Source organism: Gopherus evgoodei, chromosome 21 (assembly GCF_007399415.2).
Source record: "Gopherus evgoodei ecotype Sinaloan lineage chromosome 21, rGopEvg1_v1.p, whole genome shotgun sequence".
NCBI lineage: Eukaryota > Metazoa > Chordata > Testudines > Testudinidae > Gopherus > Gopherus evgoodei.
The window spans coordinates 1499136-1570185 of NC_044342.1; the positions used below are offsets into that span (position 1 = coordinate 1499136).

The 71050-nt window shown below is 46.3% G+C and overlaps 5 protein-coding genes across 5 annotated transcripts; 1 reads left to right on the top strand and 4 right to left on the bottom strand.

Annotated features, from left to right (window-relative positions):
* Window positions 1-72: 72 nt before the first annotated feature.
* On the bottom strand, window positions 73-13893 carry LOC115638324 (olfactory receptor 4M1-like). The gene is made up of 3 exons (XM_030539920.1): window positions 13888-13893; window positions 3268-3277; window positions 73-1013 (listed from the first exon to the last, which is right to left on the bottom strand). The coding sequence occupies exon 3, from the start codon at window positions 1009-1011 to the stop codon at window positions 73-75; it is 939 nt and encodes a 312-aa protein (XP_030395780.1). The 5' UTR covers window positions 1012-1013; window positions 3268-3277; window positions 13888-13893.
* Window positions 9011-9949, bottom strand: LOC115638374 (olfactory receptor 4N2-like). Its single transcript, XM_030539966.1, has one exon. The coding sequence runs from the start codon at window positions 9947-9949 to the stop codon at window positions 9011-9013; it is 939 nt and encodes a 312-aa protein (XP_030395826.1).
* Window positions 13894-23116: 9223 nt separating the features above from the next.
* On the bottom strand, window positions 23117-24814 carry LOC115638285 (olfactory receptor 4N5-like). The gene has a single exon (XM_030539876.1). The coding sequence runs from the start codon at window positions 24706-24708 to the stop codon at window positions 24001-24003; it is 708 nt and encodes a 235-aa protein (XP_030395736.1). The 5' UTR covers window positions 24709-24814; the 3' UTR covers window positions 23117-24000.
* An 8-nt stretch (window positions 24815-24822) lies between these two features.
* On the bottom strand, window positions 24823-44390 carry LOC115638284 (olfactory receptor 4Q2-like). The gene is made up of 4 exons (XM_030539874.1): window positions 43693-44390; window positions 40318-40450; window positions 36535-37495; window positions 24823-24951 (listed from the first exon to the last, which is right to left on the bottom strand). The coding sequence occupies exons 3-4, from the start codon at window positions 37465-37467 to the stop codon at window positions 24922-24924; spliced, it is 963 nt and encodes a 320-aa protein (XP_030395734.1). The 5' UTR covers window positions 37468-37495; window positions 40318-40450; window positions 43693-44390; the 3' UTR covers window positions 24823-24921.
* A 21287-nt stretch (window positions 44391-65677) lies between these two features.
* On the top strand, window positions 65678-69635 carry LOC115638205. The gene is made up of 2 exons (XM_030539779.1): window positions 65678-66470; window positions 68045-69635. The coding sequence occupies exons 1-2, from the start codon at window positions 66021-66023 to the stop codon at window positions 68495-68497; spliced, it is 903 nt and encodes a 300-aa protein (XP_030395639.1). The 5' UTR covers window positions 65678-66020; the 3' UTR covers window positions 68498-69635.
* Window positions 69636-71050: the final 1415 nt, after the last annotated feature.

Here is a 71050-nt window from a genome sequence, read left to right on the forward strand (position 1 = left end):
CCTGTATAACACAAGACAGAGTAATGCCCTGAAAAAATTCCAAATCCTGCACTTCTTTACTCTGACTTTGTTCTATTTCCCTCTGCAGAGCCCCTGTCTGCCCAGCAGCCTCTTCATGGCACTGATGATCTCCTTGTTCCTAAGTGTGTAGATGATGGGATTCATGAGTGGGAAGACCATGGTGTGGAACACAGACACCACCTTGTCCAGGAAGAAGGTGTGGAAGGGATGGCAGTAGATGTAGATGGCCGGGCTAAACATGATGAAGACGATGATGACATGGGTGACACAAGTGGAAGCCACTTTGCTCGTCGCCTTTGAAGGGTAACCTGCCCGAAGCCGGACCAGCAGCACCACATAGGAGATGAGCAAGAGGAGGAAGCACATCATGGTGGAGAAGCCGCTGCTGAAGAACATGAAGACCTCCAGCATGTAGACGTCAGTGCAGGCCAGCTTGATCACCTGGGTGATGTCACAGAAGAAATTGTCCAGCTCGTTGGGGCCACAGAATGGCAACCGGATAATCAGCACGACCTGCAGGACAGAGTGCATGAAGCCTCCGGCCCAAGCAGCCCCAACCAGGGCACAGCAGACCTCCCTGCTCATCATGCTGGCATAGCGAAGGGGATGGCAGATGGCCACATACCTATCAAAGGCCATGCCCATGAGCAGGAAGACTTCAGCTGCCCCCAGAAAGTGGATGAAGAAGATCTGGGCCATACAGCCCCCATAGGAGATCATTTTGTGGTGGGAGAAAAAGTCAGCCAGCATCTTTGGGGGGGTGACGGAGCAGTAGCAGATGTCCAGGAAGGCCAGGCTGGCCAGGAAGAAATACATGGGGGACCCCAGATGAGGGTCTCCCCGGATGCTGAGGATGATGAGGATGTTAGCTGGGAGGATCACGGAGTAGAAGATGAGGAACAAGATGAAAAGGAAGAGCTGGATCTCCCGGGTCTGGGATAGCCCCAGCAGCACAAACTCCGTCACCCCTGTGCCATTCTTGTGCTCCATCCCTGAAAAAAACCAATATGGTACATTATCATTGCTACAACTGAGGACCCGAGCAGTTAGCCAAATATTTATGGTCTAGTAGGTAGTTCCAATTAGGAGGGGAATTTGGGGCCTGAATCAGGAATTTCTTTGATGCAATCCTGCATATATACAAAAAATATACAAAGTTCTTTTTCCCTGAAAACAGGAGGAACCAAACAACAGGAGAGAGTGTCTTTGATCACCGCTCCAGTCCTCTTTCAGCCAGCAGCTCAGCCTGAAACCTCTTTCAGTCTCTCAGCTTCTTTCACCCTCAGTCTCTCTGTCCTGCTCCTTACAACCCCCCTTACAGAAAATATACCCAGCAAAGCCATGCACCCACATAATTCACTTTTCTGGATGGACTCACATTTGCCTTTGTTTTGTCTCTCCAATGTATCTTAAACGAGAGGCAGCAGTTATGCCCCACCCATCAATTTCTAGATCCCAAAGCCAGAAGGGATCCTTGTGATAGTCGGACCTCCTGTATCAGGCTTGGAAGGGTGAGATTTTTATCAGCAAATGTCAGCCAATGTTGCTTTCACTGAACACACACAACCTGGTGAAAAAATATTCCCATCAATAATGATCAAAATTTACAAAGGCAAAGTAAAAAAAAATGTCATATAAGAACTTATTGAGTTTGACATAAGCTTATTTACTTTGTATATTTTGACATGTGATGTTGACAGTTTGTCTTTTAACAGTTATAAAGCTTTAACATTTCGAATCTCAACATCTGCTGTCATGAAATAATAATTGTCCCTGTTGTTTGATTCCCCCCTAATTTCCTGTGTGAAAACGTGTATTGCTAAACATCCAAAAAGGTGTTAAAATAAACATCATTATTATAGCAGATGTTCAGAGCTGTAAATAATGCTGAGGCTGGTGAAACAGGCTTCGTTTGCACAAAATGTCTTTGAATACAGCCAAAATGCAAAGTGACACATGCGTACAGGACGGGGGACTGTGTCCTGGCAGTTAGGGACTGAAAAGGATTGACTGCTCAGAGCGGAGAAGTAACTCACCGTGAAGTATAATGAGTGCGGTGGTGAGCAGGAGCAGGTCGAGGTCCTGTCCTCTGTACTGGCACTGGTAAGAGTGATATTGGAATCCTACGTTCAGTTCTGGGGTGCGTGTTTTGAAAAGGATGCTGGCAAATTGAGGCATGGGGGGCAGAAAGAGCTGGAAAAGTGATCCGAGGGCTGGAGAAAATGCCTGGCAGTGAGAGATTTAAAGGGATCAATCTTTTAGCATCTCAAACAGAAGACTGAGAGGTGACTTGCTTATGCTGTATAAAGACTTTCCCAGGGAGAAAAAATACCAGCCACTAAAGGGCTCATTAATCTAGCAGAGAAAGGCAGAACAAGAACTAATAGCTGGAGCTTAATGCCTGGTAAGCTTGATTTAGAAATAAGGCCCCAATTTCTAACCAATTTGGTTAATCATTGGAAAAAACTCCCAAGGGAAAGTAGTGGATTGTCCATCTTTTGGTATCTTCAGAAGCAGCCTTTCTGGAAGATGCTGTAGTCAAACACAAGTGATGGTGTTCAATGCAAGGGCAGCTGGGTGAAATCCGCTGGCCTGGATTATACAGGAGGTCAGACTGGGTGGTCTAGCAGTTGTTTCTGGCCTGTAAATTTATGAATCTAAGAATCAATGAATTTATGAATTATGGTAACGTCTAGTGGTTACTGAGGTCAGACCTCCAGATATGCTGGGTGCTGCACAGATCCTGACTGAGATCAGGACCCCCCCAAAATTGTTTATACATTCTACTATTGATATATTTATAAATTAATTTATGTATCTATCTGTGTAGTTGTTGCTTCCCTTATTTCTCTCTACATTCCTTCATTTCTTCTTCTTCCATGCATGCATGGATTCTGCCACACATTCATCCTTTTAATCATGGATTCATTCTTTTTTTATTATTTAAATCCTTCTGTCCCTGTAATTTATCTCCTCCATTCATGTGTTTAATAACCTTTCTTTCTTTCTACAGTCGTTTATTTATTCCTTCCCTTCATTAGTTTACTCACTCAGTGAGGAGAAGTTCCGCACACACATACAGTCAGGTATCACAGTGGCCTTGCTAGCTTCTGCTTTAGTCATGTATTAAGAAATGCCCTCAGATATTTATCCTTCCATTGGCTCATTCATTCCCCAGCTATCCATTTCCTGCATTGGCTGAGTCGATACAAAGACACGGTGGATGTGCAATGGGAACAGCAACACTTGAAATACCCTGGTATGCGCCATCAGATATGCTGTGAAACCTGAACTCCGTCCTCCTGAAGCAGCACACATGTCTATTAGCAACTGAGATAGCAAAGGGGGATTTTGGCGGGGACTGAGGGGCACTGGTGGAGCTGCATGGGAGGGAAGGTGGGGAGCTCAGGACTGGGCTGGCAGGGGCTGTGCATCAGGAGTGGGTGGCATCGTCAGAGCTGGAGGGGAGCCCAGGACTGTGATAGCAGAGGCTGTGGGTTAGGATTGAGGAGCACTGGCAGAGCCGATGCAGGAGGTTTAGCTTAGGAGGGGGGTTCCGTTGGGCCTGAGGGGCAGCCAGAACTGGAGAGGGAGGGCTGATGGGGATGGAATGAGAGGGGAGGACAGGTTAACACTCACCCTGTGCTGCCTCCCATGGCCAGGTCCCATCTCCGTCCCTGCCTGCCTCACGGCCCCTCTCCCTTCGCACAACCCCCTGCTATATCCCCTCTGAGGCCCCCAGGGAGCTCTGGTTGCTGGCCAAGGTGTGTGTGAGGAAGCAGGTGTAGCTCAGCACCCAGGGGCCTCGTTAGTTGGGACTGGAACTAGGTTGCCACTCTGCAGAATTGTTCCTCTCACCATCCCCATGTTCGCTCAGGTGGGACATGAGTCCCTGTGACTGAAGTGCTGGGGGTGCCAGGCTGCGATTGCTCAATTTGGGCAAACTGCAAAGAATGGGACAGACAATCCCCAAAATTTGTGGTTATTCTAATACTTAGATTCACCAAGTCAGAAACAAATCAGCTTCTACAATAGCTCACTGGTTACCCAGAAGCCAGAAATAAGTTCCCTTAAAGCAACCCAGCCTTGGGTTCCCACCCAGACAGCCAAGTCAAATATGATGATTACTGAAAATCTTGTTCATTATATAAAAAGTTCGACCAATCCCAAAGGATCGGACACAGTACCCACCAAGTTAGTGATGATCTTACCCAAATACACACTTACAGACAATTCTTATTAACTAAACTAAACATTATTAAAAGATCGTTATACATACAGACATGAATAGAGTCCTTAGGTCAGTTTCATCATAGAGATGGTGAGCTTTAGAGTTACCAAGAGTCCTTTCTGAATTAGTTCATAGGTTACAGTCCAATGTCCAATATCAAGGTAATCCAGATGGGACTGGAGACCTCTGTCTTTTAGCTCAAACTTCCCTGATGAAGCTTAAGCAGATTCTAGATGCAAGGATCAGGGTCCAAGAGTCCTTTTTATAATTCTCTGGCAGGCTATTGCTATTATGCAGTCCTTGGGTGAACAAAAGTGGTTTAAAAGTGATCTCTGTTTCTTAAGCATCACTGGATTAACACAAGGTAATTACCAATCTTCAGCCATTTACAGGTTGTTAACTACATACTTCAAAGAAAAATAAGAACAATGATATTACTACATTCACAGTTCATCTAAATATTAACAGAATACAGTGATTGGAACCATTTGGTTACATTGTCAACCTCTAATAAGATATAAGTAAACATAGACACCTACAGTCACTATCTTCTTCCAGTTCTTTAACAATACAAGTTTACATTTCAAAGCTCTAGTCCATGTAACATGGAATGGCCCTAATTGCCATTTACATATCTTTTAATAGATATCTAAAGGTTGAATCTGTGTCATTTAGCTTGCTAGTTGTGTATCCCTTTCTGGCCCTGCGTCACAGTCCTGCTGTCCGTAGGTGGGGAAACTGAGGTACGGAGAAAGGGAGTTAAATCACAGCACCCCAGGAATGGAACCCTGAAGTCCTAATTATCTCACAGAGAGATCACCCCACCACATTATAACTCTTAGCAAGGGCACTCAATTAAATACAAATCATTGCCCCAAATGAAACCGAAGGTGGAATTTCAACTGGGGAGGTTCCGACCTCCCAGGGGAGCGCTCAACACATGGGGCTTAGAGCTATAATGACAGACATACTCAGACAGATCAGGGCTCACCCCACCAGTAGGGGCAGCAGGGACATCCTCACCCCACAGCCAGCCACAAAATTCTGCCCCACCCCCAGAGCATGCCCAGGGACTGGCCAAAGAAACGAGCTAGCCACAGCAACACTGAGCTGGAGGGTATCACCACAAACGAGATGTGAGCTACAGCACCATAGTTGTATCAGGATCAAGATGCTTCCACATAAGCCTACCAGCAGATATTTCAGTGCTTTGGGAATGTTGCTGGTGTTCCACATAGCTGCCTAAGGGGGTTAGGTGCCAGCTGAGCAGGGTTTCCTTTGGCTCTCACTAGGCCTAAATGTGAGATGTAGGCTTTTAAGCTGGGAGCTGGGTGATGTTTGTGCTGATATCCCCATGGGAATTGAGGCTCTGTTTCCTCACAGCAGCGCCTGACATAACTCAGCCAAAAATATTTCTAAGGAAGCTTCTACCAGCTGGTCAGGAGACCCTGAAATGTCCTGGCCACTCACAAACCCCATGGTCAGAGTCATCCAGGTGTGATACATGAGGCACAATATCCAGCACTAAGGAGAAGGACTAAAGATAGGGGGGCTGCTTAGCATGGCAGAGGAGACACCGGGAGCTGCAGAAGAACCCAAGGATGTTCCAGAGGGAATTAGGTGTTCAACTCCCTCATTGCAAAAGCTGATGGCTCTGAGTAGGGAAGGAGAAGATCTCTGTTAGGAGAAAGCCACTGGCCACATGTGTCTCCTCTGGTCATCGTGGTATCCTGCTTTGGAGGTGGGAATTAAAAGGTCCAGTCCCCCTACTCCAATTATTGATCCCTGCTGGAACGATTTCAACAGGAGACATTCCCACACCAGGTTATCCCATAGCCCAGTGCTGTAGCTGTGCTGCTATAAAGCAAGAGACCCAGCTTCCTTTTCCTTCTTCACACCATGGAGATGAGGGATTTGAAACTGGGGCTTTCACATTTTGGTTCGAGCTGAATGTAATATTTCATCTACCCTCCCCTTGCATGTGGGATTTTTAGCACCCCAACTTTTCCAATTAACTACATTTTTTCTGAAAAATTTCAACTCAATTCAGGTTGACCCAATTCTTTCTCCTGCAGTTTTTTCCGAACTGCCAGTGAACAGAAAAATCAGTGATTCATCCAGTTCAAGTAACTGCTGGGCAAGCTGATGCCAGTCTACCTCCATGCATGCAAAGTACCCACCACAAAAACCAACATAATATTGGTTTGGTATGGGCAGCACCCAACAAAATGGAGGTCCTGATCTCGGTCAGGATCTGTGCAGCACCTGGCACAATGGGGTCCCTGATCTCAATCAGGGGTTATGCAGCGCCTGGCACAATAGCAGCGCTGATCTTTAGTTGCTTCTTTAGCTGATGTTCTACAAGAATGATTTTAATGGAACTTGGGCAGTTTACTCCAGCTGAGTATCTGATCCTGTATCTATCACAGTGGTTTGCAACTTTTTTCATTTGTGGAAGATTATGATGGTGCAGACCCCTTTGGAAATCTGAGACATGGGCTGCTGCCCTCCAGGGGTCCATGAACCACAGGTTGAAAACCAGTGATATACCGTATTTGTGAATGGTAAAGTGAAAGCCATGTAAAGGAGATGGACGGCTCAATCTCATTAAAATGATTGGGAACTGGGCAGCCACATTCCTAGGTGCCTTTGAAAATCTGACTCATGGGGGCAGAGTCTAGGCTGTTAGTACAACATTTTCCTGAATTGTGAGTCTTTATTTGTGCAGCCTTCATGTTCTCTTAATGCCAGTCTTATGTTTTAAGCAGGGATATTTGAGAAGGAAAAGATGAAAAGAAATTGGCACATGAGGCAGAGAAAAGGTTACATTTGAAGGGATAAATTTTATTTGCTTACAAATAGTTCCATATTGACAGTTCTTTGCTCACCTCTGTCAGCCCACATCACGCTCTTGATGAAATTCTCATGCACCAACCTTCACAACCGATGTAAACTCCGTAATTACTCATAAAATACTCCAGAAATAATCTAGATTATCTCACATATAATAAACAATCACCTCTAATGAACAGTTCCTTTATAAACACTGCAGAGCTACTCCTCAGTTATGACAAAATTATTCCATTGTTATAACTCTATAGATACTACAGAGTTACAACAAAATTACTATGTAGATAACTCTATATTATATGTGGAGCAACTCTGTTGTAACCATGTAATGTCGATGGAATAAATATATACTAACCTTGTAGGACACGTGGAGTAATTCTTTTATATCTGTGGAACAATCCTATTGTAAATAAGTAGTACCTTAAGGAAAAACGTGTGTAATGACTGTGTAGAATCTATGTAAAGAATTTATAAAGTCTGTTTAAGAACAGTATAGGAAATCAGTATTATCTACTGTGACAAAGTTCCTCCTCTACCTTGGTGGGTCCTGCGCTTATTGGCGGATTTGTTTGCCTCACAGATTCACCATGTGGGTTGGGAAACAGCCCAGAGACCTTCCCCTCTGGTAGAAACCACAGTCCAGGTCAATTCCTCCTGTGTCTGGTCAGGAGTTGGGAGGTTTAGGGGGAACCCAGGCCCTCCCTCTACTCTGGGTTCCAGCCCAAGGCCCTGTGGACTGCAGCTGTCTAGAATGCCTCCTGGTACAGCTACGTGACAGCTACAACTTCTTGGGCTACTTCCCCATGGCCTCCTCCCAGCACCTTCGTTATTCTCACCACAGGACCTTTCTCCTGGTGCCTGATAATGCTTGCACTCTTCAGGCTTCCAACAATATGTCTTCTCACTCTCAGGTCCTCGTGCCTCTTGCTCTCAGCTCTTTGCATGCACGCCACAAACTGGAGTGAGGTCCTTTTAAAACTCAGGTGCCCTGTTTAGCTAGCCTGTCCTAATTGATTCTAGCAGTTTCTTAATAGGCTCAAGGTGTCTTAATTATCCTGCCTGTCTTAATTGGTTCTAGCAGGTTCCTAATTACTCTAGTGCAGCCCCTGCTCTGGTCACTCATGGAGCAGAAAACTGCTCATCCAGTGACCAGTATATTTGCCCTCTACCAGACACCTGTACCTCACTGGTTTGGGTCTATCACACTACATAGATATGACAGAGTCATTACAATGTTACTCCATGAATATTGCAGGTTTACTCCATGGATATGAAAGAATAAATCCTTAGGTACTACTTTATTTCTATATAGATACTACAGAATTACTCTGTAGATACTATAGTTATCCAGCAAATACTGTAGACTTATTCAACAATTATTGCAGAATTACTCAATAGCTTATTCAGAGTTACTCTATAGTTACTCCATAGATACTATGGACTTACTACTGAGGTCCCCCACAGACACAGTAGAGTTACTCCATATGTACACCAAAATTACTACAATATTAGTTCACATATGCCACACTGTTACTAAAAAGTTACTCCTTTGACATGGACATTTAGTTTATAGGTATCACTGTATTAGCACATAGACATTAAAGAGTTACCTCAACATTGCTCTGTAGATATTACACAGTTACTCCTCAGATACTTCAGAATTACTCCACAATTACTCTATAGATGTTTCAGATGTGCTCCATTGTAACTCCTTTGATCCTACCTCATTACTCCAGCATTACTCTGGTGTAATTGAATGCAGATTCTGCCCTCTCAAATTGATAAACTTGTATAAATTCACCAGTTCAGAGGGCAGAGGGGACCTCAGTGATCATCTAGTCAGACATAAGCCAGATAAATTCCCTGAAATAATTCCAAATCCTGCACTTTTAAAATTTCTACTTCCTTTTAATTCCTTTGGCAGATCCCATGTCTTACCAGCAGCCTCTTCATGGCACTGATGATCTCCTTGTTCCTGAGTGTGTAGATCATGGGGTTCATGAGGGGGAAGACCACGGTGTGAAACACATATACCACCTTGTCCAGGGGGAAGCTGCGGAAGGGCCGGCAGTAGATGTAGATGGCTGGGCTGAACATGATGAAGACGATGATGACATGGGTGACACAGGTGGAGGCCGCCTTGCTTGTCCCCTTTGAGGGGTCACCTGCATGCAGCCGGACCAGCAGGGCCCCATAAGAGATGAGCAAGAGGAGGAAGCACATCAGAATGGCCAGGCCACTGTTGAAGAACATGAACAACTCCAGCATGTAGACATCAGTGCAGGCCAGCTTGATCACCTGGGTGATGTCACAGAAGAAATTGTCCAGCTTGTTGGGGCCACAGAATGGGACTTGGATGATCAACACCACCTGCAGGATAGAGTGCATGAAGCCCACAGCCCAAGAAGCCCCTACTAGGGCACAACAGACCTCCCTGCTCATCATGCTGGCATAGCGCATGGGATGGCAGATGGCCACATACCTATCAAAGGCCATGCCCATGAGCAGGAAGACCTCAGATGCTCCCAGGAAGTGGATGAAGAAGATCTGGGCCATGCAGCCCCCATAGGAGATAGTCTTGCGGCAGAAGAAGAAGTCAACCAGCATCTTTGGGGGGGTGACGGAGCAGTAGCAGATGTCCAAGAAGGCCAGATTGGCCAGGAAGAAATACATGGGGGAGCCCAGATGAGGGTCTTCCCGGATGGTGAAGATGATGAGGATGTTAGCTGGGAGGATCACAGAGTAGAAGATGAGGAACAAGACGAAGAGGAAGAGCTGGATCTCCCGGGCCTGGGATAGCCCCAGCAGCACAAACTCCATCACCCCTGTGCTGTTTTCACGCTCCATCCCTGTAACACACCCACATGGTACAATGTCACTGCTACAATTGTAGACCCGAGCAGTTAGCCAAAATATCAGAGTTCCAGTTAGGAGGGGAATTTGGTGATGAAGTCAATAATTTCTTTGATGCCATACTGCATAGTTACAGAGAACATATAAATCCTGTTTCCTGAACACAGGAGGAACCAAACAACAGGACAGAGTGTCTTTGATCACTGCTCAAATCCTCTTTCAGCCAGCACCCCAGCCTGAAACTTTGCTCAGTCTCCCGGCTTCTTTCACCTTCAATCTCTCTGTCCTGTTCCTCACCCAAACACCTCCCCTTACCCAAACAATACCCAGCAAAGCCATCCACCCACATAATTCTCATTCCTGAATGGACTCACATTTGCCGTTGTTTTGTCTCTCACACCTATTCTAAATGAGGGGCAGCAGTTATACCCCAGCCACCAGTTCCTAGAATCCAACACCAGAAGGGATCCTTGTGATAGTTGGATCTTCTGTATTAGGCTCGGAAAGGTGAGATTTTTATCAAGCAATGTTGGTTGAGGTCGATTTCACCAAGCACACATGCAATCGGATGATGGAATATTTCCATCCATAATAATCCAAATTTACAAGGCAAAGTAAGAAAAATGCTGCTTAAGAATTTCTTAGTGTTTGACTTAAGGACATTTACTTTGTGTATTTTGACATGGGATTTGACCATTTGTATTTATATGGTTATAAAGCTTGAATGTTTTGAATCTCAGCATCTCCTGTCATGACATAATTATTGTCCCCGTTGTTTGATTCCCTCCTAATTTCCCATGTGAAAATATGTATTGCTAAACATCCAAAAAGGGGCTTAAAATAAACATCGACATTGACCATCTAGATAATAAAAATGGACTTTTGCTGAGCCTGTATATAACATGGGCTGTGGGAACCCCCTGGGTTCATGCTGGTTTGAATTTGAGGAAAAATAGCCCCACTTGATTGACATTGACCCCCAACATAATTATAGTTTATTATTTGTATTGGGGGAAGGCGTTTGAATGAGTAGCGCAAAATATTCTGGCAAAAACTAGCACTAGCGGAATCAATAGAGCCCACGTTAAATGCACTGATGGCTAATGGAGAGATCGTAATGAGTAGTCGTCACTGGTGATTCCTCCTCCACTGAGGTGTTTCCAGTGGAGTTCTGCAGGGATCAGATCTTGGTCTGTGGCTATTCAACCGCTTTACCAGCGATAGGGAAGTGAATATAAAATCACTGGTGATCGTAGGCAGGTGACACCACGAGTGACAGAGTGGTAAATAGTGCTGGGGCAGTCACACGGAGGGAGCCGGATTGGTTGGTGTTTGAGTTCAGAGACACGCAAAGTGACATATGCCTACAGAACAGAGGACTGTGTCCTGGCAATTAGAGTCAGAGAAGGATTGGTGGCTCAGAGCAGACAAGCAACTCACTATGATGTACAAACAGAGCAGTGGTGAGCAGGAACCCAGCACTGTACCTGGCACTGGTGAGAACGATACTGGAATCCTATGGCCAGCTCTGGGATGCATGTTTTCAAAGGATGCTGGCAAACTGGAGGGACACGGGGCAAAAAGAACTGCAAAAATAATCCAAAGGCTGGAGAAAAAGCCTGGCAGTGAGAGATTCAAAGAGCTCAATCTTTTTAGCGTCTCAGAAAACACATTGAGTGGTGACTTGCTAATGGGATCTAAGGACATTCCCGAGGAGAAAATACCAGGCACTAAAGGGCTCTGTAGTCTAGCAGAGAAAGGCAGAACAGGAACCAATGACAGATGCTAACTCCAGACATACTCAATATAGGAATGAGGCACCAATTTCTAACAATGAATTTGGTGAATCATTAGAATGAACTCCCAAGCGGAGGAGGTGGATTGTCCTTCTTTCCATGTCTTCAGAGCCAGACACTTTTGGAAGATGCTTTAGTCAGACATAAGTGATGATGTTCAATACGGGGGCAGCTAGGTGAAATCTGCTGGTCTGTATTATAAAGGAGGTCCGACTGGATGGTCTAGCAGTTATTTCTGGCCTTTAAAGTTATGAATCTAAGAATCTATGAATGTGTAAATTATGCTAACGTCCAGAGTTTACTGAGGTCAGATCTTCAAATATGCTGGGCGCTGCACAGACCCTGACAGAGATCAGAGACCCATTTTGTCAGGTGCTGCCAGATCCTGACTGAGAACAGGGCCTCCTAGGGTGACCAGATGTCCCAATTTTATAGGGACAGTCCCGATTTTGGGGTCTTTTTCTTATATAGGCTCTTATTACCCCCCACCTCCATTCCGGTTTTTCACATTTACTGTCTGATCATGCTAGGGCCTCCCCAATTATTTATACATTTTATTATATATGTATTTATAAATTCATGTACGTGTCCATTTGCTTATTTGTTCCTTCCCTTATTTCTCTCTACATTCCTTCATTTATTTACTTGTCCATTTATTTATGTTATTCTCTCATTTATCCCTGATGGCCACATCTGACTTCAGTCATGGCTGTAGTAGAAACGGTACCTGAGACATAAGCCCTTGCATCAAAGACCTGGTGTGAGGCTTGAAGCCTGAACTGAAGTGGTGACCAAGCCTTGCTAATACAAAGCAAAGTTAGCAAAAGTCAGGCTGTGAGCATACGGCCGGCTCTGTCTGTGTGCCAGCTCACAGAACTTGGTAAGAACAGAGCTGGGACTGCAAAAATACACGTATTCCTAAGTGTTAGACACAAGACACATGCAAATACGTTCCAGAAGTGTGGTACCAGAACACACTGATATCAAATACGGTACAAACACACCACTGCCAAAAGATAACAAGAACATACTGACCCCTGCTAAAGATAAGGTCAGGATGACAGTGTGATGACTAGAGATGTTTTGGCTGAACCAACATGTACAAGGTAGAGGGTCGTAACTAACCACATAAGATGGGGGTAACTAACAACATCACACGGGGGTAATGGACCATGTCAGAGGGTGGTAACTGACTACATCCAAGGGGTAATACCTAACTTGTTTATATTGATGTATGAAATGGAGTCTCAGAGGGAGTGTCTCCGGCTGGCCTAGGGGGCAGTGGAAAGTCCCGCCGCTGACTGAGCTGGTCCATTGTGATGGGCATGCACGTGCTAGTGATTCTGTAGAGTCTACAGGATACTAGAGCTGTGCTTCATGAATAATAAAGCAGGCCGGGTGTCTTTGCTAATAAATGGGTCTGTGGTTACTGAGCAGTTTGTCCAGAGCTTGCTGGATGGGCGATCTGGCCAGAGCCAGCACAGCATGCAGCGAGAACACACATGCAGCAATTATCTGACAACACTGGTGACCCCAACAACTGATCTGGTAAATAAGTGAGCTGTGCTTTCTAGGAACCATGATCTAACACAGCAAAAAGCTACATTCCAGGGAAATCCCTTAGCCCCTCCCTGAAAATCCCCACAGCATTTGATAGGGTCTGGACATGCCAGGTTGCCAGCAAAAGAAGTCCATATGAATTTATAAAAGATAGTGGAGAAGAAACATGGAATGGACCGTGTAAGGCTAGGGCAGAGACTGGAGACTTGAGAAATAAGAGTAAGACGTAGAATATTGCAAACTATGGCCATGGCTGATAAATGGTTAAGAGAACACGCCACAACATTGGCAGGGTAAGTAACAGAAAGAGGAAGAGTTAAAAGAAGCAGGAGAAGCTCCAGAGCCCTGGAACACTCCCGCTCTCCCAGCAAGGCAGCAAACAATCCAGAGACTTTATACCTTACAGCAGGCACAGCAACAGAATAAACCATTGGAAACAGCTGGAAAGAATCTGCAAAAAGAGATATGTCGTCCTCTCTTATACGTATTGGTGGTGAACAGCAGGCATGAAGTAGCGCCCCTGTGCCTGAAGAATGGGGACAAACATGGAAAAAAGGCAAAGTTACAAAATGTAACGGGGGCCATGGCAGTGCAACCACCATGGTACAACAAACACCAGGTTCCGGTAAAACCTAGACTGGTGCCTGTCAGAGCAGGAGAAGTAGCAAACGATACTGTTGCTGGATTGGTAAATCAGATGAAGGGAACAATTCACAGAGCACGTTAGGAGACAAGCTGTGACTATCGTAAGAGAGCAAATAAAAAAGAATGTAAAAGTGAAAAACTAAAATTGAGCTGGTTAATGCCTAGAATTGAGGCATTATCACATGGAGTTGCCCAAAACAGTTAACTGCAGCAAAAAGGGGCCCTCCTTCCATCCCTTTGGCATGCACACAAAAGCAGTAGACACGGGGGAACAAATTCAGGTTTCACAAGAGCAAGTAACAACCCCCAGTCTCCTCCCAGAGCCAGGCTACAAAGCAGGGGTGTGGGTTCTCAACTGCCTTAACCCAAACAGCCACACTCCTCATTCAGAACTAAAACTAGAACCTTCTTCCTCAAACATTTTTGCACACTGGGTAAGTTTTCCTTGATATCCTTTCTCAGTTTCCTAACTCGCTGCTGCTGCCTGTACCTTAAGGCAGTGATTCTCAAACTTGGGCTGCCCCTTGTTCAGGGAAAGTCCCTGGCAGGCCGTGCCGATTTGTTAATCAGCAGCATCTGCAGGTTTGGCCGATCGCGGCTCCCACTGGCCGTGGGTCGCCACTCCAAGCCAATGGGGGCTGGGGAAAGTGATACGACTGAGAAACATGCTGGCCGATGCTCCCCGCAGTCCCCATTGGCCTGAAGCAGTGATCTGCAGCCAGTGGGAACCGCAGTTGGCTGAACCTGTGGATGTAGCAGGTAAACAAAGTGGCCCGGCCCACCAGGGGCTTTCCCTGAGCAAGCAGTGGCCCAAGTTTGAGAACCACTGCCTTAAGATACCTTGATAGAGTTAATCTCTCTTGGGTCAGGTCTCCCTACTTTCCTAGGTTGCTCTTCCCTGCCTCTCCTCACTTCAGCTCTCTCTTTGTTTTAAAAGTTATAGTTTTTACAGAAACCTCCAAAAGATAAAGTAATTGAAACAAGAACAAAAGAGCCATCAAACAAAGAGAAAACAAGGTACAACTTTAACTAAATCCAGTAAATTAATTATTTTAACCCTCCAGGAATGCAACAGCTGGAATTACTCCTAACTTTCTTGAAGATAAGGTTGCCTAACAACAGAAACGCAGACTCTGCTTCTAATCCCAACCACGGAGTGATACTTTAAATATGGGCTTTCCTTATTTGCATATAGCAGGGTTTTAAAAGAAAGTTAATATAAAGTAATGGAAAAGCCTTAAGTTACTAAATCAATACAACACATTTGGTAAATAACTTAATATGAACTTTAATAAATGTTTATTAAAAGGTTTAAATGAAAAGGTAATCACTTGCTTATTTAAATGTTTAACACTTTTTTTTAACTTGGCTGTCTTTTTAAAAAACTATATTGCTTTAATAACTAAGGTTTTAAGGCTTTATCTTGCATAATTATAAATAGAATTATTGTGCCATTGTTTTTAGCTGCAAGTTTGTCCTATGTTGTGTATTGTGTGTCATATGACTACTTTTTATTATTTTTATTTTGTTGTGATAAGAATCAATTTAATAATTTGATGGTACCACATTATGTTAATGTTATGATTGGGGTATAACCATCATAATATTATGAATATCATTTAAAAAAAGAAAAAAGGCCTCAATTATAAATATATATACATATATTTTTGCCTCAACAAATAATGCTATTGTAAACAAAAAAGAATGTTCTTTTATTAGTCACAGGGTTTTTTTATTCAAAGAAGAACATGTAAGGGGAAACTTCAACATTGAGGTCAAGGTAATATGAACAAAGCATCAATTTCTTGATTTGGTTTTGTAAACTTGTTTACACCTTATTAAGTGTAAAATATATAGTTATGAGAATGTCGTTAGCAAAAATATTTAAAAACAACAGTTTATGCATAAACGTAATCAAATGATTACAACAGGTTTCCTCCATTGTCTCTCAAACACAACAAAGCATGTTGAAAATATAATACCCTCAAAGTGTTCGCATAGACTAGCATTTAAAATTTATTTTTGTTCAATTTTTATTCTCTTTTATGTTGTGTTAAAGGGAAGCAGTGGTTCCTGAAGTTTGTGTTCCTAAACAGTTAACAACAGTGAAACTGGTATCACAAGCCAATTAACTCTAAAAAGCTTGGGTAAAAATTCAGTTGCTAACTCTTGTTAAAACAGAGTGCTCCTCAGTGGACAGCAACACACCTTCTAAAAGACTGTGGACAACAATACACCCACAAGATTTTGAGCATCTATTTTAGCAGCTAAGCACTATATTTAGTATAAAATAATAGTAATGCACCTCAAGTGAAAATGAATGTCTAGACAACGATTGCAAAAATATAGTTTGTGTTATAAAAGAGTTAGTCCCCACTACACTGTAAACAAACTAAGTTAATCTATGTATTAAATTTTGGTTACAGAAAACAAGAGAAATGTAAAACAAACAAACAAAAACCCACCCTTTATTATGTTAGTGATCCCGTAAGGTCTGCAGGATACTAGGACCATGCTTTGCTGACACTAAACCTGACCCGGTGCCTTCACTACTAAACCAGTCTGTGGTTATTGGGCAGTTCGACTGGATTCTACTGGACGGGCGACCTGGAGACAGCCAGCACAGCACACGGAGAGACCAAACATGCAGCCAACATATGATGACAATGTTGACAGCTGGGTGTTCATTCATTTCTTCCGTGAGTTCATGGATACTTCCATGCATTCATTCTCTTAATCACAGATTCATTCTTTCATTTATTAATTAAATCCTTCCTTCCCTTTAATTTATACCTCCCCCCTATTCGTGTGTTTAATAACTAATTTTCTTTCTTTCTTTCTTTCTTTCTTTCTTAGTTTAACCCCTCAATGAGGAGAAGTTCAGCACACGCATACAGCCAGACATCATGCTAGCCTTGCTAGATTCTGCTTTAGCCATATATTAATGAATGCCCTCACATGTTTATCCCTCTATTGGCTCATTCATTCCCCAGTTATTCATTCCCTGCATTGACTGAATTGTTACAAACAGAGGGTGGCTGTGCAATGGGAACAGTGATACTAGAAACACCCCGATATCTGCCGTTGCTTACACTGTGAAATCTGGACTTGGCAGCATACATGTCTGTTAGCAACTGGGATAGCACAAGGGGATTCGAGTTGGGATTGAGAGGCACCAGAAGAGCTCTGGTGGTGATGGGGAGCCCAGGACTGTGGTAGCAGGGGCTGAGGGTCAGGATAGAGGGGCACTATCAGAACTGTTTGAAGTCATAACAGGGCTGGGCTAGCAGGGGGCTGTGGGTCAGGAGTGAGGGACACCGTCAGGGCTGAGTGGGAAACTTAGGGCTGGGCTGGCAGGGGGCTGCGGGTCCGGAGTGAGGGGCACTATCAGAGTTGGGATGGGGAGCCCAGGACTGTTATAGCAGAGGCTGTGGGTTAGGATTGAGAGGCGCTGGCAGAGCTGATGTGGGAGGTTTAGCATAGGAGGAGGTTCTGTCAAGCCTGACAGGCAGCCAGAACTGGAGAGGGAGGGCTGGTGGGGATGGAATGAGAGGAGAGGACAGGCTAACACTCACCCTGCGCTGCCTCCCACGGCCAGGTCCCATCTCCGTCCCAGCCTGCCTCACGGCCCCTCTCCCTTCGCACAACCCCCTGCTATATCCCCTCTGGGGCCCCCATGGGAGCTCTAGTTGCTGGCCAAGGTGTGTGGGTGGAAGCAGATGTAGCTTAACACCTAGGGGCCTTGTTAGCTGGGACTGGAACTACGTTGCCACTCTGCAGAACTGTTCCTCTCACCATCCCCATGTTCGCTCAGTCCCTGTGACTGGGGTGCTGGTGGGCTCAATTGGGGCAAACTGCAAAGAAGGGGGCAGACAATCCCCCAAATCAGTCGTTATTCTAATACTTAGATTCACCAAATCAGAAACAAATCAGCTTCTACAATAGCTCACTGGTTACCCAGAAGCCAGAAATAATTTCCCTTAAAGCAACCCAGCCTTGGGTTCCCACCCAGACAGTCAAGTCAAATATGATGAAGATTACTGAAAATCTTGTTCATTATATAAAAAGTTCGACCAGTCCCAAAGGATCAGACACTGTACCCACCAAGTTAATGACTATCTTACAGACAATTCTTATTAACTAAACTAAACTTTATTAAAAAGAAAAGAGAGAGATTATTGGTTAAAAGATCGTTATACATACAGACATGAGTAGAGTCCTTAGGTCAGTTTCATCGTAGAGATGGTGAGCTTTAGAGTTGCCAAGAGTCCTTTCAGAATTAGTCCATAGGTTACGGTCCAATGTCCAACATCAAGGTGATCCAGATGGGACTGGAGACCTCTATCTTTTGTCTCAAACTTCCCCTGATGAAGCTTAAGCAGATTCTAGATGCAAAGATCAGGGCCCAAGAGTCCTTTTTATATTTCTCTGGCAGGCTATTATGCAGTCCTTGGATGAACAATAGTGGCTTTAAAGTCACCCCAATTCCTAAGCATCACTGGATTAACATAAGGTAATTATCCATCTGTGATGTTATGAATCCCCAGGGAATACCCTGCACTCCCATGTTCATTCTTATAATATGATTGTGTGGTATGCAGTGGAAAGTTTATCATGTCAGGTGCCTTCAGAAGGCTCATGACGCACTGAACATTGTTGTTATAGTAATGTTACAGTAATCATTCTCATAGTACTGTTATTGGTTGTAATTTCATGTATGTAGTTATGAGGCTGAAAACGTGTCCTCATGGTTTAAAATAAGCCCAGACAAAAACTCTCCAAGAGCAGAGTTCATACCTCATCAGGGCATGTATCATAACCTAGTCCCAGATTTGGACCTTAGCATCCAAAATATGGGCGTTAGCATGAAAACCTCCAAGCTTAGTTACCAGCTTGGACCTGGTAAAGCTGCCACCACCCAAAAAATTAGAGTGTTTTGGGGCACTCTGGTCCCCCCAAAAACCTTCCCTGGGGACCCCAAGACCCAAATCCCTTGAGTCTCACAACAAAGAGAAATAAACCTTTTCCCTTCCCCCCTCCGGGTGTTCCTGGAGAGAGACACAGAAGCAAGCTCTGTGAATCTAAACAGAGGGACTCCACCCTCCCCGTTCCCAGTCCTGGAAAACAGAATTACCGAGAGCTAATCTCTCTTTCCCCCTCACCCAGAGGGAATGCAAAGTCAGGCTAGTAAATCTAACACACACAGATTTCCCCCTGACTTCTTCCTCCCACCAATTCCCTGGTGAGCACAGACTCAATTCCCTGGAGTTCCCCACTAAAGAAAAACTCCAACAGGTCTTAAAAGAAAGCTTTATATAAAAAGAAAGAAAAAATACATAAAAATGGCCTCTCTGTATTAAGGTGACAAATACAGGGTCAATTACTTAAAAGAAATATGAATAAACAGCCTTATTCAAAAAGAATACAATTCAAAGCACTCCAGCAACTATAGACATGAAAAATACAAAAAAACATATAAATTACTATCTGATCTTTTTTACTTACAACTGGGAAACAGAAGATTAGAAAGGCAGGAGACAGAAAAAATCACTCCTCATAGCTGAGAGAGTACAGGCAGAAGAACAAAAAACAAAGGACTCACACACAAACTTCCCTCCACCCAGATCTGAAAAAGTCTGGTTTCCTGATTGGTCCTCTGGTCAGGTGTTTCAGGTACTTCTTTCCAGGTGTAAGAGACATTAACCCTTAGCTATCTGTTTATGACAGCATGTATGGGACAAACCCAGCCCAGCCTCACAGGAACAAAGGACGCTGGCCTAGGCAACAGCAAAAGAATCTGTTGGACTCTTGAGTGAGTCACCCCCTTTCCTTTGGTCAGTTTGGACTGCGAGGAGGTAATGCTCCCCTGACCCTGATGGGCAGGTGGGAGGGCAAAGCCAAGAGGGAAGAAATAACATGATAAAAGGGAGAGATGTTTGCCATGCCCTTCCTCTCTGTCTTCCAGCCCCATCTGCAGACATCACCACCAAGCGCTGGTCAAAGGGGAGAGCCTGGTTGAAGCCAGTGGTGAGAAGCATCAAAGTTTGTAAAAAAATTAGAAGTATTAAGGTCAGCTTAGAATATGTTTTGCTTTTATTTCATTTGACCAAATTTGACTTGTTGTGCTTTGACAGATAATCACTTAAAATTTATCTTTGTAGTTAATAAATTTGTTTATCTTACCTGAAGCAGTGCATTTGGTTTGAAGCATGACACAGACTCCCCTTGGGATAACAAGCCTGGTACATATCAATTTCTTTGATGAACTCATATAAACTTGAAGTGTCCAGTGGGCATAACTGGATAGTGCAAGATGGAGGTTCCTAGGGTTGTGTCTGGGACTGGAAATATTGGCTAGTGTCATTTGGTCACACAATCCAAGGAGCATCTTACATGCCAGAGGCTGTGTGTGAACAGTCCAGGAGTGGAGGTTCTCACAGCAGAGCAGGGTAAGGCTGGCTCCCAGAGTCAAGGATTGAGGTGACCTAGCAGATCACTGCTCCAGAAACAGCAGAGAGGAACATCACACCGTCTTCAGTCATTTGCAGGTTGTTAACTACATACTTCAAAGAGAAATATGAACAATGATATTACTACATTCACAGTTTATCTAAATGTTAACAGAGTACAGTAATAGGAACCATTTGATTACATTGTCAACCACTAAGAAGAAATAGGCAAACATATACAACTACTGTCACTATCTTCTTCCAATTCTTTAACAATAGAAGTTTACATTTCAAAGCTTTAGTTTATCTAACATGGAATGGACCTAATTACCATTTACATATTCTTTAATATCTCTCTAAAGGCTGAATCTGGGTCAATTAGCCTTCTAGTTGTGCGTCCTTTTCTGGCCCCGTGTCACAGTCCTGCTGTCCCCAGATGGGAAAACTGAGGCACAGAGCAAGTGAGGAAAGTAACGGCATCCCAGGAATGGAACCCAGGAGTCCTGATTCCCCCACAGAGAGACTACCACTCCCCATTATAACCATTAACCAGGGCACTCAGCTAAGTACAAGTCATTGCCCCAAATCAAGCCAAAGGGGGAATTTGCATGGAGGGGGTTGATATTTCCAACTTCCTATGGGAGCGCTCAACTCATGGGGCTCTAAGCTATGATGACAGACAAACGTAGACAGAATAGGGCTCACCTTGCCAGGAGGGGCAGCAGGGAAACCCTCCCCCTGCATCCAGCTACAACACCCCTGCCCCCCAGAACACGCCCAGAGACTGGTTGCAGAGACGAATGAGTCACAGCAATGACTATCTGGAGGGTTCCACCCTGGCCAAGATGTGAGTTCCAGCTCCATAGCCACATCAGGACCAAGATGCTTCCACACATGCCCACCGGCAGACATTTCAGTACCTTAGGAATGTTGCTGGTTGTTACATGTAGCTGCCTAAGGGGGTTAGGTGCCTCCCAGGTTTGGTGGCAGCTGAGTGGGGGAGGGAGCTGCAGTTGTCAGGATCTCCTGTAGCCTAAATGTGAGATGTAGGCTCCTAAGGTGGCAGCTGGGTGCAGGATCTAGACTCTAGTGCCCTCAGGAGACAACACAACCCACAAGTTGGAGATGTTTGGGGTGATAGCCAGGGGTAGCGAGGCCCTATTTCCTTGCAGACGGGCTTGACAAACTCAGCCAAAAAATCTTTAACAAAGGAGCTTCTACCAGCTGGTCAGGAGACCCCACAATGTCCTGGCCACTCCCAAACCCCTGTGTCAGAGCTATCCAGCAATGATCTAGAAGGAGAATTGCCCAGTATGGAGGAGGAGGACTGAAGATAGGTGGGATGCTCAGCATAGAGGAGATATTGGGAGATGCAGAAGACCCCCCAAGGCTGTTCCAGCAGGGATCAGGCATTCAAATTTCTTAGGAGGCTTCATAAACCCACCCTTGTGATCTCATTGCAAAAGCCGACAGCTCTGAGCAGTTAAGGAGAAGATCCCTGTCAGAAGGGAGCTACTAGCCCCTGTCTATCATCTTTGGTTGTCCTGGTATCCCGCCTTGCAGGTGGGAATTGGGAAGTCCAGACCCCCACTCAAGTTATTGATCCATACGGGAACAGCTTCAACAGGAGACATTCCCACACCAGGTTATCCCATAGCCCAGTGATATAGCTGTGCTGCTATAAAGCAAGAGACTTAGCTTCCTATTCCTTCTTCACACCATGGAGAAGGGGAACTAGAGCCTGGGGCTTTCACATTTCATTTTGGGTAGAATGACATATTTCCACCTACCCTCCCCCTCCACATGGGTCACCCACAAAATGCCCAATTCACTTAGTATTTTATGGAATTTTTCAACTTGGTTTGGGTTGTCCCAATTTCAGCCCTGCCTCTGCTTTTTCCAAACAGCCAGCAAAATGCAAAATCAGTGATTCACCCAGTTCAGTAGCCACCAGAAATACTGCTGTGATTCACCCTCCTTGTGTACATAGTTCCCTCAAAAAAGAACAACCCAGTATTGATTTAAGTATGGTAAACACTTGGCACAATGGAGCCCTGATCTCAGTCAGAGGCTACGCAGCACCTGGCACAATGGGGCCCTGATCTTGGTTGGAGTCTGCGCAGCAGCTGGCATAACAGGGGCTCTGATCTTTGGGTGCTTCTTTATGTGGTACTCTAATAGATATAAAGATTTCAGTGGAACTTGGGCAGTTTACTCCAGCTGAATATCTGGTCCTGTATCTCTTCCAGTGGTTTGCAATTTTTTTCATTTGTGAAACTCTGAAATATTTTGTATGGAGGTGCAGTCCCCTTTGGAAATCTTAGACATAGTCTGCAGACCTCCAGGGGTCCACGGCCTACAGGTTGAAAATTACTGATCTATCATATCTGGGGTGGTACAGTGAAAATCATGTAAAGGAGATGGACGGGCCAATTGCATTACAGTTACTGGGAACTGGGCAAGCAAATTCCTTTTTGGCTTTGAAAATCTGATTCAGGGGGGCAGAGTTAAGGCTTTGAGTGCAATATTTTCCTGAATTGTGTGTCTTTAGTTTTGCTGTCTTCATGTTCTCCTAACGTACAGTTGTGGGATGGAGTGTCCTATGCCATTAAGCAGGGAAATTGGAGAAGGAAAAATAGAAAAAGAAGCTACTTTTGCTCTCTGGGGCTTTGAAACCTTGCTGGAAATTGGCACATAGGACAGAGTAAAGGTTACATTTGAAGGGATTTTTTTATTTGCTTAAAAATAGTCCCATATTGGAAGTTCTCTCTCAGTCCACCTGATGCTCTTAATGAAATTCTCATGCACCCATATTCACAATTCTGTAATTATTCACAAGATACTCCAGAGATAATCTAGACTTACCCCACATAGAATAAATAATCAGTACACAGTTCCTCCATATATACTACAGAGTTATTCCATGGATATGACAAAATTACTACATTGTTATTACTCTGTAGATACTACAGATTTACAACAAAGTTACTATGTATGTAATACTGATTTGCTACACACTTCTTAAACAGATTTTATAAATTTACTACATAGAATCTATACAGTCAGTTCACATTTTTTGCCGAGGTACTACTTATGTACTATAGAATTGTGCCACAGATACTAAAGAATCACACAGTATATCATACAAGGTTAGTACATAGTTATTCCATAGACATTACAAAGTTGCTCCACACATAATACAGAGTTCCTTCATAGATGTCACAGAGCCATTAAAATGTTACTCCACTGATATTACAAGTTCACTCCATATATATGAAAGAATAAATCCTGAGGTCCTACTGTATTTCTATATAGATACTACTATATTACAGTTACCCAACCAATACTGTATGCTTTCTTCTTATTTACTACAGAATCATTCCATGGCTTTTACAGAGTTACTAAAAAGTTACTCCATAGATACCGCTTTACTCCAGTGTTACTCTAGTGTAATTCAATGCAGATTCTGGCCTGTCACATTGATAAACGTAGAGATTCATCAGTTAAGAGCCCAGAGGGGACTGCTGAGATAATCTAATCTGACACATGCTAGAGAAGTTCCCTGAAATAATTCCAAACCCTGCACTTCTGTATTTTAACTTCCTTCTGTTGCCCTCTCCAGAGCTCGTCTACTCAGCAGCCTCTTCATTGCACTGATGATCTCCTTGTTCCTGAGTGTATAGATCATGGGGTTCATGAGCGGGAAGACAACAGTGTGGAACACAGCCACCACTTTGTCCAGAGGAGAGCTTTGGAAGGGCCAGCAGTAGATGTAGATGGCTGGGCCAAACATGATGAAGACGATGATGATGTGGGTGACGCAGGTGGAGGCCGCTTTACTCATCCCCTTTGAGAGGTTGCCCATCTGCAGTCGGACCAGCAGAGCCCCATAGGAGTAGAGCAAGAGAAGGAAGCACATCAAGGTGATCAGGCCACTGTTGAAGAACATGAAGAACTCCAGCATGTAGACGTCAGTGCAGGCCAGCTTGATCACCTGGGTGATGTCACAGAAGAAATTGTCCAGCTCATTGGGGCCACAGAATGGCAGCTGGATAATCAGCACCACCTGGAGGATGGAGTGCATGAAGCCTCCGGCCCAAGCAGCCCCAACCAGGGCACAGCAGATCTCTCTGCTCATGATGCTGGCATAGCGCAGGGGATGGCAGATGGCTACATACCTATCAAAGCCCATGCCCATGAGCAGGAAAATTTCCGTCGACCCCAGGAAGTGGATGAAGAAGAGTTGGGCCATACAGCCCCCATAGGAGATGGTCTTGTGGTGGAAAAAGAAGTCAGCCAGCATCTTTGGGGGGGGTGACGGAGCAGTAGCAGATGTCCAGAAAGGCCAGGTTGGCCAGGAAGAAATACATGGGGAAGCCCAGGTGAGGGTCACTCTGGATGGTGAGGATGATGAGAATGTTTGCTGGGAGGATCATGGAGTAGAAGACGAGGAACAAGATGAAGAGGAAGAGCTGGATCTCCCGGGTCTGGGATAGCCCCAGTAGCACAAACTCTGTCACCCCTGTGCCATTCTCATGCTCCATCCCTGTAACAAACCAATGTGGTACATTGTCATTGCTACAATTGTTGACTCAAGCAATTAGCCAAACATTCAGTGTTTAATGATAATTTCTGGTTGGGAGGGGAATTTGTTGATGGAGTCAGGAATTTCTTTGATGCAATCTTGCATATTTACAGAAAACATACCAATACTGTTTCCCTGAGCACAGGAGGAACCAAACAACAGGAGAGAGTGTCTTTGATCACCACTCAAATCCTCTTTCACCTACCCTAAATGAGAGGCAGCAATTTTGTCCCACCCATCGATACCTACAATCCAATACCAGAAGAGACCTTGCAATACATGGACATCCTGTACTAGGTTTGGAAGTTTGACATTTTTATTGTCCAATGTCTGTTGATGTTGATTTCATCAAGCACACACACAAGCAAATGAAAAAAGATTTCCATGAATAATAATGAAAATTTACAAAGGCAAAGGAAGAAAAATGCTGTTAAAGAACGTATTTGAATTTGACTTAAAGACATATACTTTGTATATTTTGACATGTGATGTTGACCATTTGTATTTTAATGGTTGTAAAGATTTAACATTTTGAATTTCAACATCTGCTGTCATGAAATAATTATTATCACCAAAGTTTGATTCATCTCCAATTTCCTGTGCAAAAATGTATATTGCTAAACATCAAAAAATGACTTCAAAATAAACATCACTATTATCTGTGTAGATTATAACAAAATAAAAATGGAATTCTGCTGAGTCTATATCTAACACAGGCCATAGGACTTCCCGGGATATGTTCTGGTTTGAATTAGAGCAGATCTTTGAGAAAAACAATGCCTCTTGATTTAAAAATTGTCCCTGATGGAGAATCCCCCACATACCAACAAGATTCAACCCAACCCACAACATAATTATAATTTATTAATTGTATTGGGGGCAGGCATTTCCGTGAGTACCACAAAACATTTTGGCAAAAAAACTAGCACTAGCAGAATCAATAGATTGATGGCTAACGGACAGATCTTAATAAGTAGTCATCAATGGCGATTCCTTATCTGGTGGGGTGTTTCTAGTGGAGTTCTGCAGGGAATGGATCTTGATCAGCAGCTATTCAACCTCTTTACCGGTGATAGGGAAGTGAATATAAAATTACTGGTGATCAGACAGGTGACACCACTATTGGGAGAGTGGGAAATAATGCTGAGGCTGGGGCAGTCACACAGACTGAGCCAGATCGCTTACTGATCCGACCCCATTCAAAAAATGGTGTTGCAGTACAGCCAAATTGAAAGTTATACATCATGCCTACAGAACAGGGGACTGTGTCCTGGCAATTAGTGACAGAGAAGGATTGGCAGCTCAGCATGGACGAGCAATTCACCTTGATGTATTAAGAGGGCTGTGGTGAGCAGGAACCCAGCACTGTACTGGGCACTGGTGAGAGTGATACTGGAATCCTACGCCCAGCTCTGGGGTACACGTTTTTGAAAAGATGCTGGCAAATTGGAAGGGTGGGGGCATAGAGAGCCACGAAAATGATCTGAGGGCTGGAGAAAATGTCTGGCAGAGAGAGATTTAAAAGGCTCAATCCTTTTAGTGACTGAAAAAGAACACTGAGAGGTGATTTGCTCATGCTGTATAAGGACCTTCCCAGGGAGAAAAGACCAGCCACTAAAGGGTTCATTAGTCTAGGAGAGAAAGGCAGAACAAGAACTAATGGCTGGAGGTTAGTGGTGGATTGTCTATCTTTTGGTTTCTTCAGATTCAGACCTTTCTGGAAGATGCTTTAGTTAAACACAAGTGATGGGGTTCAATACGGGGGCAGCTGGGTGAAATCCACTGGCCTGGATTATACAGGAGCTCACATTCAATGTTCTAGTGGTTGCTTCTAGCCTTTACATTTGTGAATCTGAGAATCAATGAATGTCTGAATTATGGTAACATCTAGCGGTTACTGAGGTCAGACCTCCAGATATGTCTAGTGCTGCACAGGCCTGATCAAGGTCATGGCCCTCCTCATTATTTATGCTTTCTATTATTTGTGTATTTATAAATTCCTTTATGTAGCTGCAAAAAGAACAGGAGTACTTGTGGCACCTTAGAGACTAACAAATTTATTTCAGCATAAACTTTCGTGGGCTACTGCTCACTTCTTGGGATGCATAGAATGGAACACACAGACAGAAGATGTTTATACATACAGAGAACATGAAAAGGTGGAAGTAGGCATACCAACTGGAAGAGTCCAGTCTGTTGAGATGAACTATCAACAGGAGAAAAAAAACCTTTGAAGTGATAATTGAGATGACCCATAGAAAATGTTAAGTAAACTTAACATAGATTAAATTAATGTAATGACCCAGCCATTCCCAGTCTCTATTTAAACCTAAGTTAATTGTATTTAATTTACATATTAATTTGAGTTCAGCAGTCTCTCTTTGGAGCCTGTTTTTGAAGTTTTTATGTTGCAAAATTGCCACTTTCAAGTCTGTCACTGAGTGGTTAGAGAGGTTGAAGTGTTCTCCCACTGGTTTTTGAATGTTATGATTCCTGATGTCAGATTTGTGTCCATTTATTCTTTTGCGTAGATACTGTCCGGTTTGGGCAATGTACATGGCAGAGGGGCATTGCTGGCACATGATGGCGTATATGGTTGGGTCATTACACTAATTGAATCTATTTCCCTATGTTAAGTTCTCCTTACACCTTCTATGGGTCACCTCAATTATCACTTCAAAGTTTTTTTTCTCCTGTTGATGATAGCTCATCTCAATTGATTGGACTCTTCCAGTTGGTATGCATACTTCCATCTTTTCATGTTCTCTGTATGTATAAATATCTCCTGTCTGTGTGTTCCATTCTATGCATCCGAAGAAGTGAGATGTAACCCACAAAAAGCTCATGCTGAAATAAATTTTTGTGGATACAGACTAACATGGCTGCTACTCTTAAACCTATTTTCATGTAGCTGTTCATTTATTTGTTCCTTCTCTATTTTTCTCTACATTCATTCATTTATTTACCTGTCCCTTTATTTCTGTTATTTTCTGATTTATTCCTGATGGCCATCGTGTCTGGCTTCCATCACCTCGGTAGTAGAAATGGAGCCTGAGACATAAATCCTTTTATCAGAAGTCCAGTCTGAGGCTCGAGGCCTGAATTAAAGTAATGGTCAAGCCTTGCTGACATAAAGCAAAGTTAGCAAAAGTCAGGCTGTGAGTAGACGTCAGGCTCTGCCTGTGTGCACTCTCAGAACTTGGCAAGCACAGGGCTGCTATTGCAGAAACACACATTCCAAAGCAGTACTGGGCACAGGACACTCATGCAAACACACTCCAGCAGTGTGGTACCAGAACATCCCGATACCAAGTATGGTACAAACACACCCTCCCAAAGATAACGAGAACACATTGACCCCTGCTAAAGGTAAGGTCAGGATGACAGAGTGATGGATAGAGATGTTTTGATTGAACCAAAATATACCAGGTAGAGGTAGTAGCTAATAACGTCAGAGGGTTGTAATTGATGTTACTTGTTTGTATTGATTTATAAAGTGGAGTCTCAGAGGGAGTGTGTGGCTGGCCTAGGGGGCAGTGGAAAGTCCTGCCAGCGAGTGAGCGGCTCCACTGTGATAGGCATACATGTGTTAATGGTTCTGCAGAATGTATGGGATACTAGGACCTGCTTCATGGACAATAAACATGGCCAGGTGACTATGCTACTAAATGGGTCTGTGGTTATCAGGCAGTTTGATCGGAGCCTGCTCTAAGGGCAGAGCCAGTGCAGCATGCAGAGGGAACAGACACATGCAGCCAGGATCTGACAACAGCATCGACAGCTAGACATTCATTCATTTCTTCTTCCATTCGTTCATGGATCCCACCATGTATTCATTCTTTTAATCACAGATTCATTGTTTCATTTCTTAATTAAAACCTTCCTTCCCTTTAATTTATACCTTCCCCTGTTGACGTGTTTATTTCCTTTCTCTTTCTTTCTTTCTTTCTTTCTTTCTTTCTTTCTTTCTTTCTTTCTTTCTTTCTTTCTTTCTTTCTTTCTTTCTACAGTCATTTATTTATTCCTTCCCTTCTTTGTTAGTTTAACCCCTCAATGAGAAGTTCAGCACACACATACAGCCAGACATCACGCTAGCCTTGCTAGCTTCTGCTTTAGTCATGTATTAATAAATGCCCTCACATATTTATCCCTCCATTGGCTCATTCATTCCCCAGTTATTCATTCCGTGCATTGACTGAGTTGATACAAACACACAGTGGACGTGCAATGGGAACAGCAACCCTAAAAGCACCCTGACATCCCCGGTCACACATGCTATGAAATCTGAACTCTGTCCTCCTGAAGCAGGATACAAGGTGGGGCTTTGGATTTGGATTGAGAGGCACTGATAGACCTAGGGGGTGGGCAGGGCTAGTCTAGCAGGGAGCTGTGGGTTAGGACTAAAGGAAACCCACAGAGCTGGGGTTGGGGGAGCCCAGGACTAGGGTAGCAGGGGGCTGTGGATTATGATTGAGAGGCATCGACAGAGCTGTTGGGAGTGGTGGCAGGGCTAGGATAGTAGGGGGCTGCTGGGTGGGAATGAGGTGTACCAGCAGAGCAGTGGAGTGGTGAGGGGAAGCCCAGGTCTTGGCCATAAGGGGCTGCGGGTATGGATTGAGGGGTAGCGACAGAGCTGGTGGGGAGCCCAGGACTGTGTTAGCAGGGGCTGTGGGTTGGCTTGAGGAGTGCTGGCAGAGCTGATGCGGGAGCTTTAGCGTAGGAGGGGGGTTCTGTTGGGCCTGAGGGGCAGCTAGAACTGGAGAGTGAGGGCTGGTGGGGACTGAACAAGAGGGCAGGACAGGCTGACACTCACCCTGCACTGCTTCCCACGCCAGGTCCCATCTCTGTCCCTTCCTGACTTATGGACCAATCCCCTCATATAACCTCCTGCTATATCCCCTCTGGGGCCCCCATGGGAGCTCTGGGAGATGAGCAATGAGGGGAGAGAGAAGCCTGTGTAGCTCAGCCCTCAAGGGCCTCGTTAGCTGGAACTGGAACTATGTTGCCACTCTGCAGAGCTGGGTCAGGCGGGGACTGGGGAAACTGAGGGACAGAGCAAGGGAGGGAAGTCACTGTGCCCCAGAATGGAAGCCAGGCATCCCAAATCCCCTGCCGAGAGATACCCTTGCCTTATTATAACTGTCAACCAGGGAACTCAGCTAAGTTGAAGTCATTGACCCAAATCAAGCAGAGGCGGGATTTGAACTGGGGGGTTTCCCATTTCCTAGGAGAACTCGGGGGCTCTCAGGTATAAGGACAGACACACACAGACAGAGCAGGGTACACACCCTAGCAGGGGGCAGCAGGGACACCCTACCCACAGCCAGCCACAAAAATCTCTGCTTCTTCCTCGCCCCCCGAGCACACCCGGGGACAGGTTGCAGAGACAATGTAGCCAGAGCAATGCCTAAGTGAAGGGTTTTGCTATGGCGAAGACATGAGCTACTGTTCTGTAGCCACATCAGGACTAAGATGCTTCCACACACACCCACCGGTGACATTTCAGCACATTTGGGGATGCAGTTGGTGTTACATGTAGCTGCCTAGCATGTTTAGGTGCCTCCCAGGCTAGGTGGCAGCTAATTGTGGGGTTGTCAGGGTCTCACAAGGCCTAAATATGAGATGTGGGCTCCTGAGGTGGTGGCTGGGTGCTAGATCTAGCCACCAGTACCCTCAGGAGACACCACAGCCTACATGTTGGGGAGGATGTTTGAGGTGAGATCCCCATGGGAACGGAGGCTCTGTCTTTCCATACGCTGACTTGCCAAAACTCAGCTGAAAAATCTCTAGCAAAGGAGCTTTAACCACCTTGACAGGAGACTCTGCAGGGGCCTGGCCCCCCACAAACTCACTGGTCAGAGTCATCCGTGTATGATACACGAGGCACGACATCCAGCAGTGAGGGAGAGGAGGTGCCTGGAGGAAAACAGGGTCTATTTGTAGCATGGGGGTGTCCCCTTGGCCCTGCTCTGGAGAAGCTGATGAATTGCTTTCACCTCAGAACACGACCGAGTGGGCAGAAAATCAACCCAGGGCTGAGTGAGGTGGGCAGAAAAACACCCAGAGACACAAACAGCAGCTGAGCTTTGGAGTGCTTGGCCGTTCAGCTAAGAGAACAGAACCTGGCGCTGACAGGATGACAGTGCCCTGGAGGATGGGGCTGGGTGGGCCCAAGCCATCATCCCGGGGGATGTGCTGTCTGGGACGATCTTGAATTTTGGGGATGAGTGCGGACGGAACTATGTGGTCTCCTTTCTTTGCAACAAATTCATTGTCCTGTCCCGAGTGCCTGTTATACAGCCTAGTCACCCCTACCGCACCCCTCATCCTCTGCAGGCAGCAGGGGGTATGAGGTGTGAAGAGGTGGCTATACTGTATAATGGGCACTAGGGGGCAGCAGAGGGTGGGGGCGGGGAAGGGGCGGCTGTACTGTATATTGGGCACTAGGGGGCAGCAGAGGGTGGGGGCGGGGAAGGGGCGGCTGTACTGTATAATGGACACTAGGGGGCAGCAGACGGTGGGGGCGGGGAAGGGGCGGCTGTACTGTATAATGGGCACTAGGGGGCAGCAGAGGGTGGGGGTTGGGAAGGGGCGGCTGTACTGTATAATGGGCACTAGGGGGCAGCAGAGGGTGGCAGTGGGGAAGGGGCGGCTGTACTGTATAATGGGCAGTAGGGGGCAGAAGAAGGTGGGGTGGGGAAGGGGCGGCTGTACTGTATAATGGGCAGTAGGGGGCAGCAGAAGGTGGGGTGGGGAAGGGGTGGCTATACTGTATAATGGGCACTAGGGGGCAGCAGAGGGTGGGGGTGGGGAAGGGGTGGCTGTACTGTATAATGGGCACTAGGGGGCAGCAGATTGTGGGGGTGGGGAAGGGGTGGCTATACTGTATAATGGGCAGTAGGGGGCAGCAGAGGGTGGGGGTGGGGAAGGAGCGGCTGTACTGTATAATGGGCACTAGGGGGCAGAAGAAGGTGGGGGTGGGGAAGGAGCGGCTGTACTGTATAATGGGCACTAGGGGGCAGCAGAGGGTGGGGGTGGGGAAGGGGCGGCTGTATTGTATAATGGGCACTAGGGGGAGCAGGGGTGGGGGCGAGGAAGAGGTGGCTATACTGTATAATGGGCACTAGGGGGCAGCAGAGGGTGGAGGTGGAGAAGGGGCGGCTGTACTGTATAATGGGCACTAGGGGGCAGCAGAGGGTGGGGGTGGGAAGGGGCGGCTGTACTGTATAATGGGCACTAGGGGCAGCAGAGGGTGGAGGTGGGGAAGGGGCGGCTGTACTGTATAATGGGCACTAGGGGGCAGCAGAGGGTGGCAGTGGGGAAGGGGTGGCTGTACTATATAATGGGCACTAGGGGGCAGCAGAGGGTGGGGGCAGGGAGGGGCGGCTGTACTGTACAATGGGCACTAGGGGGCAGCAGAGGGTGGGGGTGGGGAAGGGGCGGCTGTACGGTATAATGGGCACTAGGGGGCAGCAGAGGGTTAGGGTGGGGAGGAGAAGACTGTACTGTATAAGGGGGACTAGAAACAGGAGAAAGAAGGAGAAAAACTGGCTAAAAGCTGTAGAAAGACATTACAGATCCATACATCCCAACACATGTAGTCCTGCCCCCATCCATCTCCTCCAGAGCAGGATCGTCCCTGAAGCCATGATATGAAGCCCCCCATGTCTTGTCCCATCTGGCCCCATTTCCCATGGTAGTATAAAAAATAATAATAGGGAAATACAGTCTGGATGACATTCCAGTGCACAACTGGTATTTAAAGAGCAGTTATCAATGCCTCACCGTCAAACAGGGAGGACATGCCAAGGGACCATCCGGGGATCTTTAAAAGGTTGGAACTATTCAGTTCTTTCATTAACACCTCAGATGAGAGCGCGGAGAAGATGCTTATAAAATCTGTAGATGATCCCAGGCTGTTGGGGGACACCAGGGCTTTGGAGGACAGGATTAGAATTCACATTGTCTTGAGCAATTGGAGAACTGCTCTGAAATACTGAGGGGAAATTCAGTGAAGACAAATGCAAATTAGTGCACCTAAGATGGTAAAATCAAATGCATGACTACAAAATGGGGAATAACTGGCTAGGTGGTGGCATTGCTGTAAGGGAGCCATGGGTTATCCTGGATCACAAACTGAATATGAGCCAAAAATGTGATGCAACTGAAAAAAAGGCTAATATTATTCTGGGGTGTATTAACAGGAACATCATCTGTAAGACATGGGAGATCATTGTCCTGCTCTACTCTGCTGGACTACTGTGTTCAGTTTTGAGCACCAAATCTTAAGAAAGATGTGGAGAAATTGAAAGAGTCCAGAGGAAGACAGGATACTGGGCTGGACCTCTGGCCAGAATGGCCGTTCTTCTGTTCTCATTTCATGGCTGATCTCCAGGGCCGGCTTTATGACCCACGGGGTCCAGAGCTTCGGCAGCACTTCGGAAATGGGGCATCCGCTCCAGGTTTTCCATGGCACTGAAGGATCCCATACCACTGAAATGCTCCCAAAGACCCCCGGAGTGGATCCCCCACCGCCGAAATGCTGCTGAAGACCCCCGGAGCAGGGCCCCCTTAGGCATGGGCTTGGGGCCCTCTTCGGCGTGGGGCCCGATTCTGGGGAATCAGGTGAATCAGCTCAAAGTCGGCCCTGCTTATCTCCTTCACTGCTGAGGGCTGTGGAGTTTTGCAACCAGAACCCATCAGTGAAGTTGACAAAGTCACCTAAGGGATCTGAAAACCTGATTCCAAAAGGAACGTGCTTGGGATCTTCTGCAGCTCCCTGGGTTTGATCTTCCCACCTTGGTGTGTTTCACCTGGCTGGGTCGCAATCTCTTTGATTGCCTCGTTAATACTGAACAGATACTTCTGCCTATACAGCTCCAGAGAGAGGCAGCCTGTAGCAATCTGAAGGGTGTGTTTTCTGGTCGGGGATATAATAATTTATTTGGGGTTGGGGGACACAGGAATCTTCACATCTGCCAAAGTTCAGAAGCATTTTTTGCCTTTGGCTGTGGTGTCTCTAAAGTCTCTGTGAACTGCAGTGGGATTTATCATCCCAGCTCCCTCTAGATCCTTGGAAACGCCCAGCCTCTGGCTGTAAACTTTTGCCTTGGCTTGCGGCCACCACCCAGCTTCCCTGGAGCTATTAGAGTTGGATTTAGGCTGAGTGTTCAACACTCAGAAACGCTGCTGTTGCACAAATGAGACCTTCAACTGCTTCACCAGGAGCAAAGCCCACTCTAGAATGCCCAAGAGCCCCAGGACACTCACCTAGGATGTGGGAGCCCCAGATTCAACTATGCACTAGATCAGAATGGGGATTTGAACCCAGATTTCTTGGGTCTACGGCAAGTGCTTTAACTGTGGCCCCACCTGGCCTTTGTGTGGGTTTGGCCTAGTTTGTGAAGCATGTCAGGGCTGGAGTGCCAAGTGGCGCAGCAGCATCAGGATTCACTTGCTTTTGTGCAGATCCACCAGTGGCAACCTGGGCATAGGGCTGGGCAACATGGGTAACCGCCTAGGGCTCTGTGGGTTGCACTGTGGCCAAGAGATAAGGGGCTCTGGCTCCCCTTTGCTGCCTGCCGGGTGTGGCCTGGCACAGCAGCAGTACCCACCTCCTTGTTCCCCAGAAGAGGCCCCCTTCTTGCCACCCCACCTGGTTTCCCATCCCAGCTCCTAGTCCCACCTCTGCACTCTGCGGGATGCTGGGCTCTATCCCTTCACTCTCTGTGACTCTCCCCAGCCTGAGCCATTCCTCCTTTCTGCCATCCAGCAAGTGAGCTCTGTCCCCAGTGCAGCATGGCAGGCGGCGGCCCAGGAGAAAATGTGGCCCACTGCACTGGCAAAAGCCCCACAACCAGTCCAGACAGCCACAGGGCTCAGGGCCAGTCTCATGGGTGGGCGACATGGTCAGGAGGGCTCTGTGGCCAAGAGGCAAGGAATGGGGTGAGCCAGGGGTGCGAGGCCACTGACGGATTCTCGGGGCAATGAAGGGAAGGCAGTGGGGTGATAGGGGGCGGGGGAGAGCCCAGGGAGGCAGTGAGGGTCTGGGGGGCCAAAGTACAAGTTTGCACAGGGCACCATTTTCCCTAAAGCTGGCCCTGCCTGGGCACCATTGCTGCCTCAGTGCAGAACTGGGTGTCTGCTGAGGTCCAATCCAACTGGCTGAGATCATTTTGCTGCAGATTCTTGCCACGGTTCCAGATGTGAGTGTGCACAAAAAAGAAAAATCGGAGAAATTTGACTGGCAGGTTCTTTTTTGCAGGTGCTCTATCTCTGGGATCCTTTGACCAAATGCTCCCCCAATTTGCATCCCTAATTTGATGAGAGATCCTGAAAAAACATGGCAATTTCCAAGACAATCAAAATAGGCAAGTGGATTTTAGGGCCCTTTGGAAAATTGCCTCTTACTAATGATGGTGTCGCTAGACCTTCTCTGTTCCATTGAAGGGGAGAAGAGCTACGGGAATGATCTGTGGCCTGGAGACCCAATGGCTGGGAGCTGGAGTCAGCAAAGTCCAGGCTGGACATAAGGTGCAATTACCTGGGGACATGATGGATTCTCCATCTCTTGGAGATTTTCCATGGAGATGGGGCACCTCTTTCCAAGAAATTTGCTCCAGGTCAACTGCAATGAGTCATTGGATGTGATCATCCGGAGATGAGATTTGATTATAATAATGATCCTTCCTGGGCCTTATCATCTATGCATCTAGGAAATTCTGTGCCTCGGTTTCTTTATCTGGCATTCCCGAGCTGTGAGAGTTTCCAAGAAGGCTGCCTCTTGGAGGACAAACATTCTGATATTTGCTGAAAGCTTCCCCAGAAACCAGTGGCAATTTCTTGCTGGGTGCATCAGCTCCTAACAATGTCCCAGGCGGTGGGGAATCATTATCTGTAATTAATACCCTAGGGGACAGAGCTGAATTGTGAAAACAGCCAGTGGCATTCCCTTGGGGAGTAAGGGCTGACAAGGCACTTTGGGTCCAGTGTTTGCTGCCAAAATCCACCCCGGGACCACATTGCCAAGTTGCAATGTACCATCTTGGGGCAATGTCGCCCCCTAGTGGCAGCATGGCAAAATCAGCAACATGATAGTGCAGCAGCTAGGGGCTCTCCTTTAACTCAGTGGGCATGTGGAGGAGAAGATCTCAAGTTCTAATCCCAGGTCCCCCAGCAGGGAGGGCTGGGATTTAGGTGTTGTGGGCCTCTTTGTCTTGCAGGACATGGGGTTGGTTAATGCAGGCTGCATGTTACAGAGCTATCCAATAACTGCTAATGACGTTCCTGTTGTAAGGGAGTTGGGGGGTCGAGTGGAGGTGAAGGGCTAAGAACCAGGATTCCTGGGTTCTATCCCCAGCTCTGGGAGAGGAGTGGGGTTTAGTGGGTTAGAGTTGGGATGGGGCTAGGAGGCAGGACTCCTGGCTTTTATGGCTCCCCTGCCTTGCCCAGCCCATATCTCCCCAAGATGACTGCCATGGCTGATCCATATCTCCCCAAGATGGCTGCCTGATTCTCAGCTCTCCCTGCATCTCAGACTATTACCTTCTCCCTGGAAGTAATGCCCTTTGTCCTCAGTCTCTTCATGGCTGACTTCACCTCTTTGTTCCTGAGCGTGTAGATCAAGGGGTTGAGCATGGGGGTGATGATGTTGTACAGGACTGAGACCAGCTTGTCCACTGAGAAGATGGAGAAGGGCCAGGTGTAGATGAAGATGCAGGGCCCAAAGGATAAGGTCACCACAGTCAGGTGTGAGGCACAGGTGGATAGCGCTTTGCGCCACCCTTCAGGGGAGCGAATTCTCACCAAGATGGTGATGTAGGAGGCTACCAGGATAATGAAGCAGCTGGTGGAGATCAGCCCACTGTTGGAGACCATGAGCAGCTCCACCACGTAGGTGTCGGTGCAGGCCAGCTTGATCACTGGTGGGACATCGCAGAAGAAGTTGTCCACCCAGTTGGGCCCGCAGAAGGGCAGCCGCATGGTGAGGATGGTCTGGACCGTGGAGTGGATGAACCCTCCCGCCCAGGAAGCTGCCACCATCCAGCTGCACAGTGTCCGATTCATGATGCTGGGGTAGTGGAGGGGCTTGCAGATGGCCACGTAGCGGTCGTAGGCCATGATAGTGAGCAGGAACATCTCGGCTCCTCCAACAAAGTGCAGAAAGAAGAGCTGGGCCATGCAGGCCTGGTAGGAAATACTCCTTCTCTCAGACAGGAAGTCCAACAGCATCTTGGGGGCAGTGACGGTGGAGTAGCAGAGGTCCAGGAAGGAGAGGTTGCCCAGCAGGAAATACATGGGAGTGCGGAGGCAGGGGTCAGAGCTGACCGTCACCATGATGAGGGTATTACCCACCAGCGTGGAGACATAGACCAAGAGAAATACAGCAAACAAGGCGGCCTGGGACTGTGGAGTCGGGGAAAGGGCTGCCAGGAGGAACTCCCCCACTGGAGTCTGGTTTCTCCACAGCTGCTCCATTGGGCCTGTGAAATCAAGTCTGAGGGACCTGGAGGGGGACGTGAGGAGAAATAAAGAGATAAATTCAAAGGATTCTACTCACGCCTTCCTCCTTTTGCAGTCATTGGGCACAATCCTGAGTGGCTTCCTCAGACTTTATTTATTTTCTAGGAGTCTGGGCAATAAGTGAGAGGAACAGGAAATTCTCATAGCTGAGAAACAATTTGATGTAATTGGCATTATTGGTGGAATGATTTACAAGAATAGAATGTTACAGTCACTGGTTATAACCTGTTTGGGAAGTATTGAATAGGGGAAAGAGGCGTAAGGGGTGTCACTCCACATTAAAGACACTATTACTTGTTTTCGAGGTATTGATAATTCAGAACCACAGAATCTTGAATTCAAGATCAACCCACTAACTAACAAAGCAAGGCAGGGATATTGTTGGAGTCTGTTACAGAGCACTAAATCAAATCAGAGAACAGGACAAGTTCCTCTTTGAACACCTGCTCATAATTATGTGGAAGGAAAAGCTGTGTCGTTATGGGGGACTTTGAGCAGGGAGTTGTACATGGGAGGTCTTGTGCAGCCAGTTAAACATCATTGGAATTTCTCAAAATTATAAATGATGATTTTCTAATGCAAAAACTATTGCACCCAGCATGAGGTAAATTGATTTTGGAATTCATTAGGCTGGATAAAGGTGGACTAATTACTAGATGGAAAGTTGGTGGTTCTGTAGAGACTGGGGATCATGACATGATTATATTCAATATCAGCAAACAGAGGACAGTCCCATCCAGTAATATTACACATGGTGCTTCAAAAGGAGTAATTTCTGAACACAGGAAAATTGTGAGCAAAATTGTGGTCCAGATAATACTTTGTCCTGCCATGAGTTCACGGGGCTAGACTAGTTGTCCTCTCGAGATCCCTTCCAGTCCTATGATTCTATGAAAACTGATTGGGAGGAAAAATGTAGACAGAAAAACGTGAATGAAAATTGGGAGTTCTTTAAGAAGAGTTTATCAGATGGCCATAAGATTATGATTCTAAAAGCCCATCCTGGTTCAGTGTTGAAGTAAAGGCAGAAATAAAAAAATAAAAAAAAGCAATATATAAAATGCAAAATAGATAGCAACCAATATAAATTAGACATTATGAATTGCAGGAAATTGATAGGGGAAGCTAAAGACATCAAGCAAATCTCCAAGGCTGGCAGGAATAAGGAGAATAAAAAGAAGCTTTTTAAAGACCAAAAAAAATCCTAGCAAAGGTATAGGCCCATTCCTACATGGAGATGGTAAAATTGTTAATAATGATGCAGAAAAGTAAATATTCCTGCTCTGTATTTGGAAAGAAGCAGGATGGTATATTCCTATCACATAAGAACATAAGAATGGCCGTACCGGGTCAGACCAAAGGTCCATCTAGCCCAGTATCTGTCTACCGACAGTGGCCAAAGCCAGGTTCCCCAGAGGGAGTGAAGCTAACAGGCAATGATCAAGTGATCTCTCTCCTGCCATCCATCTCCATCCTCTGATAAGCAGAGGCTAGGGACACAATTCTTTACCCTTCCTGGCTAATAGCCATTTATGGACTTAGCCACCATGAATTTATCCAGTTCCCTTTTAAACATTGTTATAGTCCCAGCCTTCACAACCTCCTCAGGTAAGGAGTTCCACTAGTTGTCTGTGTGCTGTGTGAAGAACAACTTCCTTTTATTTGTTTTAAACCTGCTACCTATTAATTTCATTTGGTGACCCCTAGTTCTTGTATTATGGGAATAAGTAAATAACTTTTCCTTATCCACTTTCTCAACATCAGTCATGATTTTATATACCTCTAGCATATCCCCCCTTAGTCTCCTCTTTTCCAAGCTGAAGAGGCCTAGCCTCTTTAATCTTTCCTCGTATGGCACCCTCTCCAAACCCCTAATCATTTTAGTTGCCCTTTTCTGAACCTTTTCTAGTGCTAGAATATCTTTTTTGAGGTGAGGAGACCACATCTGTACACAGTATTCGATGATGATGAAGGATGATGAAGTACTTTCCAGCCCATGAGTAACCAAGAAGGATGTTATACGACATCTACTAGGGAATACACATTTTTTAAATCTACAGGCCTGGATAATTTGAACCTAAGAGTACTAAAAGAGTTGGCTGATGAGATGTCTGGTCCTCTCATGTTATTTTGAAACAAAGTTTGGAATACCAGGGAAATTCCAGAAGACTAGACTAGTGCTAATGTTATGCCGGTATTCAAAAAGTGCAGATCCAGGTATATGGAGGTTGATTGGTCTGACATCAGTCCTGGGAAAAATAATGGGAAAAGTGCTACAGCAATCAGCTGATAAAGAAGTAAAATATGAGGCTATAATTAACAGCAGTCAACATGGAAAAACGGGGAGCAATGTAGCTGAGGGGTCAATGCAGATAAATGGCATTTACCCAGGTCCCATTTGGAGAATATGAAGTTTGGTTTCCCCACGTTTTTTTATCACTACACCTCTGAAAATAGGGCCTGCCAAACAGACCTGATTTCATTCTTGGATGAAGTGGCAAGTTTGTTTGACAAAAGTGCCTGCACAGATGTCATTGACAGAGAGTTCTGTAAGGGATTGGCTATCCCCACCCTGAAGTGGAAAGTGCCCACTAACTGCTGAACAGCGGGAGGTTCTGGGGCCGGACTCCCTCAATCACTCCTGCTGAAGTCATTCCACTTTGTATAAATAATTAAATAGCTGGTGGAGCAGATCCCACACCTTCCCAAGGAACATGCATGTCCCTTTTGCCATGGGACGTGACTCCAATATACATGGATCAGTCAGTACTGTGGGAGTTGATTTTAAAGAGTCTCATTACGTACCTGAAATACTGGTGGCCGTGGTTGAGCAGAAGGGGAGACAGAGAGAAAATTTCCACTGGCAAAAGGACCAACAAGTCAGAGCCGGTTCAGCTTTCTGGGGAGATGATTTTTTAGTTGTCTAATTTGTTAATGGCTGTCAGATAAAGAGAGTGACTTTAGAAAGGTAAAATAGCAGGGAACCTGCCTGGGTTGTAACTCTTTAAAAGTCTAGAACCTCTGTCATCAAAGGGACTCGAGAGACTGAGATTTTTAAAATCTGAAATTATTACTTGTCTCATCTATTGTGCTTTCCGCCCTGAGATCTCGAAGCACTTTACAAAGGCAGTTTGCTATCATTGTTGCCGAAGGGGAAACTGACGCTCAGCGAAGACTCTTACCTCAAATCACCTTGTCTAGTCCACAGGGCTGGTTCCAGGCACCAGCTTAGCAAGCAGGTGCTTGGGGCGGTCACTCTGGAGTGGGGCAGCAAGTTCAGATATTAGGCAGCAGGTCTCTCACTCCCACTCGGAGCAAAGGCCTTCCTGCTGAATTGCCGCAGATCGCGATCAAGGCTTTTTTTTTTTTTTGCTGCTTGGGGCGGCAAAACCCCTGGAGCCGGCCCTGCTAGACAACACCACTCAATGCGACTAAAATCCCTGCATCTTCAATCTGCCTGAGGAAGTTCAGAATAGTGTGAGAGACCCTGATATTCCCTGTCAGAGCTGGGAATAGAAGCCAGGAGTCCTGATTCCCAGGCCCCATTGCTCTAGCCTGCTAGAGCCTGCCAAACTAGGGAAAGGAATGCAGGTAGCCTGCACAAACCCTAGATCTCACTCCCTTCTCAAAGTTAGGGATGACACCCATGAGTCCTGATGCCCACCGTCACCTCTTCCCCTCCCTGATCTCCAACCACTAAACACTCACTTCTCATCACCATGGAAATATTGCTATCTTAACATCTCTCTGAAGAAATTCTGAAGTCAAAAGAGATCCAGAGAGCCACTGACCCTGTAATTTTCACACCAGCTGACTGGCAATTGACCAAGGTAATTTAGGCGTTGATTTTTCCAGGGCACCCGAAGAGAACCCAAATTCCATGAAATGTCTTTGAGAACTGGGTGCGCTGGAGATCCCAGCCTTATAGCAAGAGAAACAAGAGTTTGGAGGAATGTCTCAACCACTCCACAGGAAAATCTGCAATGGAGAGATGGCAAAACCATATGGAGCTCTTGTTTAGCGGAGCATTATGCAGGACTATAACCGTCAGCTCTCTATTTAACGGGGCACTACTGTGTCATAGAGAGAACATCTTTACATACCCATGGCATGTTATTGCTGGTGATTTTATTAAATCGAGTGAAATCTCTGATTATACCGGGAATATCTATCAAATGTTAACATTTAACAAAAAATAGACAGGTATGCTGGGCTTTTTTGTGTGTACAGATGAATGTACTCTGGCTGTGTATTGAATAAATGGTAACTAAACATCTAAGTATCAGCAGCAAACCATTCCTAACCCCAGTCAATTACTACTTAGCTTATACCTGGTGTGAAATCTGTGTCCTCGCTACAGGAGATGAGGATCATAGAATCATAGAATATCAGGGTTGGAAGGGACCTCAGAAGGTCATCTAGTCCAACCCCCTGCTCAAAGCAGGACCAACTCCAACTAAAATATCCCAGCCAGGGCTTTGTCTAGCCTGACCTCAAAAACCTCTAAGGAAGGATGTTCTTATTAGCTCTATAAAAATCCAATCCGTTTTAAAATCAGCTAAATTCCAGGTCTCAATGAGATCCAGTGGCCATCAGTTCCACCAGACAATTGTGCAGTGCGTGAGAAAGTATTTCCTTGGCTTGGTTTTAAATCTGCTACCTTCCTTCCCAGGTCACCTTGATCTGATGTAAAGAACAGAAAGAGCAAAAAAAGTGCCTGTGTGTAATTAAAAGGCAGCCCATTCGAAACGGATGGAAGGAAACACTTTTTCCATGCAATGGGTAATTTAGACAGTGGGACTCATTGCCACAGGAAACCATTGAGACTAAGAATTTAGCAAGATGCCAAAAGGGGCTGGACATTTACATGGAGATCAAGACCATCCATTTATTATAAACACTACTGAAAATGTTGGAAGGGATGTTAAACTTCAAGCCTCAGGGCTAAATCTGTTCTCTATTAGAGAACAGGACGAGATCTGTCTGTGCCAGATAATTCTACATTTGTTCCCAGGGTTCTGACATCTCCTGCTGAAGCTGACCAATGTCAGAGACAGGTTACAGGATTAATTCAGTCTTGTGTCTGATCTTCTCTGATAAATCCTATATCCCTATGATCTCACTTCTCTGTCCCATTCATTATTCTCTCTCTCTCTCCAACATGTCCCCTCTTACTCTTTGCCTTTCTAAACAGACCCAGTCTTTTCAGCCTCTCTTCATAATGGGCCGAGTGCAGGGTGAAGCTGGACACCAGGACTCCTGGGTTCTGTCCCTGGTTCTAGGAGGGTGAAAAACTCTAGTAGATTAGCTCTGAGGTTGTGGGCTAGGACCTAAAATTCCTGGGTACTATTTTTATCTCTGGGCGGGGAGTGGGAGCTAGGGGTTAGAGCGAGGGGCTGAGAGTCAGGATCTCTGGGCTTGATTGTCAGCTCTGGAACTTCGTGGATTTTGAGATTGAAGGACTGGAAACTGGGATTCCTGGGTTCTATTCCTGGGCACTGGCCACTGTGGGAAGACATGATACTGGGCTAGTAAAGGAGGGGATCTAGTGGTTAGATGGATGGGGCTGGGAATCAGGACTCCTGGGTTCTTTTCTCAGCTCTGAAAGAGCAGTGGGATCCAGTGATTAGAAGGAGGGGGGCTGGAAGTCTGGATACTAGTGTCAGCTCTGGGAGGGTGGTTGGGTCTAGAGGGTTACACCAGTGAGGGGCTGGAGGCCAGGACTCCTGGGCTGTATTCTCAGCCCTGGCAGGGGAGTGTTGTCTCATGGAAAGTGGTGGTGGTGGGTCACAGCCCTGGCACAAATCTTATGTAAATATCAAGCTGGATGGCTGAGGTCTGCATTTTAAACCTGTTTTACCAAAGCTACTGCTCCCAGATTATGATAGACTTCCCTGCTCCCCACTGTTTTCCAACTGCTTGTGGGTTCGAGGCGGTGATAGGGCTCCAGATACATACCCCACTCTGCCTTTTGGCCAGCATTCATAGCATCACAGAGCCTCAAGGTTAGACGGGAACTCAAGGGTGATCTAGTCTAACCCCCGGCCAAGAAGCAAGATCTGTTGTGTCTCAAATTGCCAAGTCTCTGCAATTTTGAGTCACTAATAAATTAACGCACTCAACCACAGCTGTAGGAAGCATGAATAATTGTTCCATCCCAGAAGTTTGCCATCCACTCACCTCTCCAGAAGTCTCCCAAGCTGATCACATTTTGAGGTGCTGGTGGTTGCTCAGTTCTCCACTCTAACTCTGATAGCCCTTAGCCCTGCTACCGATCTATAAACTCACATGCTAATGAGAAAGTGCTGATGGATGCTCTCTGCTGGACCAGATGAAGGGAAATTGGCCCCCTAGGATTTGGGGGACAGCTGAGCTGGCATTTTAATTGCAATGGGGTTTATTAAACAGCGTCAAAGCAGGATGCAATCCCTGGCAGCTCAAACCCAGCTAACTTTTAGGGGGAGGCAGGAATCAGGCATGAAATAACCAGATTGCAAAGCAGATGAGATTTGTGTGTGTGTGGAGGGGAAGGGGGGGCATAGGGTTTTCAAAGCTACCTAGGAGATTTGAACACACAGAGTCTGTTGAAAAAGCATGGGCACTGAATGTATAGCCCCTACCCCCAAGTGGCTTTGCAAATCCTATCTTAACAGCCTAGTACCAGTTAAATGGGGGAAACTGAGGCACACATAAGGAAAGGGCTAGATCCACCAAGGGATTTAGGAGCCTACATCCAACATTGAAGTTCCACTGGGATCCTCAAAACCTTCACTCAGCTGTCACCTGCCTCTGGAGGTGCCTAAACTCCCCCAGGCTCAGATCCTCCAAGGTGCTAAGCCACCTAGTGCTAGGTTAACTAGGACTTAATTTTCTGCTGGTGAGGATGTGCAAGCCAGCAACATCCTGAGGTGTCCTGAAACTGAGTGTTCCCTACAGGGCATTTATCTGGAAGCCCCAGCTTCAAATCCACACAGTGCCTGTTATAGAGCAGGTCTGAACTCAGGTGAGCTGGACATGGGTCTCACAGGATAGTGCCCCTAACCAGTGTGCTATGGGGCAACCTAGTTTATAGCTGTCTCAGTCTCCCCTTTGAATGATATAATTAAATGCTCGGTGAGGCAGAGAGCGCATCTACACAGCACTCTAACCCCAGGCTCTGAGGCAGGTTTGAACCCAAGTACCTCTTCTGCTCACACACAAATCAGCTTCAGGTCAGCAAGCCCTCAGGACCAGCTCCTAGGACTCTGCCAAGGCTGTGTGTGTGTGATCCCAAGTCCCACAGCATTGCGGGTGTGAGCCTTGTCATTTTGCCATGTGGATGCGGCTTGAGTGGCCAACCCGAGTCAGAAGCACTGTGCAGTGCAGCACAGACGTGTTCATAGGCACCGACTTCTGCTCCTGCCGGTGGGTGCTCAACCCCCCTCTGCCCCTGGCCTGCCCCGACTCCACCCCTCCCACTCCTGCCCTGCCCCCATTCTAACCCCTTCTGCAAAGTCCCCGCCCCAACTCCACCCCCTCCCTGTCTCTATTCTCACTCCTTCTCCAAATCCTGCCTCGGTTCCGCCTCTTCCCCTGAGCATGCCACGTTCCTGCTCCTCCCCACCCCCAGAGCAGCCAAACAGCTCTTTGGTGGCAGCCAGTGGGAAGTGCTGGGAGGTAGGCGGAGCAGTGGGGACATGGTGCGCTCAGGTATGGAGGCAGAATAGGAGGCACGGCTTGCAGGGGCGGGAGGGAAGCTTCGCTGCCAATGGATGCACAAATGTTTCCTCCAGCCCCAGAGCACCCACGGAGTCAGCACCTACGGATGTGTTAGGGCGGCTGGGAGACACGGGGCCAGCAATTGCAAGTCCAGGTTTACAATGCGGTGAGGTGGCTCACACGTGGGCTTCTAAACACTGAAATCATGAGCCCAGGTCCCACAGACCTGGGTTTATAGTGCAATGTAGAGTCATCCAGAGAGCCTCGGCTAGTGGTAACAGCTCCTGCGGGGAGATCCGTGTCCAGGTCCCTGCTCTGAATCAGGAGGAAGGGGCATTTGAAAACATGACCAGGGGAAGGTCTGATAGCTGGGCAATTAGGTATAGCGGTGTGTGCCTCTCCCTCTGCTTTTCGCACTGGAAAGGGCTGACCTGGCCTAGGTGCAGGAGCACTGGAACCTTGGTAGAAATGTGTGGGGAGGGGCATGAGGCCCCGTCTCCTATGGCCCCACTCCTTTGTGGCTTTGCCCCACACTCCACCTCTTCCCCCAAGGCCCAGCCCCCTCCACGTTCACCCCCCCATTTTTCCTTTTCTCCTGAGACCTCACCCCCTGGTGAGGGGCCAGCACCAGGAAGAGGCTGATCAGCAACCCTGCCGTGAACTGCAGCTTCTGCCTGTGCCATTCCATGCCTGCCCGAGGCTTGCAGGATTTTTTTTGGGGGGGGGGCAATGCAGCCCCCTGCCCCCAAACTACTCCCATGTTGAAAAGTGGGGTCCCCTGGCCCCTGGCCGTCCCTTTCCGGTGCCTCTGCCTAGGCGCCGAACTCCAGGAGAGCGTTCATGGCTGTGAACCCCAAGCAGAAATAGGCCCCACCTTCTAGCCTGGATTTAGGCACCTAATTCCATCAGAGGGGCACCGCATCCCTCTCCCCGGCATTTCCACCTGGCTAGCTGAGGCAACTCTGCGAGTGTGCTGGTTTCTGTGGATCCCGTTCTCACGGACCAACTTGGGGCTGTGAATTGCATTGGGGGGCTGACAGATGATTGCCAGGCCCATGTCCCTTTGTCGCTCAAACTCAAAGTGACTTATAGGGGGCCATGCAGCAGGACATTGACAGGAAGGAGACTCAGCCATACTTACCCCCAGTCAGACCTCATCCACCCATGAGACATCACTTATACCTCAGAGCTAGGTATGGAATCCAGTTGTCCTGTCCACTGACTAGGAAAGGGGGACTGGGAAGCAGAATTCTTGTGTTGTGCAGCCAGCTCAGGGAGGGGAGGGGGCCTAAGAGTTAGAGCAGTGCGGGGCTGGGAACTAGGACTCCTGGATTCTATCCCTGATTCTGGGAGGGGAGTGCGGTCTAGGGGTTATAGCAGGGGGAGCTGGAAACTAGGGCTCCTGGGTTTTATCTAGGAAGGAATGTGATACCTGATGGTTAGAGCACTGGGACACAGGACTCCTGAGTTCTGTTTTTTCTGACTCTCCCATTCCACTGGAACAGAAGCTGATGTTTGGGAAGCTGGAGATGGAGTTAGTACAAAGAGTTAGTACAAATCCTCAGCTACCAGCCTGAGCTCTGTCTCTGTGTAGCGGTTTACTTCCCAGGGGGTGTTTGTGAAAGACATGCCGTCCCATTTTGCTCTGTTACATTGTCTGGAATAAGCTCTTTCCATGATGGGATATGGAACGTGTTGCCTCTGTGCTAGAAGCACATGAGAGTGATTAACCAGCAGAACAAACTCTTCAGGGAAGCAGTGGATTTTTCTCTTGATGGCTTCAGACCCAGCCTGGATGCCTTTCTGGAAGACAGTTGAGTTAACACACAGGTCACTGGGCTCAATCCAGGGGTGAAATTCGCTGGTCTGGGTTATCCTGGAGGTCACATTGGATGATCAAATGGTCCCTTCTGGCCTTAAACTATTTATCTATACACTGAGAACCATGTAATGGAAATGAATGAGTCTGGGACAATCTCAGCCCTGGTCCCATTGGACAAGTGTCCCCTTTGGCAAACCCACTGCAACTGACATTTATAGGACCCTTTGATGGCAGCCTCAGAAGCGAGGCCAACTGACAAGCCTGGATGGGGAAGTGAAGTCTCTTTGGATAAGGCGCTTGGCTGGGACATGGGCATCAGTCCTTTTCTCAGCCACAGACTTCTCACCATTGAGGCTTAGGGCAGTCAGGTGCCTTTGGAAATCCCAGCTGTAGAGCTTAATCCCTGAGGGGGGCTTAGACTCAGAATTGCGGTGCCTAACTGGTTTAGGTGCCCTGTGGAATTCACAGCCTATTTGAAACTTTCCCTCCAAAAAACAAGCAGTGTCTTGCTTTCCTTCCATAGCCTAATGGTTAGAGCACATAGCTGGGGTGTGTACAGCCAGAGTTCAAATCTCTCCTCTGCCTGATTTGGAGTAGGGGTTTGATTCCAGGTCTACCATATCACAGTCCAGTGCTTTGGGTATTCAGGGTGGTCCATATGGTGGCCTGCGGGCTGATTTCATGTCGCTCCCAAAAGCCTCCGCCCCACCCAGCAGCAACTGCTGGAGACACGTGGCAGTTGCAGACCCTTGTGGCATAATACATTCTCTACAAAATGGCATCCTCCATCTGGCGTCACTTCACATGAGGTCCTGCCGCAAGGAGATGGCCATTTTGTAGCCTGTGTGGAAGTGCCCCAAAACTAACATCCAGCCCACTGCACTGGGAAGATCAGACCACCACTCATCTGGTGGAGGTGGCTCACTTTATATCACACAATTAAATATTCCTTGGGCCAGAAAGATGGGAAGAATAAATCTACAGTCAGATGAGTAGTGCACTCATCCGGGCATGGGTAGACATGGGCTCTGCTTTGTGTGATAAAGGTTATTTAACTAGTTTATAAAAGGTGGAAGTGATCAACAGAAGAGATTGAGAAGTGCCCATTTCAGAATACCCCATAGCCTCCTGATTAGGGATCTCTCCTCAGATACAGGCTTACCTGGGTTTGAATTCCTGCTCCCCATTAGCTGGAGGGAGGATTTGAACCTGGGTGTCTCACATTACAGGAGATCATTCTCACCTCTGGTTAAAAGGAAGGGAACTGATTTTTAGATGTTGAAAGGTGTCTGGTTGCGTGTGTGTGTTCCATCTGTGTGCCACCCCAGCCCTGCACAGACAGCTGGGGACAAAGGCACCCAGCCAGGTTTATTGTTGACGAAGTATGGTACTAGTATCTCACAGACTACTGGAAAACTAATATATGTATGCCCATTAGAATGGACCAGCTCAGTGAATGGCGGGACTTTCCATTCCTCTCTAGGCCAGACAAAGATACTCCCTCTGAGATACATCTTTAAACACTGATAGAACAAATTAGTACTGCCCTCTGACAGTCAGTCACTGCCCCCTGAGGTGGTCAGTTATCACCCATCACCTTGTACATGTTGGTTTGATCGAACATCTCAGTTATATACTGTCATCCTGATGTTACCTTTTAGGAGGGGTCAGAACATTCCTGTTATCCCTGGGAAATGTTTTTGTACCATCCTTGATATTGGGATTTTCTGGTACCACTTAATATCAGGATGTGTTTGTGTAAGTACTCTGTGACTAGCACTTCTTAGGAATGTGTATTTCTGCAATATCAGACCTGTTCTTGCCAGTTTCTGTGAGCAGATCCTGCCTCATACCAGACCTTTAATACAAGGTGGGGAGGGTGAAAGCTGAAGCCCCAGGGATTCAGCCCCAGGCAGGGGGCTTGTAACCTGAGCCTTACCACTGAGTTCACTGGCTTCAGTCCCAGGCCTCAGCAAGTCTAAGCCAGCCCTGATGACTCCATTTAAATAGGGTCCTGACCCACAGTTTGAGAACCGCTGATGCAGCTAATTGCCGGTGATGCTCACCCGAGGACTGCGTGCTGTCAAGAGGCTACCCAAAAATGTATAAAAGGTTCTTGTGCCTTAATACATTTAATCTCAGATCTGCTTATACGTCATTGGGGGAGCTTGAGCTGCAGGACTGAGATCTCCAGTCCCAGCTGGGCAGCCTTTATACTGAATATTTGGACATTTGGACTATAACCTGATGAACTGATTCCGAAAAGGACTCTTCGCAATTCTAAAGCTCACCATCTCGCCTATGAAACTGACCTAAGGACTCTATTCCTGTCTGTATGTACAACAATCTTTTAAACTCTCTCTTTCCCTTTAAATAAATTGTAGTTTATGTGGGTGTAAAGAGGCGGTGTGGCTCCCCTCCTCATCCGGGAGGATCGAGGCCCGTCACTCACCCATAGGGGCGGGGCCACTAAGCTGAAGTCCCGCCACTCAAAGGGTCAAGCAGCGACCCGGAAGGATAAAAGCCGGCCCTCAGCCCTCAGTTGGGCCCCAGCCACCGTCAGGGGCAGACTTGTCCGTGGGAGCTCCTGACTGGGAGGCTGCTGAGGCCGCAGGCCAGTGACTGGACTGGCCAGAGCTTCCCTGCGCTCGCTACAACAAGGAGCTGCCAGAGCTTCCCTGCGCTCGCTACAACGAGGAGCTGCCAGAGCTTCCCTGTGCTCGCTAGAACGAGGAGCTGCCAGAGCTTCCCTGTGCTCGCTAGAACGAGGAGCTGCCAGAGCTTCCCTGTGCTCGCTACAACAAGGAGCTTCCCTGCGCTCGCTACAACGAGGAGCTGCCAGAGCTTCCCTGCAGTCGCTACAACGAGGAGCTGCCAGAGCTTCCCTGCGCTCGCTAGAACGAGGAGCTTCCCTGCGCTCGCTACAACGAGGAGCTTCCCTGCGCTCACTACAACGAGGAGCTTCCCTGCGCTCGCTACAACGAGGAGCTGCCAGAGCTTCCCTGTGCTCGCTAGAACGAGGAGCTGCCAGAGCTTCCCTGTGCTCGCTACAACAAGGAGCTTCCCTGCGCTCGCTACAACGAGGAGCTGCCAGAGCTTCCCTGCGCTCGCTACAACGAGGAGCTGCCAGAGCTTCCCTGTGCTCGCTACAACGAGGAGCTTCCCTGCGCTCGCTACAACGAGGAGCTTCCCTGCGCTCGCTACAACGAGGAGCTTCCCTGCGCTCACTACAACGAGGAGCTTCCCTGTGCTCGCTACAACGAGGAGCTGCCAGAGCTTCCCTGTGCTCGCTAGAACGAGGAGCTTCCCTGCGCTCGCTACAACGAGGAGCTTCCCTGCGCTCACTACAACGAGGAGCTTCCCTGCGCTCGCTACAAGGAGGAGCTGCCAGAGCTTCCCTGCGCTCGCTACAACGAGGAGCTGCCGGACCTTCCCTGCGCTCGCTACAACGAGGAGCTGCCAGAGCTTCCCTGCGCTCGCTACAACGAGGAGCTTCCCTGCGCTCGCTACAACGAGGAGCTTCCCTGCGCTCGCTACAATGAGGAGCTTCCCTGCGCTCGCTACAATGAGGAGCTTCCCTGTGCTCGCTACAACGAGGAGCAGTCAGAACCGCCCCGTCCCTGCTGCGGCCCCGAGCACACCCCGGAACAGGCCTGGCCGGACTTCCCGGAGGAGCTGCCGGACTTGCCGCCCAGCCCTGGCCATGAGGAGCCTATGTGGTGGGACATCCCCGAAGCCGGTCCCACGAACGAGGTAGGCTCGGAGGGGGATATTGGAAGTAGCCCGGGGGCAGCCGACCCGAGTCAGGCTGCAGATTTCCCGATTCCCATGGCAGTATGTTGCTGTCAGGATCCTCACTGACCATCTGCAGCGGTGATCACCACTTCTAGGGCCCCAGGCTGGAACGCATTGGAGAGGGTGGGCCTGCGTTCCCCTTGCCACCTGTCCACAGGTGGCAGAATCCCACTCCCCTCGGGCCTGAAGAGACCAGCTAAACTGTGCTTGTTTGCTCAGCCCTGTAACAAAGGGCCTGAGCCCCCTATTGACTGTGTATTGGTGCCCCGCCCGAAACAAGGGCTGGGCCCCTTTGACTGTGCCACTGCTTGGTCTGATCCCAAAAGGCCAGAGCGACCCGCACCCTTGCCACCCGTCCCTGAACCAAGAAGGCTGGAGCTGAGATAACTGTGTGTTGGTGCCCCACCTGAACCAAGGGCTGGGCCCCCTTTGACTGTGCCGCCACCCTGTTCTATACCCAGGGACTGCGCTACCCGGACGGTGGGCTACAGCTCCAAGGACCTAGACCCTCAGATGACAGGTCGAGGCTGGTGCGGCTCCCCTCCTCATCCAGGAGGGTCGAGCCCCGGCAACGCCCCACTTACTGTGGGGAACTATTACTATCTCACATCGACTCTGCCAGATAAGGTGCTGGCAGAGACACACATGGAAAACCTCCAAACCACAAGCATGCAGATGTTCACTGATATAGAGAGCCAAGAGCTTAATAACAACCCCTTTTATGGCAACAGTGGGGATGAGTGAGGGCAAACATAAACAGGGGCAGGGAATTTAGCAGTGAATTATTATGCCAAGACCGAGAACTGGGAAATGGGGAGAGATTCTGGATCTTTTTGGTAATAAATAGCAGCTGAGAACTGCAAGAGGGGTACAAATGTTAAAACAATGTAGCTCTGAAGCTAGAGTAGGTGTAAAATGTACAAAGACGCAATATCAGAAACACTGGGCCTTAAGGTGGCTCTGAATAATCAGACTGCAACTATGTTAAAGCTTGGGATAAGTGCAGGTGAGTGACCCTGTGACAATGTATAACAGGGGTCTCCAACACGGTGCTGTGGGTGCCATTGCACCTGCAGGGGCATCTAAATGCACCCGCGTCCTGGCTGGCGGTTGAGCATCCGCCGAAACGCCACAGAAATTCGGCGGCGATGCCTCTCGATCATGTCACTTGCCACCGACAAGCGATGTCATAAAGAGGCGTTGCCGCCGAAACACAGCAGAAATTCAGCAGCATTTTGGGGGATGCTCCACTACCGCCACGGTCCTTCGTCTGGCGCCTGCCAGACAAAAAGGTTGGGGACCACTGATGTATAATGTGTTTGATTTTGGAAGTTTTTTTTAAGCATGCTAAAAATTGCAATTAAAAACTAATCTCATGTTCAAAGGTGTTATAGTAATGCTGCCCCTCAGCTATTATCCATGAATAACCTTAAAGCTTGGCACAGAGAGAAACTATTGGAAACCAGATCTGCTGTACAGAAAGGGAAACTGTGGCACACTACCTCATAAATGTCAATAATCTGTCCCCACCAGAGAGGTGGGAAATGTTTCTTTGTTTTTCAGACAATCTATAGGCAAGCTGGCACCAGAGGAAGAGCACCCAAACACACCATGGGTCTACTGTCACGATGAAAATTGTGTTGTGTGTTTTGTGTTGTTTGTCTTGTTATTTTGGTGGATACTGTACAAGGAGGGTTAACATACATAGCAGCACAGATCAATGCACGGTGTGACAATGCACTCTATATGATTTTATAAACATATGCTAATGAGTGAATATAATGTAACTGGAATATGCTTCATGGAAAAGGTCTCTTGTAAGGTATCATTACAAAGCTTATAATCTACTGAGTGTGGTCACCCTATAGGTATAAATGTACCACTCTTGTATCTGGGACTGGAAATATGAAATATTACTCTGAGGTCCTATTGTAATTATGCAAAGTGTGGGCCATTGATAGTGGTTTGGAATCTTGATGACTCCCATTAACCAGGACCATTGTCTGCAGATGGCTCTGTTTTACCTGTAAGTCTCCATGTATATGTGTGTGCTGGCAAGTGGGCAATGAAGTCTTACAGTGACATGTGATCATGTCACCTGAACTGGAATCCATCTTTAACCTGGCGCTTTTCTATTGAGAAGCAGGGTGGAAAGCCAGAGAGACAAAGGATTCTCACCTTATGCAAAGGATATATAAGTGGATGGAACAGTGAAAAAGAGGAGCCATCATGAAGAATCCCCTACCTACCACCTGAGCTGGAGCAAGAGATGTACCAGAGGAAAGAATTGTGCCCAGGCCTGGAAGGTGTCCAGTCTGAGGAAAAAACTTACTGAAGCGTCTCTAAGGGTGATATTATCTGTATTCAGTTTGATTAGACATAGATTTGTGTATTTTATTTTATTTTGCTTGGTAACTTACTTTGTTCTGTCTGTTACTACTTGGAACCACTTAAATCCTACTTTCTGTATTTAATAAAGTCACTTTTTACTTATTAATTAACCCAGAGTATTTATTAGTATCTAGGGGAGCAAACAACTGTGCATATCTCTCTGCCAGTGTTACAGAGGGTGAATAATTTATGAGTTTACCCTGTATAAGCTTTATACAGGATAAACTGGATTTATTTGGATTTAGAGCCCCCTGGGAGTTGGGCATCTGAGTGTTAAGAACAAGAACACTTCTGTTAGCTGCTTCCAGATAAATCTGCAGCTGTTAGGGGATGTGATTCAGACCTGGGACTGGGTTGGCAGCAGGCTAGCAAGCCTAGCTCAAACCTGGCTTGGCACTGAAGTCCTAGGATGACAAGGCAGGAGACCAGGGGCAGAAGTAGTCTTGGCCCATTGGGTGGCAGCTCGTAAGGGGAGTTCTGTGATCCAACTCATGACACATGGTATGACTTGCCTGGGAAGCACGGTCTACTTAAGATGGGAAATACCAATGGGAATTAAGGCCCAGCCTGCTGCTGTTGAACACAGAGAACGCAGGGTGGGAATGGGTTCACTGCACGTAAATAAAAAAGGTACAAATTAGGAGGGGGGAGAGTAAAAAGGAGGACATATAAATTACGTTACATGCATCTTGCCGGTGAACCTACAAAGGGAAGACCAAGGCCCCCTTGACCTCGAATGGAGTGATTGGTGTTGCTAATCACAATCGCCTTTGCAGGATTAATCTTCACAACCCTCATGGCGAGCTTGGCTATAAAAAGATTGGGAGGTGGGAGCTGTACTGCACATTCTGCCTGCTCATGGAGATGCTGGGACTATTTTATTGACTATCAGGCCTTCGTCCGATGTCCAAAATCCAGTCAAGAGCCTTCAAGTAACCTCCTGTGTTCTGCTACCTTATTACCATGTACCGAAACGTGGGATTCAAAGGACATTTTCTGGGCCAACCCAGACTGGTGGGATGGAGAACAGTGACGCTATCAGTAATCTGCCTGGGAATGAGACTAGGTTATTGGCCCTTAAGAAGAAGATCAAGGTGACCGTGTAAACAGAACAAGAATGGCTACAGGAAAAGGAAATATGGAGAGGTCCCACCAGTCTGGGGGGAGGCAGGATGGCAGCAGTATCGATAGGAGGACTGGGTGGAGGTTCATAGGAGGACTGGGTGGAGTGCAGGGAGATTTTTAACCTTACCCAAAATAAGAGGGGAGTCATCTGGGTTAGGGAGGGGGAAAACATTTCCATCCCATGTATGTGGATGTATTGCAGAGTAGTGCAGACTAAGTTCATGTTAATCCCTAAGCCCAAACCCCAGCAAAGGAACTGGACATGGATCAAGAGCGTGCCCTGGTAGCCACTGGAGGGAGGTAACTAGGTAATTGCCCTTAATGCATCATCCATCGGGGCCGAGATGCACCTCATCCCACAGGACTGGGATAATGGGCTAGCAGTTCCACAATGCACACCCTATAGCAAGGCCTCTATGTCCCTGCTCAAGTGGTCAATGAAGCTGGCAAAAATGGGACTTGGGAAACTGTCTATGGAGTGGGTATAACACAATAAGTGACCTAGAAATTGACACTTGTTTGTCAGAATTGGCAAAACTGACCAAATCTATGGGAGTAATGGGAGGGAATGCCCACCAATTAATGCTCTGCAAGCCACCACGGCACTAATTGTTACAGACTTGACTCAAATATTATTGGTGTTTACCGATGGGGGTGGTAAGTGCTGCAGAGAGGACAGAGTGGGGCACAGCATGTGCCTTGGCACAGGCAGGGCTTATGGCATACCTCCACCACACCTTGGAAGCTGAACAGAAGGGTACATGGTCTCCTTTACATAACCCCATGGTAAGCATCCGGCTCCCCTTACAGAGGAGCAACACTTGGACCATCATTTTGGGGTCCTGCTCACCTCAGTGATGCATACTCTATGCCAGGGGAGTGGGAATAGCGGCCCCCGATCCAGGCCATTCCACTGACACCGGGCTGGGTAGACGACTGTTGGCTCCAGTGGGCAACCAACTGGATTGTGTTCCAATTCTCATGGAGAAATAGAACTAGATACATATGAGACCCTGTGGAGCAGACTCAACCCCTGGGGAGAGATAGGGCGGCTTTAGGTAACGTTAGAGCGCTTCCTGCAACATCCACCATTCTTGAGGTGCTGGGAGGAACCTGGAACCCTGGTGAAGCAAGTAAGGGGATATCTATCTATCTATCTATCTATCCTGGGGAGGGGGCAAATGGCACAGTCAGGGTTCCCTCCATCCTGCAGGCTAACTGGACCATCACACCGGGATTGCCAACTGAATGGGTAGGACATGTAAAACCAGTGGTGGTGGGGAAGAACTGGGCTCAGGTCCACACCCTAATTAAGGCATCTATTAAGAAGGGTCAGGAAATATGTTCCCTGGGAGTTACCCTCCAGGCCCAAGGGAAACAGATAGTGATCTCGGCCACCAAAATTGCAGAGTGTCCATGGTGGAACATGGCTTGCCACCTGGGCTTGGGAGGGACTATAGGGGTATTCAGCACCAAACTACTGTCCACCACCATGATTGCTGCTAGGGTGTTGACAGCAGTATGGGTGTTCTGTGCAGGGTGCCACCTATGCACTCAGAGGGCTCTCTGTAGGACCCAACAAGTGTTTCAGGCCCTGTATGAAGGAATGGCACTCCGGCATAAGGAGGAAGAAGCCCCCCCTTATAGAAAAGAAATGGGGGAATGCGGAGACTTATCACTGTCTCACATAGAGTCTGCCTGGTAGATGCTGGCAGAGACGCACACGGAAAACCCCAAAACCACAAGTTTGCAGTTTTTTACTGACAGAGGCAGCCAAGTCCTCAGTAACAACCCCTTGTATGGCAACAATGGTGATGAGTGAGGGTAAACATGAAGAGGGACAGGGAATTTAGCAGAGAAATTAGACAGCAATAATTTGGCCAGATTGAGACCAGAGCTGCCCATCTGGGGAGGGGGAGGACTGATGATTACGATAAAGGGGAGCCAAAAAAGGCTGGACTATAAGGTGGATAGAAAGCTGGCTAGATTGTTGGGCTCAATGGGAAGTGATCAACGGCTCCATGTCTATTCGAGAGCTGGTATCAAGCAGAGTGCCCCAGGGGTCAATCCTGGGGCCGGTTTTGTTCATCATCTTTATAAATGATCTGGATGATGGGATTAATTCCACTCTCTGCAAGTTCACAGATGACACTAAGCTGGGGGGAGAGGTAGATACACTGGAGGGTAGGGATAGGGTCCAGAGTGACCTAGACAAATTAAAGGATCGGGCCAAAAGAAACCTGATGAGGTTCAACAAGGACAAGTGCAGAGTCCTGCACTTAGGACAAAAGAATCCCATGAACTGCTACAGACTAGGGACCAAGTTGCTAGGCAGCAGTTCTGCAGAAAAGGACCTGGGGATTACAGTGAACGAGAAGCTGGATATGAGTCAGCAGTGTGCCCTTGTTGCCAAGAAGGCCAACTGCATATTGGGTTGTATTAGTAGGAGCATTGCCAGCAGATTGAGGGAACTGTTCGGTCCTCTCTATTTGGCATTGGTGAGGCCTCATCTGGAGTACTGTGTCCAGTTTTGATCCCCCAATTACAGAACGGATGTAGACAAATTGGAAAGAGTCCAGTGGAAGGCAATGAAAATTATTAGGGGTGTGGGGCACATGACTTATGAGGAGAGGCTGAGGGAACTGGGATTGTTTAGTCTGCAGAAGAGAAGAATGAGAGGGGATTTGATAGCTGCATTCCACTACCTGAAAAGGGGTTCCAAAGAGGATTGATCTATAAATAAATAATAAAGAAGAGTAATTTTGGTCCCCTTAAAGATTGAACTTATAACCCTGGGTTTAACAGGCCAGCACTCAAAGCACTAAGCTATTCCTCCTCTATGTTTGACTCTGCATCTAGACTGTTCTCAGTGGTGGCAGATGACAAAACAAGGCGTAATGGTCTTAAGTTGCAGTGGAGGAGGTCTAGGCTGGATATTGGGAAACACTCTTTCCCTAGGAGGGTGGTGAAGCACTGGAATGGGTTACCTAGGGAGGTGGTGGAATCTCCTTCCTTAGAGGTTTTTTAAGGCCCGGCTTGACAAAGCCCTGGCTGGGATGATTTAGTTGGTGTTGGTCCTGCTTTGAGCAGGGAATGGAACTAGATGACGTCCTGAGGTCTCTTCCAACCCTGATATTTTATGATTCTATGACCTTGGGGCTCACTCTTCGGGATGTGGGGGAGGTAAATGGATGGTGCAGCTTTGCTTCTGCAGGATGTAGCTGAGCTTCTGCTACAATAAACCGAGCCATAACCAAAGACTCCAGTCTCTGTGGGTTCCTGTGTGTCTGTTGGTCGTGTCTGAAGACATAGGATACCCCAACAGTTTAGTTAATAAGAATTGGCTCTACGTGTGTATTTGGGTAAGATCTGAAATATTCAGTGACCTGGTGAGTGATGTGTCTGATCCTTTGGAATTGATAGAACTTTTTATATGATGAACAAGAGTTTCAGTAATCCTCACCATATTTGCTTGGCTGGGAGGAAGCCCAAGTATGCAAAAGAATGCTGCCTCCATTCCAGAAACACTAACATGTTTATAGCATGCTGCTGAGCTGTTTTTAGTTAAAGTCTGCAGCTCTGGGGGCGTGGCCCAGACCCTGTGTTTTTGGTGCAGCAGGCTAGCATGTCTGAATCAACAAGGCCGGGTTCTGGAGTCCCAAGCTGGCAGGGAAAACAGGCTCAGAGGTGATTTCAAAGCATCAGGTGCCAGTCCCAAGGAGATCTCTGTGACCAAACCTATCAGAGATCCCACCTCCTTGCTATTACTGAACATCCCCTGGTTTATACTTCCAAGCATGGTATCCGCCTGCTTAGCTCCAGCATTCCACTGAAATCTCCTGTTTGGATGGGTTCCACCATGCTCCCTTTTGTAGTTCCTGCTTTCCAGGACACAGCTCCCGTCCTGCCAGTGTGAATGACATCCTTTTTTCCTCTATGTTTGACCAGGCATTTGGCTGCATTTACATGCAGTTCTAATTGAGTCCAACTCACCAGGTGACCCAGGTAGTTCTGTAGCTTGGAGACATCTTCTATCCTAGCAATCTTTGTGTTCTCTGCAGACTTTGCCAGAAATAAGTTTACATGAATTTCCAGATCATTGATACAGATACTGAATAACCTCACTTAAGTTCATGCTATTCCATTTTAGATCTATCCATATCCACAAAGCCACCTGTAGATCCCTTCTAGATTGATGCACATCCTTGTACATCCATTTTAGACCTCCCATACATCCATACTCGATTCACCTTGCCAACCTAGCAGTACTGGATGCACTCTCAGTCTGTACCCTGATGGTAGCTACAGTATGGGTCACTGATCTGACTCAGGTCCAGCAGAGGGGTTGCCTGGGAGCATCGATGTTCGGTCCCTGAAAAGGTGGGATGCAGGAATGACTGGACCACTTCTCTGTGTGTGAATCTCAATAGGGGGCAACACCTCCCCTGACAGGCCAGGGACCCCATGGACAGGGATGGGGCTGAGCCCCCTCAGGGGTTGATAAACTCAATGAGGGTGTTACTATGGGTGGCACATACACAATGCACTGGTATCAGGGTGATCAGAGCCACTCACCTCTATCTCACATACAGGGAACAGGAGTGTGTTTTCTCACTCAGCACCGATTGCGATCAGAGTTACCCACAGCCCACGTTCACAAGAGAGCTGGGGAAGGGTGGAGCTTGGTGCTTGGAACAGTGACAGCAGCACAGAGATGACCTAGAGGGGAAACATCCCTTGACTCATTCTGCACCCCCTGAACCAGCCAATCCCCTGCCATGAGTCTGTATCAGAGCTAGCCCCCCAGCCCAAGGGGAGGGTCCCAAGTCCATTCCCAACTCCCCTGAGCTAGCCTGTCCCCCATCCCAGGGCTGGCATTTGTTTCACCAATGCTGCATAGAGAAGCAAAATCCCTTCCCTGATCCTATGCCCCTGTTTTACAGCCCAGGTCCTATCCCCTCACTCCATGTGAGCTGTGATCTGCTCCCTGCCCCATTTTCCTAGCCCCCTCATCTTCCCCATGTCCCAGTCCCCCCTCTGTTTGTCCACACCTACTGCTTCCTGAATCCCACTCCATCTCTCCTGTGTGTCCTGGTGTCCCCTTGGGTTCTGGCCCTCATCCCCACCCTGTGTCCAGTCCCCTTATATCCTCCTACCTATTGTTCCACCTGTTAGGGGGCTTATTCCTTCACCTTCTCACTTCCCCGGTCCTTCTTGCATGAAAAGGGAGCAACAATACCCAAAATTCAAAGGTGCAAACAATTTAATGTTTATTGGGGTGAACTTCCAGCAAGCATGATTCCAGTTTCCTTCCTCAGTGTCCCTTTCCCAGCTCTGACACCACAGAGCCTTTCCTGTGTCCCTGTTCCCATTCCCACAAGCAAAACATGATTCAAATTCCCCCACACCCATTCCCGGTTCCCATTTCCCCCTTACTTCCTACACATAAATACACCTAAATTCTTAAACTATAGGCCTTTGCAAACAGGTCTAAGTATCTGTATCCTAACACCACCCATGTTTTTCATTCCCCCTGCCTCATATTGGGGACCTTCCCTTGTACTCTCTAGTGCTTTTTGAATTGACACCCAGAAGAATTTGCTCATGGTAGGGTTTCAGGAAGCCACAGGAGGTTGCTCTGACTAATGCAGTCTAGCAGGGAAACTGGGACTCGGGTCTCCTGGATTCTCTCCTTCAGTTGATCTGTGGCCGGTGAAGCAGGGTCCTGTCTTTGGACCAATCATTTCAGTTGGACTTGAAAATTTAAAAGAGCTGGTTCTGGGTGATGGACATGGTGATGCAGAGAGGCCACAGCTAAGAGGAATGAAGGCCCTTTAGCTAAAATATAAGAGTTACGGGGTGCGGAGGAGAGTGGAGCTTTGCATTTCTCTTTATTCTCAAAATCTTTCCCATTTTTTGGCAGATAGTCCCGTAAAACCATCTCAGTTCTTCCCCACCCCAGTCCTGTTCTGTCCTCTGAACTTTAAATTTGAGATCCAGTCATTTTAAAAGCAAGAAGACTGAAAAAATAAGTTCCAAACCAGAGTCCCGCTCGCCAATTTTTGTTGGTTTAACAATCACATTTCCTGTTGTTTGCAGAGAACGCTGCTCTTTCCCCCTGAGAGTAGATTCTGACAATCACAGAAAACTGACTAACCATTCAGCTAGTATCAAAGGGGTGGCCGTGTTAGTCTGGATTTGTAAAAGCAGCAAAGAGTCCTATGGCACTTTATAGACTAACAGATGTATTGGAGCATAAGCTTTCGTGGGTGAATACCCACTTTGTCGGATGCATATACATTCAGTCAGTGATACTGTTTCTTCCCATGGAATGAAAGCACAGAAAATAAAATCAATCCCCCACCCCCTTTATCTCTGTCATTCTAGGAAGCTTTGATTGCATTCATAACAGATGTGAAGCAATCTGACATACGCTTCTTCAGCTAATGGCCTCCCAGATGTGACACTAAGGGCTTTTATACACATATAAGTTGTGTATAACTATCCTGAGTGTGGTGTCTGTTACAGCTACCCCCCTATTCCATTTTGTTTCTTACAGCTGTCCCCATATTCCATTTTGTTTTTGTTCTCCTCCTGTGGCCGCCCTGCCCTGGCTGTTGTTTACCAGGGCTACTGCCCTTCTCAAAGGGAGGGCCCCTTAAGTTGTTTAACAAGAGCCATTGCCCTTCTCAAAGGGATGGCCACTTGTGCTGCATGCTAAATGGGACCACTGCCCTGTTCAAAGGGTTAGTACTGTTATCACCTCGTTGAACCTGGGCTTGGCGTAGGGCAGGCAATGTCCAGAGCTGCAAGACCTATTGTGTTTTTAAGATCCTGGGCATGAGTCATAGGCCTCATGTGCTTTTGAGTCACCTATTGCACAGGACTCTGCCCAGGCATGTCTCTGTGCTCACCTGCAGTTTTTCCTTGTGCCTCCTCCCCTGTGACAGAGGGAGCCTATCAGGATTACTGGCGGGAAGCTGCCTGAGTTTGCCCTTAAAAACAGACATTTTTGAAACAAACATCAGAAAGGTTCCTGCATTGCTGCCTGGTCTGATCAGCCAGGGGTTCTGGGGGGTCCTTTCTCCGCTCTCATTTTATTTTTTGAGCGTACCCCCGTTTTTTGAACCCCCCCCATGAAGAACAAATTGCTACCTGAGAGATATCCTGATTATTGAGACTGTACCGAGCCCTCCTTACTTCTTCTGATGTTGCTGCTGCTTCTGCCTTTGCTGCTGCCTTGGGGACTGGTAAGAATCCCTCTGTAAAACTTCCCCTACTTTTATTTTATTATTTTAGCTGCTGGCTCTGTTTCCCCAGCACACAGACTCAAGCTAAACCTTGGTCTGTGTCTTAACTTCTCTTAAATTCCGCCGCGCTTTGCTGCTAAAAATAAATTTGTGCCGCTGCTAAGCTCTGCTCCTGTGGGCTTTGCCTCGGGGCTCCCTGCTTTCAGCTGTATCCCTTGGCTTCAGCCATCATCCCTTGGCTTCCTTGGGAGCTGGGTCCTGGACACATACCACTCTGCCCTCTGTAACCTCCCCATAGCATAAGGTGCACCATAGGTTTTGTTTTTTAGTTTAATAAGTCACAGTTTGTTAAGATTGTAGAGCTTGTAAGTTCACCTGCCTTGTTATAGTTTACTGTTTTGTTGCTCCGTATAGTTGCTTGTTATAGTTTTGCTTAGAATTGTGATATTTGTTGTTTTGTCTCGTCGTTGGTTAAGATAGATAAGGGTTTTGCTGCTTAAATTCGTCTACTCGCTGTCCCGATCTCTCCCTGAACTTTCCCGTGTCTGTTTTTCCCCCGCTCCAATCTCCCCCTCTGTGTACTTCTCCGTGTCTATAGACAAGGTTTTTGCCGCTTGAATTCATGTCCGTTTTTCCCCCACTCCAATCTCCCCCTCCGTGTGCTCCTCCGTGTCTCCCTGTTATAACTCCTTGCTGCCCCCCCAGCGTCTGCATCACCCTCCGAACTCCCCAACCCCCTTGCTGCTTCTCCCCCTGTGAAACTTCCCAAACCCTTTGCCGTTTTTTTCCTTTGTTTTTGGTGCCCGCTTGTTGCTTAAACCTCTCTCCAGCCCTTCTCCGCTGCCCCTCCCCTACCGAAGCTCACCATCACACTGCTCCATTGTCCTTACCCTGCAGGGCTTCAGAGTCTCTCCCTGCTTCCAGCCGCACTCTCCTCTCATCAGTTGCCACTGATCATTCACTCCCCTCCCCCTCCTGTTCCTTGACAGATTATCTGCTATCCTAGCCTCACAAATTAAGTCATTACTTTTCTTTTATACGGTTACATGGCATAAATTCACTTATATTCACATTTTACTTGTAATTATAACACCCCATTGGTTGTTTCCACTTTTCTGATATACTTTGTATTTGCATTGATACCATTGTGTTACATTGTGTATAAGGCCACCAACTACTTAATACATTCTATCTAAGATTGTTGACCATTTTATATAGAAGCTACCATTTTATTTTGCATTTCTTTTTGATAGGCTTATTGACTGTACTGTACCCCATTGTGCTGAACCCCACTTACTGTACCCCACTGTTAGAACTCCCTACACTGTTCAATAAGAAGAACCCCCCCCATCATTGTCTATTGTAAACACCCTATACACCCCATCCCATCATATTTAATTGTTAAATTCCCACCACTTCCTTTTTTCTTTAACAAAGAAATTAATTGGCACCCCACCTGTGTGGTAACTGCTCCCCAAGATCCCATAAAGCTGCAGGCAGGGACATGTGGATGCAGTTATACAGTTATAGGCTTGGCAGCATTTGGTTTCCATTTGTTCTTTTATAACTTTGGCCAACAATATTGATGGATTTTTTTCAGCATTTTAAATTTTGTTATCAATTTAAAATTTCAGTGGTGTGAAATGATGTCTTTTAAGTTTTTTAAATCTATTTAAATCATCATAGCAGCAGGAAATTATGAGGAGGCCAGACAATAATTATTGAATGATGCTGAGATTCAAAAAGCTAAAGTTTTCTAAGCCAGTTTTAGCAGCGATGTATTCAGCATTTATTCCAAGAGCTGTGATACGCATTAAGTTGGGACTCTAATGAATTCTCCAGCAGCACTTTTCTTTCTTTGCCTACTTGTAAATTTTTATTATTATCGCTGGAAATATGTTTTGGCAGGTTAGTGTGAGCATGGTGAGATCAGTGCTTACCACCGTTTGTCAATCAAAATAGAATTTTTCCACTCCTAAGTACACCTCTTCCCATACTGGAAGACGATTACAGCCTCCCTTATACCTGTAAAACTGACTTCACACGAGGGCTCTGTATTGGTATAATTATATCAAAGAAAAAATCATCCAGCCCCAGCTCGCACTGTTATACCAGGACACACACAGTGTGTAGAAGAGACCTAATTTTGGGACAGAAGTAGCTGAGCCTCGTAACTTTTAATTTCCTGGCTCTCATTGCCTTGTTTTCAGAACAGCGACACTAGTTTTTGGCAGAGAGTTTTGGCTCTATGAAGCAGAGCCAAAACTAGCAAGCCAGCCAGAGCTCATCTCATGCAGGTGAGAGATTTCAGTGTGAGGACTAAGCATGAAAATTTACCAGCCCTGGCAAAAATGAAACTTTTCTGCTCAGCATACAGAAGGGTGGGATAGGCCTAAAGTATGTTGTGTTCACTTAAAATGACGTCCCAGTAGCTTGTGCAGAGAGGTTAGATGGCGCGGTTTAGTGGTAGAGAGTGACACATGGCGTCAGGCTCAATTCTAACCCTTTTGCTTTTCTGTACCTCATTTTCCTCAGCTGTAAAATGGAAGATGAGACTTCATTTAGGTTGTATAAGAGCGTTGATACTTTCTAAAGAGAGGCCTGTCACAAGGGATTTTTTTGCTGTATTTGTTTTATTTTTCCAGGCCTTTTATTATGATTTATTGTGTGTTCTCTGGTAGCATTTAAACATCCCTGTTGCGGGCTAAGATCTCATTGTGCTGGGTGTTGCAACGTGTAAAGTGCAATGTTTCACTCCCAGCCCTGAGCAGCCCCCCTCCTGTCATTTCATCACCTTCCGATTTTTTTCCAGCTGATTTTTCTTCTGCCGCTGCTGCCTGGAAGACCCGCACAAAGCAGCCAAGTCAATGAGGCTCTCCTACATTGCTGCTGAGTGCACTAACCACCAGGCTAGATGGCATGCTGTGGCAGTGCCCTCTACATCTCTTCTCTTCTATCTATTCCACTGTGTATAAATAATTAACCAGCTGACACAGCAGGGACCTGGCTATGGGCTGTCTCCTCACAGGGGACTGCCCTGACCACTGGTCTATATAGTCAATTACTGCCTGGCTACTTATTTAATTATTTATACAAATGGAACAGCACCTACAGGAATAACTGAATGAGGTCAGCCCCAAACTAGCCCAATGGTTGATATTTTCCTGGGAGGCAGGAGAGACAATTTCACCCAGTTTCCTGTACTGAGCCCCATGATTTGTGTTTGGTTCAATCGTGTCCTAGAAAGTCAGCCAGTGTGGATTAGAAGCCACATGAGATGCAAAGTTCACCACTTCCCTTAAGAGTTATCCAATCATTATCCACTGGAAATGGGTGCCTTATTTGAATTTGAATTGCTAGATCAAAGAGACCTATTTTCATAAAACCATCCTCACTGCCATTAATTATATTCCAATCATTTAATTCTTTATCAATTGCTGTATCATCTTTTCCAGGGATCAATGCTAGGCTAACCAGCCTATTTAACTAGGTGATCTCACTTTCCATATTTGAATATTGGCACAATATTAGCAGCCTTCTAGTCTTCTGGAATTTCCCTTGGATTCCAAGATTTATTAAAAATTAACATTATTGAGCCAGACACCTCCTTAGCCACTCTTTCAGAACTCTTGGGTGCAAGGTATCCAAGCCTGCTGATTTAAAAATATTTGTCACTATTAGGTAATGTTTAGCATCATCCTTCATTACTAAAGGACTGAAAAGTAGTTCAGCATCCTCACAAAAACATTATCCAACTTCTTTCCAAATTCAGAACAGAAATATTTGCTAGGATTTCTTCAGTTCCTAATATACTTTAAAAAGTCCTTATTTTCTCTAGCCCTACCATCTGTGTAGTTTTCCCTGAGGTCTTTAGCTTTCCTTATCAGTGTTCTGCAGATCATAATTTTTAATTTATATTGATTGTGCTTACTTCCCCTTTTTACATTTGTTATACATTGCATTTTTTCTATTGCTGCATTCAATTCACCACTCAACCATAATGGGCTTGTAACTAAGGGTTATCTTCTTTCTTTTGAGACATAATGCTTTACTGATTGATTTAACGTAAGTTTCAGAAACCTCATATTTTACATCTCTAAAGGAATGATCTGTTGATTGCAGAAAAAATCATCTCCACTGAGAAGTTAGGAACAAACTGTAGCGAAGAATTAGAATTAGATTTCTGATCCCCTAGCTGAATTGTTTGAAATCTGACTGCTTTGGAAATTGAAGCTATCCAGTTTGTCAACACACAAACCAACAATTGCTTATCACAGTGGAGCTGCTGAACATGAGCCATTCTGGAAAAAACACTAGTTTCACTTTTCATTCTTACTCACGGTCCATAATTGTTCACATATCTGAATGTACTCACTCAGTCTTCAGACTTCACTATATCCTTTGGGCTGGGAACAATCTCATCAGAGATGAAAATGGCAATTAGCAGAAACTTCACAAAAATATGGAAAAAACATTTTAGTCTTATATCGCCGTCGGTATACTCACTTTTTTTGGTAGTGCTTGAAAAGATGCTGGAATCTGACTTTAAATGCCCAGAAGAGCTGCACTTGAGACGTTCGTACATCATCTTACTTTTCATTATGCCAGCAGTGCTGTTTTTTATATTAGGCATAATTTTGCAGCCAGAGTGTCTACATCCTTCTGTTAGAAAAAAAGAATTCTACTACTTTTACAACAAGTGCAAAAGGCACAACAAATGCAAAAGTGACTCTACAGATAAGCACGAGTTTAGTAGCTGCTGGTGTGTTTTGTTAAAGGCTTCTTTTCCTGCTGTCTTGTGGATAGTGATCCTTCTTCTGGATGGAAGATATACTGACTGCTTCAGTGAGAACATCACAGAGTATCAGATTTTCCAGGTAAGATTCACCTGCCTTGAGAGATGAAATAATGTTGCTTTCATTCAGCCAGTTTTCTGGAGTTGCTCCAGAATTTTGCCACTTGTGTTTTATATTATGCAGGAAAAATAGTTTCTATTAAAAAATTAGAGGAAACCAGGATCGGCCACCAGTTGCTACACAATGTGAGCTGAGTTTCATTATTTCTTCAGCTTTCTAAAGGGATGTCCATCCTTGATTGTAGAACTCAGGCAAAGAATAAACAATATACATAAGATTACTCATTACAAAAAAACATGTCTGAGAGGTAGAAGCTAGACAATGAGTGCAATTATCTGAATTCGTTTCACTGGGGTCACAAAATGTATGAGATTCTTTTTCACTAGTTTCTTTTTTCCTCTATGGATGGGAAATGTCTCGATAACTAAAGGGAAGTTAGTAGTTTTTCGTTTCCTGGGGAAATCCCATATGTTTGAGTCCTTGAAGTAATGTAGGTCCAGATGCTCAAAGAGACATGGTGGATGAGGTAATGTCTTTTATTTGATCAATGTCTGTTGGTGAGAGAGACAAGCTTTCAAGTTTACACTGAGTTCTTCTTCAGATCTGTGTAGCACGAAAGCTTGTCTCTTTCATTAGCAGAACTTGGTCCAGTAAAAGATATTCCTCCACCCACCTTTTCTCTCTAATATCCTGGAACCAATGCAGCTACAACAACTCTGTAATGAGATTGTTAAATGTATTCAAGCACCTTTGAGGATTGGGGTGGGCCCTCTTTGTCAGCTCCTGTTTGCATATTCCAGGGGAGTTAAAGCAGTAAAGAATCCTGTGGCACCTTATAGACTAACAGACGTTTTGGAGCATGAGCTTTTGTGGGTGAGTACCCACTTCGTCAGATGCATGCATCTAACAAAGTAGGTATTCACCCAAGAAAGCTCATGCTCCAAAAAGTCTGTTAGTCTATAAGGTGCCACAGGATTCTTTACTGCTTTTACAAATCCAGACTCACACGGCTACCCCTCTGACACAGGGGAATTAAAATGCCTTTTTTCCAGTCTGAATTTCTCTGTCTTCTATTTCTGGCCTTTGGATTTTGTTAGGCTTTTGCCTGCTAGATTGAAGAGCCCATTATGAAATATTTGTTCCCCAGGTAGGTAGTTACAAGTGTGATCAAGTCACTCCTTAATCTTCTCTTTGATAAGCTAAACAGAGTGAACTCCTTGAGTCTCTCATTATAAGACATGTTTTCCAATCCCTTAATCATTTTTATGGCTCTTCTCTGAACCCTCTCCAATTTATCAAAATTCTTCTTGAATTGTGGGCACCAGAACTAGACATAAGATAATAGGGGTGGTCGCACCACTGCCACATACAGAGGTATAACAACCTCTCTACTCCTACTTGAGATTCCCCTGTTTATGCAGATAAGGAAGCCAAATGTAATGGTCTCTTCTGGCCTAAACTCTATGATGATCGTTGTAGCTAAATATAAATAAAAGGATTTATCCTCTAAACCCTTCTGGTGGGATATAAAAGAGTTATAAAGAAAAAGTCTAATGCAAATAAGAGGTTTTAACATAACTGATTTTTTTTCAAAGCTCTTGGGACTCGTTATCATATTCGCTGCTGTCTGTATTGGTTCAATATGCAAGTGCTGCTGCAAGAAGGGCTACAAAGAAAAGGTAGCAGTGGATAAAGCTGAAATCAATCAACTAGAGCAAAAAGCTCGTGAGTATATGTTAAAACAGAAGGAAGATGCTATCCAGCAACGTGTAAAGGATGAATATGGCCCGGAAATAATTTTAATATATACTGACAATAAAAAGTTATCTGATATAATAAATGAAGTTTGTAAAATTTCAGGAGAAGGCAACTCAGCTGACCAAGGATCAATAGGAACTGTCAGCATTTCACCTCAAGGGACCTCCAGTCAGTCACCACAAGAGACCTCCAGTCAGTCACCTCAAGAGACCTCCAGTCCTTTACATCAGGGAACCTCCAATCTGTCACCTCAAGTTATATCAGAAAACACAAGTTATTCATGTGTGTGAGTTTTTCTGTATTTTAATATGACACCACAGAAAGTCTGGTAACTGATTAACATACCAGTAATAACACCAAACCATGACTACATAGCAACTGCAATCTACTAAATGCATAAAAACCGAAGTGGAAAATAAGGAAGGAGATGCATCCCCAGCAGTTCTGCTCCTCCAGCCTCCCCCTGCAGTTCTTGGCTTCCTCTTCCAGGCTAGGGGGGGGCTGTAGTGGGTTCCCCTCCCCCATTCCAGGCGGGAGAGGGTGGCTCCAGGGGCTGCCCACCCTCCTCTGCCAGGCTGATGCTCCAGGGAGGGAAAGGCGGCAGAGCTATCTTGTCCTGTTGTTCACAAGAGGGGAGAAGGAAATGGCAGTGGAGCCACCTTGAACTGTTGGGCTCTTTAGTTCCCTCTTCCTCCTTCCCCTCCCATGAGAATGGTATCTGGATGTCGAGGGGGTGGAGAGGGGGAGAGAGCTCTGAGCGCAAAGTGCCAGATCCATAGCAGCACTACACCTCTGCTGGATGAGATTTCCTGAGGTATGTGTAAACATGTGACACAGGGTTCAAATATGTAAGTCTTATAACTCAGGTGTCTGAGATCTCAGGTTCCTCATTGCATGAGCTTTCCAGTTCTTCACAGCAAGAGATCTCCAACCCTTCACCTCAAGGGTTTTCCAATTCTCCACTTCAAGAGGTTTCAAAAGTTTCATCTCAAGGAACTACAGATTTCTGATTTCTAATAGTCGTGTAATCTCCAAGGGAAAAGCTACAACACAACCTCATAACCTGCTTCTCTCAATTGGAAAACAAAGAGAAATTAAAATTAAGGATGATTAAAATTCTGTCCATATCTAGTTAAACAATGGTCATAGGGTGACCACCCATCATTAAAATATCTTCCGATGGCCAAGTAAGTTTTTGAAATGTAGATAGAAGTTTGAGGTGACCACAGTGATTTGTGTTCAGGAAGAAAATCTGAGAGACTGCCAATAATCCGCTCAAGACTTCTGCAGCTGTTAAATAGTTTAAATACAAGGCTTACCTAGCAAATGTAGCTCAGTTGTTTTTCACATGCACTAGATTTGCTTTAGCATTTACTTTCATATTTTTATGTGCAAGGCATTTAAAAATAAAGGCACTCTGAAACTCAACACTTGTCTCACTGGTTTGGTTTGTCTTGAACAATCTCACTCAAGGAACAACACACATAGTCAAATTCATGGAATAACCGAAAGCTGATTACAATGCCTTGAGCGGGTGGGTTGGACTAGTCTGAGCCCAGCCCTCACATCAGCTATACTGGCCAGGTGGAGTTAACTTACACTGCTGGAGTGTGGGAGACAGTATGGTCTAATGGATAGTGCACAGATATGCAAGACACCTGGGTTCTAATTCCAGCTCCGCTACTGGCCTGCCGGATGACCTTGTGCAAGTTGCTGCATTGCTCTGTGCCTCTGTTTCCCCATATGCACAATGGGAATAATGCTACTGACCTCCTTTATAAAGTCCTTTGAGACCTATGGACAGAAAGTGCTATACAAGAGCTAGGTTTTATCCTTATCATAGTAGGAATTTGTTTTCCTGTGCCATAAAAACCTTAAAGATTTCATCAAATTTCCCCATCAGATGAAATCTTGAAATTTTTCTCCAGCCAAAAATCTGGGGAAAATTATTGCTTCACGTCGATTAAAATATATCAGACATTTCAAAACGTTTTGTTTCAATTTTGACCATCTTAAATTTTAAACCTTTTTTCTGTTATATTTAGCTTCCATTTAGAAATGAACCTGAATTGCCTGAAAATGTCAAATTCCCATTTCTCTGTCATGTCCACTGGTCTATATTTGCATGCCACACCCACAGAGTGTGGGGCTCTGTCACCCCATGGTGGTGGCATGACCACCTAGACAACAATGAGCACGCTGCAACCTAGATTGAGTCTTTTAGCTCAGGTTGTAATGGCCCCTGTAGTAGGATCCATACAGATGGAAAGACTGTGTGTTACATATTAATAGATTTGTAGATTTTCCAGTCACATCAGCCACCTGCCATCTGTTTCTCTTCTCTGCTTAGATGAGTGTAGCTCCAAGAAGCAGTGTTCTGCCATGAATACTCAGTGAGGAGATCGAAATTCACTTTCCCTACACATTCCTCTCTATTTATTCCAAATACACCCTTCCTGGGAACACCTGGCCCAGGGGAGCCGGCTGTGACAAATATGCCGAACACAAGCCTGTTTTTGTATTTATTGTTATGAATGTTATCTGCAGGGGTGAACCACCCAATGAAAACTTCAAAGACTGTTCTATTATGGGACAACGTAGGCCAACAGAATATTCATTGCCCTATGTATCAATGTGTTGTGTGTATTTGTGGGTGCCTAGTTGCTGGAGGGGGGGAGGGGGAGAGATACCTGTGGACTCTGGAATCATTCAGCTGCTGCACAGATCCCAACCAAGATCAGGGCCTCCCTTTTGTTGGGCGCTGCAGAGACCACAACAGAGATCAGGTAACCCTTTCCTGTGAAAAGTTTCAGTTTAAACAAATGCACATTTTTTTAGGGAAA

What these genes read in the sequence shown, in the direction of transcription:
- LOC115638324 (XM_030539920.1), bottom strand. Translation starts at nt 1,011, where the DNA reads ATGGAGCACAAGAATGGCACAGGGGTGACGGAGTTTGTGCTGCTGGGG.
- LOC115638374 (XM_030539966.1), bottom strand. Translation starts at nt 9,949, where the DNA reads ATGGAGCGTGAAAACAGCACAGGGGTGATGGAGTTTGTGCTGCTGGGG.
- LOC115638285 (XM_030539876.1), bottom strand. Translation starts at nt 24,708, where the DNA reads ATGCTGGCTGACTTCTTTTTCCACCACAAGACCATCTCCTATGGGGGC.
- LOC115638284 (XM_030539874.1), bottom strand. Translation starts at nt 37,467, where the DNA reads ATGGAGCAGCTGTGGAGAAACCAGACTCCAGTGGGGGAGTTCCTCCTG. An exon ending in GCATTACTTCCAGGGAGAAG is followed by an intron (nt 24,952 to 36,534) that starts GTAATAGTCTGA and finishes GGTTTGTTACAG; the next exon opens with GGATGGAGCATGAGAATGGC.
- LOC115638205 (XM_030539779.1), top strand. Translation starts at nt 66,021, where the DNA reads ATGAAAATGGCAATTAGCAGAAACTTCACAAAAATATGGAAAAAACAT. An exon ending in CAGAGTATCAGATTTTCCAG is followed by an intron (nt 66,471 to 68,044) that starts GTAAGATTCACC and finishes TTTTTTTCAAAG; the next exon opens with CTCTTGGGACTCGTTATCAT.